This window comes from Fusarium tjaetaba, assembly GCF_013396195.1.
Source record: "Fusarium tjaetaba strain NRRL 66243 chromosome Unknown NRRL66243_c0000094, whole genome shotgun sequence".
NCBI lineage: Eukaryota > Fungi > Ascomycota > Sordariomycetes > Hypocreales > Nectriaceae > Fusarium > Fusarium tjaetaba.
Window position 1 is genome coordinate 1 of NW_023501290.1, and position 50,588 is coordinate 50,588.

At 47.4% G+C, this 50,588-nt stretch overlaps 13 protein-coding genes across 13 annotated transcripts; 5 read left to right on the top strand and 8 right to left on the bottom strand.

Annotated features, from left to right (window-relative positions):
* Positions 1 to 241: 241 nt before the first annotated feature.
* On the bottom strand, positions 242 to 5,876 carry FTJAE_5016 (dead deah box helicase; the record flags this gene model as incomplete). Its single annotated transcript, XM_037351481.1, has 6 exons — positions 242 to 1,826; positions 1,910 to 2,722; positions 2,813 to 3,815; positions 3,896 to 5,186; positions 5,239 to 5,648; positions 5,705 to 5,876. The coding sequence occupies 6 exons, from the start codon at positions 5,874 to 5,876 to the stop codon at positions 242 to 244; spliced, it is 5,274 nt and encodes a 1,757-aa protein (XP_037207848.1).
* A 1,291-nt stretch (positions 5,877 to 7,167) lies between these two features.
* Positions 7,168 to 9,575, top strand: FTJAE_5017 (e3 ubiquitin-protein ligase ariadne-2; the record flags this gene model as incomplete). Its single annotated transcript, XM_037351482.1, has 2 exons — positions 7,168 to 7,527; positions 7,587 to 9,575. The coding sequence occupies 2 exons, from the start codon at positions 7,168 to 7,170 to the stop codon at positions 9,573 to 9,575; spliced, it is 2,349 nt and encodes a 782-aa protein (XP_037207849.1).
* An 824-nt stretch (positions 9,576 to 10,399) lies between these two features.
* FTJAE_5018 (uncharacterized protein) lies at positions 10,400 to 11,182 on the top strand (the record flags this gene model as incomplete). The annotated part of the gene is made up of 1 exon (XM_037351483.1): positions 10,400 to 11,182. One exon carries the CDS (start codon positions 10,400 to 10,402, stop codon positions 11,180 to 11,182), a length of 783 nt encoding a protein of 260 aa, XP_037207850.1.
* Positions 11,183 to 11,767: 585 nt separating this feature from the next.
* On the top strand, positions 11,768 to 12,262 carry FTJAE_5019 (uncharacterized protein; the record flags this gene model as incomplete). Its single annotated transcript, XM_037351484.1, has 1 exon — positions 11,768 to 12,262. One exon carries the CDS (start codon positions 11,768 to 11,770, stop codon positions 12,260 to 12,262), a length of 495 nt encoding a protein of 164 aa, XP_037207851.1.
* A 941-nt stretch (positions 12,263 to 13,203) lies between these two features.
* FTJAE_5020 (uncharacterized protein) lies at positions 13,204 to 15,045 on the top strand (the record flags this gene model as incomplete). The annotated part of the gene is made up of 2 exons (XM_037351486.1): positions 13,204 to 13,355; positions 13,401 to 15,045. The coding sequence occupies 2 exons, from the start codon at positions 13,204 to 13,206 to the stop codon at positions 15,043 to 15,045; spliced, it is 1,797 nt and encodes a 598-aa protein (XP_037207852.1).
* Positions 15,046 to 16,963: 1,918 nt separating this feature from the next.
* On the bottom strand, positions 16,964 to 17,431 carry FTJAE_5021 (uncharacterized protein; the record flags this gene model as incomplete). The annotated part of the gene is made up of 2 exons (XM_037351487.1): positions 16,964 to 17,063; positions 17,238 to 17,431. 2 exons carry the CDS (start codon positions 17,429 to 17,431, stop codon positions 16,964 to 16,966), a joined length of 294 nt encoding a protein of 97 aa, XP_037207853.1.
* Positions 17,432 to 18,023: 592 nt separating this feature from the next.
* On the top strand, positions 18,024 to 18,741 carry FTJAE_5022 (uncharacterized protein; the record flags this gene model as incomplete). Its single annotated transcript, XM_037351488.1, has 2 exons — positions 18,024 to 18,087; positions 18,140 to 18,741. 2 exons carry the CDS (start codon positions 18,024 to 18,026, stop codon positions 18,739 to 18,741), a joined length of 666 nt encoding a protein of 221 aa, XP_037207854.1.
* Positions 18,742 to 18,805: 64 nt separating this feature from the next.
* On the bottom strand, positions 18,806 to 20,395 carry FTJAE_5023 (uncharacterized protein; the record flags this gene model as incomplete). Its single annotated transcript, XM_037351489.1, has 2 exons — positions 18,806 to 19,914; positions 19,981 to 20,395. 2 exons carry the CDS (start codon positions 20,393 to 20,395, stop codon positions 18,806 to 18,808), a joined length of 1,524 nt encoding a protein of 507 aa, XP_037207855.1.
* A 1,412-nt stretch (positions 20,396 to 21,807) lies between these two features.
* On the bottom strand, positions 21,808 to 22,390 carry FTJAE_5024 (uncharacterized protein; the record flags this gene model as incomplete). Its single annotated transcript, XM_037351490.1, has 2 exons — positions 21,808 to 21,811; positions 21,864 to 22,390. The coding sequence occupies 2 exons, from the start codon at positions 22,388 to 22,390 to the stop codon at positions 21,808 to 21,810; spliced, it is 531 nt and encodes a 176-aa protein (XP_037207856.1).
* Positions 22,391 to 34,397: 12,007 nt separating this feature from the next.
* FTJAE_5025 (uncharacterized protein) lies at positions 34,398 to 34,721 on the bottom strand (the record flags this gene model as incomplete). The annotated part of the gene is made up of 1 exon (XM_037351491.1): positions 34,398 to 34,721. One exon carries the CDS (start codon positions 34,719 to 34,721, stop codon positions 34,398 to 34,400), a length of 324 nt encoding a protein of 107 aa, XP_037207857.1.
* A 223-nt stretch (positions 34,722 to 34,944) lies between these two features.
* FTJAE_5026 (uncharacterized protein) lies at positions 34,945 to 35,592 on the bottom strand (the record flags this gene model as incomplete). Its single annotated transcript, XM_037351492.1, has 1 exon — positions 34,945 to 35,592. One exon carries the CDS (start codon positions 35,590 to 35,592, stop codon positions 34,945 to 34,947), a length of 648 nt encoding a protein of 215 aa, XP_037207858.1.
* A 4,283-nt stretch (positions 35,593 to 39,875) lies between these two features.
* On the bottom strand, positions 39,876 to 40,803 carry FTJAE_5027 (uncharacterized protein; the record flags this gene model as incomplete). The annotated part of the gene is made up of 3 exons (XM_037351493.1): positions 39,876 to 40,139; positions 40,184 to 40,371; positions 40,431 to 40,803. The coding sequence occupies 3 exons, from the start codon at positions 40,801 to 40,803 to the stop codon at positions 39,876 to 39,878; spliced, it is 825 nt and encodes a 274-aa protein (XP_037207859.1).
* An 8,156-nt stretch (positions 40,804 to 48,959) lies between these two features.
* Positions 48,960 to 49,585, bottom strand: FTJAE_5028 (uncharacterized protein; the record flags this gene model as incomplete). The annotated part of the gene is made up of 2 exons (XM_037351494.1): positions 48,960 to 49,129; positions 49,312 to 49,585. The coding sequence occupies 2 exons, from the start codon at positions 49,583 to 49,585 to the stop codon at positions 48,960 to 48,962; spliced, it is 444 nt and encodes a 147-aa protein (XP_037207860.1).
* Positions 49,586 to 50,588: the final 1,003 nt, after the last annotated feature.

Below are 50,588 nucleotides of genomic sequence, written 5' to 3' on the forward strand. Positions count from 1 at the left end.
GTATTATTTATAATTAAAATATAAAGTTGAGAACTTATTTTAGTAAAAAGAACTTAGTTCCTTTATATTTCTATATATCTTTTCTTATAATCTATCTCTCATTATCCGGTCCCTAGTATTATGCCACTGCACTTTGTGTTCCTAGGCTATCAGTCTTAAACACTTTCGATTGGTATACAGAGTCAACAAAGGGACATTGGTATTGTAGCGGGCGCTTTCCTCCGTGGCTCCCTAGTGCCGGTTAAGCACCAATCTTGTAGAACTTGTCCGCGAACTCTGCTTCCAGCAACTCGAATGCCCTCAAGACCTGCCTTAATCCACATCCATTATCAAACTCGGACTGTATAACAACTGGATCTTTAGATGCAGATGAGCCAACAAGATACGAACCTAGCATGGACTCTTCAGACTCAGATGCAGATGCGTCGCTCTCGTCCTCCCAGCTATCGGGAACCTCAGCCTTGACCTTATTCTTTGCTGACGCTTGGGCAATCTCCTCGGATGCTTCATCTGGCTTCTGTACCTCAAAAGCCTTCGGAATAGCCTCGCCATCTCCTTGGCTCGTGTCACTCATATTGTCATCACCATCAAGATCCTCCATGTCGAAGCCGCCTCCTGAATAAATGACGCCCTTGAGGCTGGTCACGATCGTCTTGAGTACGAGGGAAAAGTCCTTTAGATGAAACCATACATCGCCCCGTTTGATGAGGTTGTCGCGCACCAGCACTTTCAAGCTTCCGTGCTTAAAGAAGTCATAGAGATAGGCGTTTAGCTCAACGGTGGTATCGACTGGCCAGATTGGGAGGTAAGGGATGGAAGACTCTTCTAGAAATACCCCATCTCTCACTGTTGAACACAACTCTCCGATTGAGTTAAACTCATCCGTGAATCCAGAAAGTGCCACAAATGGAGACCGGATGACCGGTGGAGGGTCGCTTGTCAGACTGCACCCGCGCCCTTCCTCTGGTCCAATCGGAATTCTTGTCAGTGGAAGTGTGCGGTCTGGTGAGTCATGCAGATGTGTATTGATGTAAGAAGATACATAGTCCTTGAAGGTTAAGAGGGTTTCCCGATTATGCCGGACAAGTAGTCGCTCTGCGGCAACTGGCAGTCGTTTGAGGAAGATATCAGATGAGGAGCTTTCGACAACTTCTAGGGTCTTTGCAGTCCGCTGAATAGGGATTCTGTTGAACAAGTGGCTGAGCACCAACATCATCTCGCGAAGCACTCTCTCACGGGCGCAGTCAATGTCCTTGCATAACTTGTGAAAGTAGCCACCGCGCAGCAGCGAATGAAATGCAAAGACGGCGTTCTCCGTAAAGTATAAATGACCTACAAGTCCCGCGAAGTGAATAGGCTCTCCGTTTACCGAGAGAAGGTTCTGGCGTCTCAGGTATTCAATCGAGAAGCGCAGGTGGTGTTTGACTGTCATTTCGGCATCTGGTCCTCCCAGGTATAGGCGGGTTTGTGATAAGAGAGATTTGACCGCGTTGACGGCAAATTCATTGCTGTTCGTTCCGCTCAAGAGGACAAACAGACGAAGGATAAGTGTAGTTGAGATTGGGAACTGCCCCTTAAGAGCAGGTAGCCGAGAGGACATAATCTCGTGCACCCGATCTCGGTTGATACCGTTAAAGACGACATTTCCAAGCAGATCGAACCCTCGTCTTCCAGCGCGGCCAGAAGCCTGGCGATAATTCTGGGGAGACAGAAACATAGAGTCCCCGCTGAAGACGACTGTCTTGCAGGGCATGTTAATGCCAAGCGCGAGGGTTCCAGTTGCAACAACTAGTCGGATGTAGCCCTTGCGGAAGAGCATCTCTACACTGCATTCAGTTAGGTACAATTCCTCTCTTCTCACCTCTAGGGCGCGGATTAGATCTGGAATGGACAAGGAGATTGAACTTACATCCGGCGGTACTGGAGGTTCATGCCGGCATGATGAACACCCAATCCACGTCGAAGGGCATCGATCAGCCACGGCTGGACTTTCTTCGGGTTCAGTCGAAGCAGCAAATCGTCAAGGTCTTTCTGCTGCATCATCTTGGCGTTCGCGAAGCTGAACTGGTCTAGAGGGGCCTCGGGGTCGAAACTCTCCCAAGGGCTGATCTCAACACTCCCCTCCTCGCGGGCCATCTCAAGCTTTGATGGATTCCGCTCCCCACCTTCCGAGCATCTGAAGGATCGAACCTCTCTATTACTTCCTTTCTGCCGTTGCCACTGTTCAAAGTCCCGGAGCTTCTTCTTCCAGGTAGTGTCACTTCCCTTGAATGCCGTTTCAGCGTCGTTCAGCCTAGAAAAGATGCTTCTGACAGCCCTTTCACACTCGGAGCGGTCGTAGTTAAAAACAAGAGCTGGCAGGGCGTCCTGTGCGTGGAGCTCACATGCCAAAGTAAACAGCCTACCAATATGATCAACAGTATCTGATATTTTGCAGTGTTGGATCTTGGAGGTCCTTTCATTCTGGACTGAGGGGTCAATGCTCTCTTGCAAGAGGTAGAAGTTAGATCCCGAGTTTTCCATGGCCTCTTTCAACTTCCTCTTCAGGCGTTTCTCCCACTCAACAATATGAGACTTTTCAATGACCCCGGGCAGGACTTTGAGAGGGTCAAGTTTGCTTTGATTTCCGAGGAGTTCTTTCGGGAAAGTTTTCTGCATATTGTTCCACAAAGTGAGGCAATCTCTAGCCTCCAGAGTGACATCATCTAGCGCTGCAATGTTTCTATTAACAGATCGGTCAGTGCCTACTCCCGGCTTTGGCATCAGGGATCAAACTCGCCTATCTTTGAGGGCTACTACAGGGTGCACAAACTTGAAGTTTGGGCTAATGCTGTCACCCTCGTCGAGACCTGGCACAGGGAGTCTGGAAACCTTTGCGAGTCCCTTGAAGCTAAAGTTATGCGGAGGCTCGTAGATGAATTTACGAAGATCAGAGTATCGGACCTCATGCACAATCATCTTCATTTTAAACCCCTTTTGTGCCTGTAATCTGGAAAGCCAGTCCTTGAGCTCGTTCGGATTTCCAACCGTCGCCGAGAGGGCAATGATAGGACACGGCGCAAGCAAGAGCAGCTGTTCCCAGATGATACCATCTTCAGCCTGTCCGATGCAGTGCACCTCGTCAAATATGATTCTCTTGACACGCCGTGACCATGCAGTTGGGATGTTGGCGTTTGTCGGGGCCAGGAGCATGATTTGCAACATGTGAGGCACTGTAACCAAGATCTGGCACCGAGTAGGATTGTTGATGCGGTAATCGCGGGTATGGATTGCCCAAACGGATTTGCCATCCGGCGTCCTGAACCTTTTAGAGAATCGGGCCTCGATCTCCGCCGCGATCTGGTTTACTAGGGCCTTTGTGGGAGCGACGTACACCAGGACTCCATCGTCGCTCTCCTCAAGTACTCTCTTCATGGCGTAGAAGGAGATGAAGGTTTTTCCTGCAGACGTTGGAGCCACAACCAACAAGCTTTCTTCAGCATCAATTGAGTCGAGAATATCCCGCTGCCAGGCATCTGGTTCAAAGGGCACTCGTGCATCGGGTTGAGAGTCAAATCGCCTATCCATATAAGGGCCCCCATGATGAAGCTGAAGAAGTCGATGATCCTGGATAAGTTTCGGCGTATCTTTCATCATAATCCAAGGTGAGATATTGAAAGGCAACTTGCGATGTGGCTCCTGGACAGTGATGCTCAGCTGGCTTATCGCAAGGGTTTTCATGATCCCTTTGGCGGCACTTGCAACGTCTGGTGTACACTTGTCCGATCTCGAAATGTCCCTCAGCCAGTTCCATACCATAGAAATAAGGTATAACCCTAGGGATATTAGCAAGAACCCCCCAAACACACACAAACGTAAAAGAAAAGTCGTTCTAGTGACTGGGTTTGGAACTGACCTCTGAGGGAATTCTCATCAACCTGTTTACGCGTTTGGTCCCAGATTCTCCGAAGTATGTGACAGAGATACAATAATATTTCTGGCTTGACAGAAATATGGGTTCCAGGGGATCCATCAGATAGAAGATCCAGAGCCTTAAGATATTGGTCAACTGGATTTTCAGTCTTTTCAATCTCGGCGCATTTCATGGCCCAGAGGCGCAAGGCATCGTTTTGCTTCGCTAGTGCTTTCTTCTCATTCAACGCACGTGCTGCCAGGAGTGCCTTCTTTTTGCCACCTCGGAGAGATTGATCGCCTACCGTTGACTGCCTTCTACTGTTAGTGTCTGCATTCAGTTCAGTGGGAGCCGACTTTTGTCCCACGACAATAGTTTCTCGCATGAAAACGTTTCCAATAGAGTTGGTTAGACTGGCTGCGTACAAAATGACATCTGCCATTTGCCTTTGATGTCTCCTACGCCTGGAATTCTCCACCCAGACGGGGACTTTGTCGCGTGTCATTCTTGTACTAGTAGTGATTGGTTTGTAAGCATGCCAGTGCCGAAGATCCTGGAAGACAACTTCAGCAACTGGATCGACATCATCTGGCACTTCTTTGACCGAGACATCCTCAAGAAACTCCTCTAGTACTGGGTGATTGAACGATAAAACAGTGGGAGTCGAGTGGGGTGGCACAGGAGGTAGGTTAGTCTCCGATGCTTTGAGAGACATGAAAAGGCTTCGACCATTCATACTCCTCTGCCCAAAAACCGTCGCCGAAAGAACTTTTGCTCGGTCAGCAATAGCCATAGGAAGCTCAGATCCATCCCGTAACGCTTGGAGAACGTAAGAGAAGACGTGGCCGTCGAATAGATCAAATAGATCCCACTCAGCTTGCCCTCTCACAGCGTATCCATTCTCTGCCAAGGTTTGGGACACCGTACAAAACAGTTGTACAAAGTCGGTGTCGTAGCTATCCACAGCGTTTTTAGAGAACCTCTCTGGATGGGTATTTCGGTTTTGAAGATGGCAGACCTTGAGAGTAGCCATGTGAAGAAGCAGCGCCTCTACAAGCTCGAGGTCACGGCCAGATATCTCACCTTCCTTTGAGCATCGTACAAGGAAAACGCGGCAAAAGACAGCAGCGAACTTTTCTCTCGCTGAAAGATCCGAGGTTACGATTGAGAGTCTTAGCGTCTCATCGAGTACTTCCCGGGAAAGCTCCGCCGATGGTTTCGTCTCACATGAGGTAGCATCGACATGGACATCTGGCAGCACACCCTTCGACCCACTCAGGAGGGGCATGAAAACCTGGCCGCATTAGCATTTACACAACCTTCTGATTCAAGTTAATCGGGCTCACTTTTGAACTCTTCCATGAGATTGAGTTGATGATGGCAACGTTCCTCCCACTGCTTATGACCTTCCATATAAGATGTTGGAGGCGAATAGACTGGTCCAGGCTTGCTCCCCTTCCATCATCGCAGAGCATGAAATGTATTGCATTGTTAGCTAGATACATTCTACACTCTTGACTTTGAAAGGAATCGAATTCCAGAATCTTGAAATCAACGACGTCTCTGGTAAGATGCTGGATGAGAATCCGGCGTGTGAGCTTGAATTTGTAGGGATGTTTCGAGCCGGCACTACCCTGAGACGCGTAGACATCTTCAGAGTCACGAAAGAACACTAGATCAAAATTGCAGTCCCTATTCTTTAGATCGACAAGGAACTTCTCCACAGCATGGATGGCGTGCAACAACTGGAATCCTCCTATCATGGTCTGTCAGGCGCTATTGCAGCAAGTCAAGCGAAATGGAGGAACCTACTCTCAAAGTCAACGCTGGCCTTGATGAGGCAATACTGCATCAAGGCCTCTCCATGGATTAAGAATAGCTCTCGGCCGGCAAAGTCTCCCACAATATCGACTGTGAGCGGCTGTAAGTCTTTGTACCAGTCCAAGAGCGCCTCCTCGGATGACTTCTTGTCTGTTGAAGCCATGACGATATCTTCGGCTGTTGTATCTTGGTAATTATTTCTCTGCAATTGGCAAATGTACGAGAATTGTCGATTTCTAAAGTTGTAGGCGAACGATGGGTTGATGCAACATGGGGGGAGTGTTAGCATTCATCCCGGGAGGCCCACCACAGGGAGACAGCACATACCAAGACACTAAGATTCCGACCTTGGCTGCCAAAGTCTGCCTGTTGAGAACTAAATCGGCGGAAGGCTATCCGATTGGCCCGACTACAAATTCCAAGAACAGAAATGGACATAATGAGGCCTGCTATATAGAGATTGGTGGGCTCAATACATAAAGATCAACCAACATCAATGTAGAGCACGCTAGCCCCCACGGGATGAATGGAGAGATGTCCGACTGCGACAAAAGTCAGATATGAGAACAGATTACAGGTAGGGCATAACCGCACAAAGAAAGTCCTGTTATGCATACCAAATATGACTAATGGTAGTCCGTATAGTGGCGGTTTCTTTTGGTGCGGTAGATGTGCTATTCATGTTGTCTCCTTTCCCTTCTCTTGAGAAAAGAGTAGTCACATTACTCCGTATGAGTCATAAAAATGCGATTGTTGGTTGCGCAGCCGCACTTGGCAGAATCACAAGGGAAGCGGCTACATATTTTCAATCCCCATGGATGACTAGTACTCAGGTTCCATTACACTGCTGTACGAATTACCCTGCGTGTCAGGTCCTGACACATTATTTGATGGTTCATTCCGTCTATGGTTTGCCGCAGAGCAGCGCGGGGTACCAGGGCATGTAGGACTAAAGGTTGTAAGTATGCGTCAATAATGATCTGATCGGATGGTCGAGATAAGGGTCGAAATAAGCAGGGAACCCGCGATTGCGCCACTCTCAGTGTGGGGTTATCTCTCCACCTGTGAGAAAACACTGGAATTATTAATACCATAGCTTGGCAATCATTGAGATAACCAAAGCCAGCATCTACATGGATAACCTGACTTGTAGAGATATCTAACTCCACGACTTCAATTTTTGCAGTACATGCTCAGAGGAGAGACAGGTTCCAGGTATGTGAGCACCGTCGGCGGTATAAAACTCGGTTTGGCCATCAACTACTCGGCAAAAAGGGTTGATAAGCAGTGTTGGTCGGCCTCCTGCATGGCTGGCTGACCCTGATAGGACGTTGGTTTGCTGTGGCGCTTTTTCAAGTCACCCATGGCCTGGTAGCAAGGAACATAAGAATATGAGGACACCCGCATCTGTCAAATAAGACATCTCGCAGGAACCTGATCATTTAGTCCCCAACATGGGAAACATTTTTGGACGTCAGACGGAGACAAGACCGCCGCCTCGTGAGCTACCTCCCATATTGGCGGCAACAAGACAACCATTGTACCATGAAAGAGCTCATGCTTACGAGGACATGTTCCGGAATCGTGGGGTGCCACAGATCCAGCACCCTCGTCCTTGCTTATTTTATGCTCGTGGAACATGTTTCCGGGGAACGGCCTGTCGATTCTTGCACGAAGGTACTGTGAATACAGCTTCGACAAAGAACTCTCAAAAGCCTTGCCGTTTCTTTATGCGTGGTCATTGCAGGCGTGGAGAGGCCTGTAACTTCTCCCATGAACAATCCTCAGTGCATGAATCGACAGAGGCGATAAAGGTACGTATTTTATCGCCAGTCAATCGGAAATCTAGGGCAAATTGGCTGATGCGAAACAGGATGATGACTATACCGAAGGTTGGGTTCGTGGGCTTGGGGGCGCCTGGGTCAAGTTCGGAGACGGAGCGGCAGTCGTGGACGTCTCACTACCTTCAGACTTCTCCGCCATTCGAATACGCAATCTTCCGACCAATGCATCAGCAAAATCAGTCAGAGCGTTGCTCTCTGAAGTTGGTATTTCCGTACTAATAAGCGATATACAATATATCAAACCTAAAGATATGCCAAATGGCTTTGCAATTGTCAAAGTTAAAGACCCGGCATTTGGAAAGACCGCATGTTCGCGACTACAGACCTGCATTGAACCCCCAGGTCTAGTCGTCAACTCGATACGTGTTCCCATCCCTTCAGGATTCCAATTTGGCCAGGTTGACAACAGACAAGTTCGTTGTTCATGGCATCGACCCACCAGAACATTCAGTCTGTACTTTCCAGACAAGAAAGTTGCAAGCAGATCATTCTATAAGTTCAAAAGCGGAAAGTATAAAATCGACGGCATGAAAGCCACGGTTCAGTCACCTGTTGCAGAGGATCCCGCTCAACAGAATGGGAGATGGAAGATCGATCTAGTTGGACTGAGTGCTGGCCTTACGGAGGATGATATCGCTTCCGTCTTTACTTCATTTGAAAAGCCTTGTCAGATTGCTATCGGAGACCTGAGTTATGAGATGGACCCGGAAATGGATTCGACCTTGGTCAAGTCAATGCTGTACGAGAAGGGCGAATTGGAAAAGTGGAACGTTTTTGACAGTTCTACCGCCAAACGGATCAAAGCCCAAGCAACCTTTGTGGAAGAATGCCATGCGCAAGTTGCCGCCTCTTCCCTCGATGGAACAGAGTTACCATTCAACCACAACGGGAAGCTTTTCGTCCAACTCATTACTTCCGTCAAGTTCAAGGTATCAGCCCGCGTTTACGATGCCGTGAAGAAGACAATTGATGCACGCAAACCCGATTGGGATCTGCAGTTCATACGTTATTCCGCCCTCCCTGAGCGCGGATTTCACCGAATTCTGAAGATCGAGGGTGAAGATCGTCAGCTAGTCGCCCAGGCCAAAAGAGATTTGGAAAAAGTCATTACTGGCACTGTTTTGACGATGGGCGGAAAGAATATTTGGTACTCTAACCTCAAGATCAGCAAGAATGCTTACAGGAAGCTTCAGAAGATCGAGCGAGGCCTTGAGATCGTTATCATTCGCGATATACGAGCCTCAAACTTCCGCGCTTTTGGCCCTGAGGAACGGGTAGCACAAGCTGCTGAGGCCCTGCAGCAACTCATCGACGAATTAAAAGCAGGCGGCCATGCTATCAAGAAAGCAGTTTCTCCAGTCAAAAGACAACAACTTGAGACAGATTGCCCAATATGCTTTGACGAAGCCGAGGAATCACTGCGTACTTCCTGTGGCCATACCTATTGCGGTCTTTGCTTTTTCCAAATGTGTCAAGCCGAAGCATCAAACCCGGGTAACTGCTCAATCAGCTGTATGGGGGACTCTGGAAAGTGCAGAAAGGTCCTTGAAATCTCAGAGATTCAGGCACTCATTCTCTCTGAAACATTCGAGAACATCCTTGAGGCCTCTTTTGCCTCATTCATACGACGTCACCCAGCTGAATTCCGGTATTGCCCAACGCCGGATTGCGATCAAGTCTACCGAGTCTCTTCCCCAGGAAAGCTTCCATCCTTGTTTACATGTGCCAGATGCTTTATCCCTACTTGTACAGCCTGTCACGTGTCACACCTAGGCATATCCTGTTCAAAGAATAAAGGCAATACTTCTGATGATATCGAGGAGCTCATCAAAGCTAAGGAGGATCTGGGTGTGAAAGATTGTCCCAAATGCACTACAGCTATCGAGAAATCTGAGGGATGCAACCATATGACTTGTACAATTTGTCAAACGCACATCTGCTGGGTGTGTATGGCAACGTTCACAGAGGATAGTGATTGCTATACACACATGAGGCGGCTTCATGGCGGCATTATGTAGTATACTCTAGTCTAGTTTATTACTCTAGCTCGGTCTGGCATGCTAGCCCGCACGGGGTGAATGTGAAGATATCTAACTATAGTAAAAATCAGATATAAGTATAGATAATAAGTAAGGTATAACGATAAAAAGAAAGCCCTATTATATATATTAAATATCACTAATAGTAATTTATATAATAGTTATTTCTTTTAATATAATAAATATACTATTCTTATTATTTACTATCTTTTCTTTTAAAAAAAGAGTAGTTATATTACTTTATATAAATTATAAAAATATAATTATTAAATATATAGCTATATTAGGTATCAGTAATAAGGGAAGTGACTGTATTTTCTTAATCCCTATAGATAATAAAGTAATAAAGTAAGCCTATGCCTTATTAGCCTAATATCTGCTTATTTAAAGCGGAAGCGTTAATAACTACATAAAGCATGCTTCTTGAGAGTTGTTTGCCTTGGCTAATTGACCCAATCTATCTTTGCCAATAAATTGAAAACTAATTGCCGATCACAACTCAAGCAATCGCCGCATTGAAGCCGACAAGACAATATGCTAAATTTTAGAGTCACGGGGAACCGATTAGAGTTAGTCCCTGCAAAGCATGGTCTGAAGCCAGTAGTGCCCGAAAAGTGAGAGCAGCGTGTCCGCGATTACTGATACCCAGGCCCTTGACATAACTTTCCCAGCAACATTAGTGAGACCAATCAAAAGCCAAGTCAGCCCCTTGTCAAAACCGAGTCTACCCCTCTAAATGATATCATTGTTTGGAGCGGGGAAACTCTCATTCACAACCTGCAACTGTCTTCCAAGCTGTCACAATGAAGAAATCGCTCCTCGAGTTAGATCCAGACGCCGATGCGCTGCTCATCTTGCAGAGTCCCAATTTGCAGCAAGTCCATGCAGTAAAGGAAGTCGATTTGCGGGATATGACAGACAAACCCGAACCGAAAACGGCTGCCTCGACCCCTGCCAAAGGGAAAAAGAAAAGCAAAACATTAACAGACCTCAAGAAGATTAAATCGCTACAACCATATCGGGAGGATGGCAGCCCTAATGAGCTTGAATTTCGGGTATCCATCAAGCATCTCTGCATCGCCTCACCAGTCTTTCGCAAGATGATACAAGGCAACTTCCAGGAATCGCAACCTAACGAAAACGGGCTACTTACAATCAGAACCTCGGATTGGAATACCCAAGCTCTTCTTGTCTTACTTGATATTATACATGGTCACCACCGCCAAGTGCCTAGAGACCCAGATCTCGATACTATAGCGCAAATTGGGTTCCTTGTTGATTACTATGACTGCCTTGAAGTTGTTGAAATTTTCTTTGATCGATGGCAAGCGCATATCAGCGATTGGTGGAAATATGGTTGGATTCGCTTTGACAAAAGTTCAGTAGATCCGTTTGATGAATCTCAGTTATTGATGCTATTTATTGCCTTTACATTTCGAAGCCGAGTGGTCTTCAAGAATCTTACAATTTCCGCAATATTCACAACGTCCGGCCATATTGAGACACATCTACCAATACCAAGCCAGATCCTCGGTACGTACTCTTGCTTGATATACCTCATAGACAAAGTGGTTAATCCCGAGTAGATAAGATTGACCAACAGCGCATCGGACTACTCGATCAAATGTTCACTCAACTATATAACTTGCAAGAAGACCTTTTCGTGGGACGAGTTGGTTGTTCCCTGGAATGTTCATGCAGACTTCTCGGATACCTGATGAAACAGATGCGGGACCAGGCTCTGCCGATGACGAAACCAGAACAACCGTTTCTGGGATTTAGTGTTACTATGGTGGCTGGCTTTATCCGTGGTATCAAGACTCCGTCTTGGTACAGCAAAAAGCAGAACGTGGACTCTTGTAAACTGGAGAAAAGTCTCTCCTTTGGAGAGAAAGAGCCTGAAAAATCGACAGAAGGGATAGACTTAGATGACCTTTGAGTAACGTATTTAAAGTACCCCCGTCAGTCGGTGTGAATATTTTACTTGCCAAGTTATTCTCTTCTTCTGGGTTTAAAATTCTCGCCTAGTAATTGCTACCTACTACTGAGCGAAATTTTTACCGACCCCATACCTATCTCTTAACTTCAAGTTTCGACATCTTCCGTATCTCGCACCAACTCTCCGTCGCACTCATCACACCACCGCCGACTGTATACGACACACCATCATCATGGGAGATAAAGTTAGCCTACGGGGCCGACAGCTGCGGTGGTTCTTTGTCAAACATGTCCGTAATGGCAGTGTCAATCTGTGGAGTTTCACGACCGATGATCCCTACTATATAATAGTATTCTATCCGTTATCCAGAGCAACGATATTTGAGCATTACGATGATCCAGACTGGACTGATAATTACCAGGACATGATCAATGTCCGAACCAAGTGGCGAGGCGCCATGAGGGCAAAGCACGGTGCTTTTCCCAGAGACTCTAAAGAGCAAATCCTCCGCAAGGACACGCATTCACTGCCGGGACCGTCTCCAACTCCTGTGATCGATAAAGACATATCTGTGTACTTTCAGCCCCAAACACCCTCAGAGAAGGAGTCTCTTTATCTCCGCCGCCGTCACACGCTCTACCACACCATAGCGGCGAGGGCTACCCGATGCCGTCACCTCTTGAGGTGGCTCACCTCGCACCTGCATATCCAAGGCTTCTGCAACTAGGCGGCGAGGGTGATATTCCACACCCTTGCTTAGATCTCCCAAACGCCCAAGAAACAGGGTCTCTGCGCCGTGTTGGCCACGGTTTGGAACGTGTGCTTAATAGCATTGGGAAATTTGGGATTGGCGTGGAGGAAATGACCATGGAAGCCTATGAAGTTTGATTTCAAATACCTTGACCTGCCGCTTCCACGCTTCAATGAGCATGGAATGCCCGCAGAAATGGATGAGCACTGGGGCCCTCTACCGCCAGATGGTCCCCCGCCGAAAGAAGCACCCTCGCCCAGAGTCACCGGATGAAGTGGAAGGGAGACCTGCTAAGCGCAGGTGGGTTGTGTGAAGGAAGCGCAGAAAATACACTTTAGGTTTAATATAATAGTAAGTTATTATACTTAAGAATAATACTAACCTGGACTTGTTAAGATTGAGTATTATATTATATATTTAGTAGATATATCTGGATGCTTACTATTTGTATATAGTATAAACTGCATTTCGTATAGTATAGACTCTATTCCGCAACAGTTAGCTGGGCTGCATTAGCTCTCTGTGTAAGCTGTACCCACTGCATTAGTATACAGGGCCAGGATTAGTCAGGCCTCTTGGATACAGAGATGCAGGTATCGTGGGTGTTGATATTGCACACCTGACTCAAGGCCATCAATACCGTGAAACTGGCATTTTACTATCACTAAAGCTTACAAGACGCTTCTAATATGGCTGCCTCATTACGGAATCCCCGCAGCTTCTCGCAGTCTTGTATCTGACGGATTGCTCTGCCCCTCAGCCACGCCCTTCTGCAGCTATCCGTGAACACAGGCCCGAACACAGGCCACACTTTTAAGAAACATTTTTTTCATTTCACAAATTCAAAACTCGCCCATGGTGTCTCGTATCAGCCTTAGCCTCATCCGATCAACTAAACGATTGCCATACCTGTCACCATGTCTTCAGATACAGGCCAAAGGAGTCTGAGGTCACAAGCCCCTTCGCAGCGACCGGAAGCGAGGATCCTCAACCAGCAGAACGCGATAGCAGAAAAGACCGGGACAACAGTTGCAGAGCTGCAGGGGATGTTTTCGACCGCTAAACTTAGGTTCTAGCAGGATCTGAAGAAGCTAGTTGACTCCCATTTGGAAAGACATGGCTGGGTTGCAATTCATGAGGCAATACAAGCTGAAGTGGCTCAGAGACAGCAGGGAGTGTACAGATCGAGCTCAAAAACAGCTGCGTGGATGCCGATCGACGTGAGCAACGCCAAGAAGAGATTAGATGGTGGCGCCGGCGCAGCACTTCCTCTACCCACTCCCCTTCCACCCACCAAGTCTGGTGATCGCCCAGAGGTCCACATTGTGCTCTGTGCTATCGGAGACCCTGAGTCTCAGTCCCTCTATGGTGAGCATGGCGTTCGGTCAATTGACGTCACACCAACGGACGACTTCCAGGGCCTCCTGCTCGACACACTGGACGTTGAGTTCTACGAGAAGCTGGAGGAGGAAGCCGGGGTTGGACTGTGCTATAACACGGGTATCAAAGCCTATGAGGAGGCAGAGGCCAATGGCGAGGAGCTCCCTGAAGGACCAGACACGTCGAGAGTGACCGTCCATGGGATCGTCATCACACTTCTATGGGCACAGTACACTGGCCGCATCACGGTCGAGTTCAAGAGTTGGGAGTGGCTGCAGCAGAAGGTCAAGGAGGGCACGATCGGGGCGTACCTGGGTAACTTCAAACAAGATGCAATTCTCTTCACACACATGAGACGCCCTCACCTGTCAGAAGAGAGCGTCGACCACCAGTTTGATGTTGCAAGCCTCAATGATCAGATTCGGCGGGCAAACCTTGTTTTCCCCAATAATATATCTCGGTACCCAAGTCCGGAAGAGGACGACGCCGACATGTGCCAGCTGCCCGACGCCAGGATCTTGGATGTCATTGCTAGCGATGAGACAACACCGCCCGAGTTCAGGTTCCGCCCCCGGGTTTGCTATTCTCAATCTCGGGACTGCACTATGCGAGGTTACCGGGGTAAGATTATCGTGCGGGGTTCGTCCAGCACAGGACCCGGTGATATACAGATCGGTTTGTCCGACGACCCAAAACTCACTAAGTTGCTTAAGTGTCACACAAACTACAACCACGGCACGGATCACTCTGCAAATATGTACTTCCACCAGGAGCTCAAGGAATCTGTAGCTGATTGGGGAGAGGCCAGTGTCTTTATGGTGGGTGACACAATCTTCTCGATGGCCATGTCCAGGGGCATCTGGACCGACCCTGATGCTCACCATTCCGGCTTCACCGCAGATCGATGTCTCACCAATTGGCATAAGATTAACCGCAGTGCCCAGAACGCCACGAGGGATGAAGCGCGCCGTAAAGAAGGAGAGCTTCGGCGATTCGCAATCTTCCAGCGACAGGAGCTCCTCAAGCGCAAACCTCGGGAGTTTGAGTCGCTCAAGGTCTCAGTGCGGCTAGATATTGGAATCTCGGACGCCACCAAGCATGGCTTGTTCTTCGTGACCAATGTGGCGCGGTGGCCTGGGGCTGACATGCTTAGTGCGTGGCAGGAGGGGTCGCAGCCGTACGACAGTATCTTCGAAGCGGTTGGGACTAAGTTTGCTCTGGAGTGTGGAAGGCTTATGCAGCGTGATGAGTCTGAGGAAGATGAAGGGCGTAAGGGACAGGACGGACATGAAGGGAATCAGGAGCGTGAAGAGGGGAATGACACGAATGAGACTGACTTCTCAGATCCCCCGAGTGGCCTCTTATCTGAGAGTGAGTGAGATTTTGATGATGGCTTTCACAGTGTTTGGACTTGCTTTGCTATATCGGTTTGACGGATTAGATATAGTGGCATGTGACATTATGCAAAATATTGATGATGCAGAAGAGTCTGTTGTGACGATTTAGTTCTTGACTATTTAGATATTGAGAAGCAATTGCGAAATGAGAGGTTGAGTGTAGTACGTGCAGTAGCCAAAGGACATGACTACCAGTACTATTGTGGGGTATAAACAAGCGGTCTATACTGATAAAGGATAGTTTAGACTAGGTTCTCTCTGCCGGAATAAGCTCCTAACCACAAGTCTTAACTGCAAATAACACTTCTAGCCCACCACTTTAACATTAATACTACAATAACTAACCAATAGCTACAGTATAAAGCTGATATTATCAGAACCTAAATCTGGGGTCCTATCAACAAATAGAAGTGTTGCTTGAATACCTGCAAGGCTACGAACTATAAGTCGGGATTATATTACATAAGATATTACAAATATTTCCCATATACCATGATATCTTGCCTTGCATTTTATCTCTTTTATGACTCTTTTGGCCTCTCTGTGAGGCTTAGCTGAAATGAGGCTCCTGTTGTATCTCACTTAAGGTTTTGTGCTGTTTAGTGCTAATGTAACCTTGCAAAATGAATTGATCGAGAATATTCTTCCGTGATTTAGCTTTACTGTCCGTCAGGATGTTACGCCGCGCACGTTCTGACGTCGTTCTGACGTCGTTGTCTCGTTTGTATCCCTGGATCTTCCAGTATTCATAAGTCGCATTTTGACAGACTCTATATTGTTTCCTTGCTGTAGAACTTGAACTTCTATTTTCTTAAAAGCCAAAAGTCTCCCTTCTTTCAGTCCTCATACATTACCTATTGTCCAATTCTAGCTTTCTCTTGTTCAGAAACATTTCTCCTTCGAATCTTGCTGCCCCAGTCCTATGACTGAAGATGGTTCAGCCCCCGAGAGATCCTGATATGGAGAGAGGACTCACTGACGAACAACTCAACGAAGTCTCCCGAAAGCTGGGAGCCTGGAATAATCGAGTCACCCTTCGCATGAGGCTCCTTAAGTATGCGCTTTGGGGCGGTTCGTTCCTTTTTGCCGTCGGCAGTGCAATCTACTACTTCCGCCGCTCGGTACCCTCGGAACTCCCAATGCCGGTAACTGCGATTTCTCAGAACGTATCTAGTACTACAAAGAAATTACTGATTTTATGCACAGCTTTTTCAATCTTGAGAATTGCCAGAATCTCTACTCGGTTGTTGGTCTCAAGGTTAAAGACGTCTTTCGGAACTATACCACGGTAGCAAATGCTCAGATCAAAGAAGCTATTGACAAACTGGCGGCTCTATGTGCTGTAGGTGCTCTTAACAATGTTGGCGAATGGACTAAGTTTCTAAGGCGTCACGGTTGGCCTATGCTTGAATGACTTAAGGATATCCTAGGCAATGATAGACAGCACTATGACGAGCACTTGGCTGCCTATGATGAGCAGTTGGCCTGCGATTGGTAATTTGATGGGAAGTAGCGGGTTGGCAAAATGGAAAAGCTGGGCTATCTTGCCTTTGGGTCTAATTTGTTTTCTTTTGTTTGGTTGTCATATCTCCCGTACCCTCTCCTCTCCTATGTAGTTCCTGAAGCATACGACTGTCTCTCATCAGATGGTTCTACATGCCTTCAATAAGCTGCGCCATCTTGCCGTGGTCTAGATGATCCAAATTGAAATCCGTTCCAGCCTCAGAGCCGCCGGTTTATCGAATCGTTTGCCATACAGCTGGTCTTGTTAGATGATTCTAATAGCTGTGTGTATAGAATACTCACCAAACTCGGAGGTTGCTTCGTCACAGAAGAGCTCAGAAGGGAGGTTCAGGTCTAACAGAGCAAGCCTCTTATTTATCGGCATCTCCTGTGTCGTTCATGCGGCGTGTTTCTCAGATTGTCCTGCGCGCTTTTCCTCATCACAGCGCTTTGCTTCCTTGTCGCTTATGCGGTTCCCCTGCATCCAGTCTCCCGCACTATTAACAGTTGTCAAATTCGCTATGACAGTATTGGTGTTCCACATGTATCGCGGAGTCCCGTGAACCGTGACTGGGATGAACGGCTCTTAGCTGTGGACCTGACGCAGCAGCCATCTTGCTTCATAGGCCGACTTGCCTATACCAAATCATTTCACTCCTCCTAATATATACAGGAGATATCCACCGCGCAGAACGTTCTCGATATCGCGCTTGTATCTCTCTACGAGACCCATATCTGAAAAAACGTTGGATTCGGAGTCCGAATCGAGAATCTTCAGGACAGGTTCACTAACGACATAGCTTCGCACGCATAGCGCAACAAGCAACTTAGGCTTTAGATCATTGCAGAGGAAGAGTCGGAGCATTTCGCCATTGGGCCTCCTCAACACCGCTCAGTTCCGTCTTCACTGTCATGAGCAGAGGTCGCAGCAAAGACTTTACTTAAATGCAGTCAAAGCTAGATGCATACATATTCTTCTTATCATTCACTATTCAGCTCTCAAAACATAGGCTTGTGTAACAAGTATTACGTGTCGAAAGTTCTGGCCTTTGGAAGCTTTGAATTGCCTCTATCGTTACCTTCACCTTTCCTTGCCCTTGAGTAACTCCACAGACATGCATCAAAAAACTCAAAGGAAGCTGTATTCACCGCGGTCTCCGTCTTTATACTGTAGTAAGAAGAATGCAGGCTTTAAAAATCTCAAAGGAAGCTCAATTCACCGCAACTTCATTCTTTATCCTGTAATAATACGAATGCAGACTCGCAGCAAAGAGAGCTGCATCTACATGCAGCAAGTTCATCAAAGGTCTTTGTCGCCAGATGGATTTAAATGCCCTATCGCGCCAGTACTTCGAACCCTGATCTTTTCAACTCAATCTCAACTTCAAATCACTTTCTACACCAGATAAACATCCTGCTACTTTCCACTACATCTGACACTTCTCATCACAGGCATCATGTCCGATCTCCTGAAGGACCCCGTCTTCTTCAGTCTGACTCCAGACAACTATCGTCGAGCAGGTCAGTACCCGTTTCAATACTGTTTATGGTATTACTAACAATCTGGGTTTAGCTGTAATGGATCCTGAGTCGCCGGTCTCCCCGCTGTCTGTTGAGGCTCCTCCGCTTTCCAACTTCAACACCCTTGACGGCCAGGAGCCTACTGCGACCAAGACCTTCTCGGACCTATCTCCTAGCTTCAAGAAATGCATTCTTGCCTACGTAAGAGATTCACAGTCGTCCCTCGCCAGCGAATCGCCCAGTCCCCCTGGATACTGGCCGAGTCACTATGCTCTTTGTGACGGCAAAGATTCACAAGATCCTTCGCTCATCCAAGAAGAAGACAACTTTCCACCATCTCCTTCTTCAGACAGAGTCTTCACCAACTCGGTCATTAGACAAGTCCTTGGAACTCGAACGATCCATCAAATAGGAAAATGTGAGTATCTTGTTCATTGGGCAGGATATCCGAGAGGTCAACTCTCGTGGGTTTCACGCGACATCATTCAACCTATCGCCGAGCACCAGATCATGTTCTTTGAGTATGAGCGTCGCTTGCTATGCTACAAGGGGTCACGCGGTGAAATTTTCACTCGAAAGGACGCGCCTCAGTTTGAGGAGGCTGATGAGGAGGGTTGTGTCGGATGTGCGCGATGCGGCCGTGGGTGCAACTGAGGTGATGGGGGCAGTGTCATGACAGATAGATTTGTTGTTTTTGCTTCTGATCAAGATCCACATTTTAATTCATGAGTTGGCGTCTCTTCTTGACCTTCCGTAGTTCCCAGTCCACGTCCTTCAGAAACTCCCTACTATTATTGGACGTAATGAAATGATCCGCCGCATACTGCTCTGGCCACTCATCCAGCGAACAAGTGCTGTCATCATGCGAGCCCCTCCGTTTCTGCCCTCGCCCATCCACCAAATCCACTAAATGAAGTGTATGTAGCAAGTCACCGGTCGTCGAACCCTCTCTTTGTTGGTTCTGATCGGGATAGTTCGGTCTTGATCTCTTAGTCGGGTCGCCTGCCCTTCCATTGCTTAGGTCTTCCGAGGTCGGTGTTGCAGGCAAGTCGGTTTTCGTGGTAAGCGGCGTCGCCATGCCTGAAGTCATCCTACTTGCAGTAGGCGAGATTACATCGAGGATCGGTCGTTCAGCGGCCATATTTTCAATGCATGACATTTCGTAGTGGTGGCGTAGGGCCTTTCGATCAATGGTATTAGGTACTGAAGCTCTTTGGCCGTTGAATCTCGTCAGAGCATTATATGGCACAAAAACTCGGATACGGAGTGTGCGAGGATGGATAGAGAAGAGTCGTGCGTCGAAAAAATCATGAAGGTGCTTCATAAGGAGGATGCCGTTCCTGGGGCTCCATGTGCTTTGCCATGCTTCTTTCAGCCTGCGAAGACTCGATTCAAGAGGCACATCGTCGTCTGCATCGCCGCCGGCGACGGGATATACATGGTAATGGTGCTGGGGGATGATATGGCAAGCCTGAATGCCGGGACCGATGGGAGGACCTGGACACCATGACTCTCCTTCACCCGACACAGCACATGACGTTGCTCTATTGAGGCACGAGGATCTGAATTCGTTGGTGACTTTTCTAGCCTCATCAAGGTCGATTTTCATGCTCGCAGGTGCAACTACATTCTCGAACTCGTCATCGACTTCTTTCGTGGGTGAAGTAGACCCCGATGCTGATCGCTTGCTCGGAGACACGGAGCGAGCTTTGAGCTTTTTCCGCAGGGGCATGACTGCGAGTTTGGGATCGGAAGGTGTTTTATTCGGCGGCAGGTATCGTTGGTCATGACGACGACTAGGACTCGAGAGATGTCTGGCGCATTGCGCTGGGTAGAAAGTTAGTAAAATTAAGTGGCGAGAGAGAGAGAGCATGGATGCACTGTATAGCTAACCTTGGATGTGAGACTCGAGTTGTGAACCAGGAGGTAGAGTGCAGTTCTTATGATAGTATATATGATAGGTTAAGACGTTTTGTTCTTTAGGTCGCAAAGGTGCTAGACTTGGTACACCTCGGTCCAATTTTGCCTCTGTAACGAAAGACAAGTCGGGATCTAATGAACTCGGGGAGTCTTGGTTCAATGAAAAGGCAATGCTAGTCCAGGGTTCCTCGTTCTCGTTATCCGAAGTGTCATATGGGCATTCGAAGCAAAGCCGTAGCTCGTCGCAAACGTTGCGAAAGGTCACCAAATCGCTCCCCGGAACTTGGTAGATTCCGGCAAAGGCGCCGGGGTCCTCATCTTGGCCGATAGTAAAGTGGACATTCCAAGCAACAGCACGCATTGAAGGCGTGACGGTCGCGTTGGACATGGTTTCGTTGCGTTCGATAGTGCAGGGTTGTATGGTTACTGAGTGTTGATGTTGGATGGGAAGTGGAAATGAAAATAATGGCGATCGTGGCTCTGCGTGTTGGCCGAGCGACAGCATGAGTCAGCAACCGCCCACCAACCACCAAGCTAGACAGTCGAGCGAGCCAAACCGATACCTGCAAATCCATGTAATAAAAGAAAAAAGAATTATACTAATCGCTATAATGACTTCCTCTAATAACCGCAATAAATACCTTAATCTCTGTGCAGGACATGGCTATCTTGAAGTATTGACACAGTGCCCTTACAGTAAAAAGACTGTATTTACACTATCCCTTAAATAACGAGAGAGCACCAGTAAAGTACTTCTGTGGGGTATAGCCAATCAGGGTACTAATATCAAAGACACTTCTATTCAGGTGTTAATTACACCTAGATCTAGGTATCTCTAATACTGCAAGCTGTAGATCGTGACTTTAATTTCTACTGCTGTGCCTCCTTAAGGCTTATACCTTGTGGCGTAAAGATTAACAGCCAATTAATACTGGGGCAAGCCCCATAAAAATACTTTGCTGGTGCTCCCTCGTTATCTAAGGGATACTCACGCTGCATGCATGCTTTCCAAGATGTTGTCACCTCCTGTTACTTATGGAATCTTATAGCACTTTATTCAGGGGCCAGCCTTTTGATTCGATCCGTATTTTTCCAGAGCCTGGCGGGCTAACCCAATCATGCATTCACCGTTCTAGTTTAAACTGCACTTCAGCAGTATGCACTAAACTTCAGTAATTTAAACAACGCAGATATCGTTAAGACTAGTGGGGTTCATGTGAGCAACCCTGCATGACTCTAACAAAGACCTATGTTCACTTGGCAAATGATTCTCACGGTAAGTCATTCTACAGTTTAGAACCTCTCTGCAGCTTCCATTCTTTAAAAAGTGTTGCAGTACGAATAGCGCTTCAACTCGACCGAGATGTCGATCCTTTTGTAGTCCCCCACAATTAAAGGGGCCATTCTCAATTGCATCACACGTACATCTGTGACATACGAAAGTTACCTCATTAGAGAGAACTTTATACATATCATGAAGGACGACCGATTCCGCCTGTTCGCCATCAACGCACATGCAACCGCCGGTAGTTTCTAAGTACACCAACGCAGCTAGATCATGCGCACTCTGGAGATACCGGGCATGAAGGAGAGGGAGTTGGAGAAAGTTCAAAAGGAATATATCGCATGAGGAGCCTCATCTATTAGAGTTCAGTATGAAGGGCTCGTAATAGACGTGAACCATACATTCATCTAATACTCGGCGTAAAACTAAACTAACAGTCCAAACCCTTTGCCAGGTTAAGACTCCAAACACCAATCCCTGGTCTGTGTTTACCATTTTCCGTTGAGATACAATTGCTAACTGTTAATCAATTAACAACTAGCTGTAACATGAAGCGCGGGAGCCCACTTACGTTCTGGAAGCGAAAACACCACCTATCCAGGTCCTGACTCTCTTCGCAAGAGGTATAGTTGTTTCATCGTCGTCCATCGCTCGCTTCCGTGTTGCAGCTTGGTTCTCATTGGCGGCAGCCCCTTTTTCGGGAACCTCAGGACGAACGAGCTCTTCATTCTCATAGTTGTCGTCTGTGACTGTCTTGTGTGAGGTCTTCTTCGGGGCCTCAATACAAGCAACAGGTTCTTCCACGTTGCTGTCCCCGATCGCAGTGCTGCTAGTTCCATCAACATTCATCTCTTGGTAAGTATCGCAAGAGCTTGCAGGAAACAACGTGGCCAGGTTATGACGTCTTATTTCATCCATCGTTTCTTGGAGGTGGATTGCCAAGTCAGACTTCGGGTCAAGCTTCCAAATGGTCTGCTGCATAATAGTGCGTAGAAGTATAAGTTGGCGCTCATCTTCAGACTTTCTTCGTTCAGGAGATAGGGCAGCTGCGGCCTCTTGAGCCTTGGTCTTAGTAGAGGGTCGGTAAAGGGAGCCCATGGTCGCGATGGGAGAAGTCGATGTTGGAGAAAGTTGTGAGTTGGGAAATGAAAGAAGAGAAAAGACTCTTCTATACTTAGCATGTCAAAGGTGAATGTTATCTGCTGTGCAATCAGTTGTAGGCGTGACATATGGTATAAAGACGAGAGTTTCTTTAGCGTGCCTTTGGTTGACTTCCTTTCATGCAAGACGTCAACAGCATGTAATGAATCCACCAGGTGCAGCACAAGTGCAGTATGAAGAGAACAAGATTCGGCTCGTTCAATTGAACAGATATTGTATCTAGTTTTACTTAATATTAGGTATGTTGTTTTCTTTATAAGATGCTAGTATCGCTTACCTTAATAATGCCAATTTATAGTGTATCTAAAAAAATAAAACTTATAAAATTCCCTTTCCTTGATTATCCCCTCCGCGCGGTCGGACTTACTTTACGTGAAAGCCGTCTACATTAATCTGAGAAAATGGGTCCAAAAGGGTGGAAACCATCAACCAGCATATCAGGCCGCCTTTCTTCTACATGTCGTGTGAATTCAATAAGACCTATGCATATAAACGCTCCAAGCCATGTCGACCGCAATGATGACGCCCTGATGCTGACAGGCTTCTATCCCAGCTGAGGCAGATACCTCCGTCTAGCTTGACCTAGTGGTCCCTTTCCTGTGCTTTGTCCCTGACGGTGACGGGCGTTGACAGGGCAGATGGTGCTCTCCGTCTCATTGTAATTGGTGTAATCTCAGTAATCGATATCAGCTTCAGTTGAATGCGCTACTATCTCGCCATGTTCGTTTAGAACCAACTTCTGCAGTAAAACTGACAATGTTGAAAACGTTGCGCTTTGACTCTTTCAGAAGCTCTGCACTCTCTGATTGGTCAGCCCGAAGCTTAATCTGACCGCCACGTTCAGTTCAAGCCAACAAGGCGGCTTCTAGAATTCGTTATCGATCATCTGTGGTTCTTCACAAAAGCCAAAAAGCTTTTTCTAGAGCTGAAGCGATTGTATTTCGCTAGAACAACCAGTGAACAAAGAGTTTTCTCTCATACAACCTGGTCTGGGGTTCTAAATTAGTTTGGTGCAGTAGGGTAGATGTCGGCGAAGTCCGATGGCCGCAGAAGAGACGATGTATCACATTCGAGATGTCAGAGCGACCTGTGGTTCTGAAAGGCACCAGAAGCAGAGACACAAGCGAGCTATGTACTAGATAGTCCATGAGCCGCTACGGGGCTGGCGTGAGAATGGAAGCAGGATCTGGGCATAGCCAGGCCTGTTAGTTCAAGCTAGATGTTGTGAACGAAGATACAGCATTGGAAACAAGCAACTGGAGGGAAAGGCTGGAATCCCCTTCCTCAATTCACCGGGATGAAGTATCTTCAACGTCTTGGCGCAGAACAAAGAAGCAATATTCACAGCGACTAGCGGCAACAAGCCTGCAAGCCGCCTTCCAATCTAGCCTGCATTTGATAGACAACAGGGTTTATTTCTGTGATCTCTTTGTTAGTCTCTGTAACAGTTAAGTAGGACTTCAAGAAGCGAGGTTTTAGTGCAGATTCCTTGACAACCTATAAGCCTTGATGTGAAGAAAGTTCACCAGAGTCTCTCTTTTCTCTTCTTCTCATCGCCGCCATTCTCACGAAACGACAGCGGCCACAAACATGCACACCTACGTTGAGGCCCAGTGGCCACAAGTCTTTAGTAGGGAGGAATGGCAATAACAGTCCGGTAAGTACGAAAGACTGCACAGGAGCTATTGCCTGACACAAGATACAGTCAATATGTTGACTTCCTACCGAGAGCTGGAGATCTTCCAACCCGTTCCCGAACTCACACATCAACAAGTGACCAAGAAGCGGAAGCGGAGTAGAGCCAAACCTGGCCGCCAGCACGAAAATGACGTTCCCCAGCCATTCAAAATGTATCAGCGTCGTGGATTATATACAGTTACACTGACTAACGCCCGACGAATCTATTGACGCAAAGGTCTGAACCTGTCTGCAAGAATCTCTTTTTACTAATTATTGATATGTTCCAATAGTCTTTCCTGGGGAACCCAGACTCGAGTAGCTGTCGCTGGCTAGCAGCTACCAGCTCGGTGGAGTGGCATGGAAAGTGAGAGATTGAAATCCCCAGCCATGAACCGGGATATCCGCCAGAGGGAGAAAGAAGGGAAAGTAGAGCAAGGAGGAACAAGAAACGAAAAAAAGAAAAAAGGAAATCAGGCTGTCAATCGTCTTAACACCAAAACAGCAGTCTGTCCTCCTTGAAGGCGTATAACTGTTGAGACTACGGGAGAGAATACATGTCAGGGGCCCGCCTGCGGATGAAGCACGAGAGGGCAACATTCTGTTTGTATAGAGAGGGTCTGTTTTGGGTTGCTGTCAGACTGTTGCAATAGACGTTAGTTGATGGAATACTATCAGTGGTAGATACCAAATCAATGTAAAGGATTCTTTAGACCTCTTGAAATGTCTGTTGCTGCAAGTGATTTGATTTTCCTCAATTCAAGCTCACTGTGAGTGAGTACCTTTGCATTGGGTCCAACAGTATAGACTGCTGTGCCATTCCGGTGGGATATCCTTAAGATTCTCACCGCTCAGGGGAAAACCCTTGTCAGGGATATAGTCCAGTCACCTGCCACACAATAACCGCAGACCAAAGGGACAAGTTTAGAAGAAGAAACCTATCAAATTGGGTTGAGCATGGTGATTTAGGTGACATTCAAGCATATAATCGTAGCTGGCTGGCGCTTTGAACCTGAAACAGATATGATTGACATCTGGAGCGGGAGGGCGAATCGGATTTCCAACGGACAAGCCTCTCGGAGTATTGGCTTGTCTCCATCGTAAACCTGCCTCACTCATCACAAGATTCTCTTGTCATGAACAGTGGTGACGATAACGTTACCAAAGCAAGTCTGGGCTGCACACCCCGATATAAACATCAAGTATATACCGCTAAGATAATACAACAACGAAGTTGAGGGACAACCAATTCCAAGATTGCTGAGGATGTCTCTGGCAATATTTATCCACTAATTCACCTGCCATGTGAATCACGCCTGTATCGCGGAGTGGAAGCCAAACCAGCGGGGTAGTACAATGGACAAAATAGGGAGTTACCAGCTACATGAAAAGCAAGCAATGGTTGATTGGAGGCGTACAGGACAGCCAAGGCGAGAATGCTTAGATAGTAATCTCAAGGCTAGTGGTTCATACCGCATGTCACAGCGAGTTTTGAGGGAGAGCTGCCATGAAAGTCGGGATGATAGCATACTGCGATTTGCTTGGCGGTTTCTTTCAACAACTTTATGTGTTGGAAATTTGCATCTGGGTCCTAGAAAAAAGCTAAAAACTGTCAGTATCTCGGAATCTTCTTCTTTGGGTAAACGCACTCTAGCCAATTCCACCAATAACATATCGCGGTACCCAGGTCCTGAAGAGGACGACGCCGACTCGAAACGACACGACCAGTAGTACTATCATGGGGTATAAACAATCAGTTTATACTGACAAACGATAGTTTAGACTACTTCCAGAAAACCAGAATCTAGCAGTCATAGAAGCAGCTGGAGAAGACAGTATGTTATATCTCAATGGTATAGCCCCGGCGTCTTTGCAGAAAGAATAAACAGACTTAAGTGCTGGGTGGGCGACTTTCGGTGTGGTGAGTAGGGAGGAGGCGATTCAAGCGCATCTGAACTGAGTAGCGAGTAACCCCATTTCTCTCGCCATTGGCGTACTCGCTCGTATGACCGACCGAGCTCGAGGGTAAGCTTTTGATCCGTCCCAATCACTTCTCGTACTAGCTTCAGGGCAGATTGAAACTCAGCCATTGTGGGTGACGATTGCTCCCATGCTGATTGAGGCGGAGAGGAGGAAGGTAGTGGGTCGGTTTCTGGCACTGTTATAGGGATTTTGACTCGCTGCTACCGTCTTCCTTGGGTTAGAAAGTCATTCGAAAGGTGTATCTCGTAATCGAAACGGAGCTCCCGTGGTGTCTCATGAAGCCCTTGCGATCCATGGGGCTGCGGAGCGGTTGAAAAGGTCTGTGGATAAGATGCGAAGAGATTTTCGAGTATATCTTCGGCGCCGACTTCGTAATATTGGCTGATACTTGTTCCAATGCTGCGCGCTGAGCGAGGTCTGTTGGCAAGTCATGGCGGGCTGAACCTGGATTTTCGGCTCTGCCGTCGTCGTTTTCGGGCGTGCAATTGATAGCTAGGACTAGGACTGCGAGTTCACCATCTCGGATTGTTCTCTGAGCTGGAAGGAGTCTCAGATGGGGACGTGGTGAAGGTTATAACCATCGAGTGTTGAGAGACACAGGAGTGGATAGCTTCCTGATGGAGAGAAAGCTTGATGGCGTCGCATTGGTTACCAAGGTAGGATCAAGGACGAGCTAAGCCCGAGGTGTCGGATACGAGGGCAGTAAGTTAAGATGAATGATGATTTCAGAATGAAGAACAGATTATTGATTGATCCATTCCTGTTCCCTTGTCTTCTTTGCCCTCATTATATTTGACGAGGAGAGGCTACAATACAAGACCTGCTGAACCTGCAACAAATCTGTAACAGTTGTGGTGCACTCGTGTGACAATGTGGGAGAGGTATATGTAACATGAGGTACTTAGGAAGCTCTGACGGAATTCTGCCGACAATAACAAAAACTAAATTGACGAATCAAGTGTTACAAAAAGTCATGCCCCCCTATCGATTGCCATTACAAAATAGCCAAGCTATCTAAAGCCAGAAAGTTCCTTTCTGCTTAGCTTTTCCACTAATGATTGCCTGATATGGTACTGGGCCTCCAGACAGTCCCCTTCCAGCAACGACAATCTTACCCGAAATCGCGCCAGTTCTCCCAAACACCAGATTGAAGCCTCCAGTAGCCGGGGTATATATATTTGCAGTCAACCCACTCCGTGCATTAAAAACAGAAACCTGGTTTGCAGGAGCAACAGATGGATCAACACTAACTGTTACCGCGTTGGATGTGGCAGAGACTCTTGCAAAGACAAGACCTGTCGGATTCTGACGACCGCTGATGAAGGGATTTAGATATGAATTGGTGACATAGCTGATGCTTCCGGCTACCGGATTTATTAAAGGGTCACCGATTGCGATAACTACATCATATGGGTTGGCACCTCTCGTGCTTCCTAATGAAGGGGCTCCCTGAACGAGCAATAACTCGCCGCTGACTTGGAACGGTTGCCAGTTTGCGTTATTGCGGCCATTGAAGGTGACGTCGCAGAGTAAGTAGCCTAGGTTCAAGGCTCTCTTCTCAACAGTGTCCCTGGCGTGAAGGGTGAGATTAAGCAGTCCAGCTTCGGGCTGATTAACGGTTTTGATCGACTTGTCGTTAAATATTGACAGGGGACCAAGGGGATAAGGGGAGGCCCAGCTACGGGCGAGAAGGCATAGTAGAAGGAATAGGGAAATCATAATATATGTTAATCAAAGTCAAGGGTGAGTCGTAATTGTTGAGACTTGATAGGAATCATGACACGAGTTTGAAGGCTCTGAGTTGGGTGCGCCGGGCCTCTGAATTTATAGATAAAATTCAAGCATCACATGGTCTTGATTTAATCCCACGTGTGGGCGACGAGTAGTTTGTCTGTATGTGTTTATTGGTGTCCTTTACCTTTGTGGCCTGGAGGCTGAAGCCTCTTTTGAAACCCGAACCTTACCGCAGATTTAATCCTACAGTGTGAGATATAAGACATCCAAGTAACGCTTACAGGTGGCGCTTTTATCCATTCCTTGTGAGCTGTGGAGCTGCAGCTCCCCTGCCAACCAATATTCAAATAAATACCTGTACTAAATTTCAAGTCTGGGATGGTTATATGGCGCGCTGGTAGGTGTAGAGAACCAGTTCATCCACCGTTCATCAGGAGATAATTATGCTATCAAGGCACCTTGGGCTCTCGTTTTGGTGTCGCCAGGGTCTATGTCTGGGCTGAGGATAATGCTGATCGAAATGCATAAAGATTAATGATGGCAGGAAGCAAATGAGCTTGTTAACCACAATGCCCTAAGAAGTCTCCTTTTGCAGTCCAGGGTGAACAATGAACGGTTCCTATTGTCGTGTAAACTAAACCATTGAAGCCTATTCTGTGGAGAATTGATAGAAAAGGGAGTCGTCATTATCAAGCTTTACGTAACTATATAGTGCAAAGAGTCTAGACCATTTTCTAAATGGCGAAGCTGAACGCACTGGTTTTCAGCTCTCAAGCCACTTTTTAAGCTGCTAAGGGCCTAGGCCCGCGCCGCCTGAGTCCATGTCTTAGACAATAGGACGCAGGATTCTTAGGGGGTGTTTATAAAAGAGTTAGGGCTGTAGCTAAGGAGGTGATTGTGTTCGAGGGTTAACCACCTAAGCGTCTCCGTGCCTGTTATTTGATCTTCGTCTATACGTAACACGCTGGGGCAAACCCCGGCGTCTAGCCCCCCCACCGTTCGTCAAAATACACACCGATTGTCAGAAGAAGCCTCGTAAGCTCGGTGTAATAGCCTGGAACCTCTCTGGATCTGTAAAGCTCGTCTAGCGCCTGTCGCAAATTATACGTAACAGAGGGATCTACTAAAGATAAGTACCAAGCACAATGCGGCTGCAATGCGCTGTGCTTACCAGGGCTTATGGCAATAGCCGACAGCCAAGAGTCTGGCGATTCCGCCATCCACAGAGCCTGGCTAGACGGCATCGGCATCTGCAAGAAATCGATAGTGAGAGTTGGCGATAGGTCGAAACATAAGGCAAATTGGCAGTCAAGGAGCTTTTGAAGATGTCAACCACAATAATATAGACTCGGAGTGAAGTGGTTGGCCGGTGAATGATGAATCTCCAGCACAGTTTTGGACGAACCGAAGAGAGGTAAGCAAGGCGCCTAGAGCTTTCTTCATGAGTCCATGCCTCCCAATCCTCTAATCCGTGGAGCAGACGGGCTGCAGGACCACTAGCCGCTTCATACTTCGAAGGATCACTTGCTCTCTTACAGATAAGAGCGACGTGCGACATATTCATCTGTGCATGTTCAGCCATCTCCATGTCCCCGAAAAACATCATCCCAATTTGGTTCAGCACCGTGGCCCGAACAAGGCACAGTTGAGACACCGGATCGGTTGCAGTGCCTCGCTCGTTCTTTCATTCTGTTGTCGAAATCGGCCGAGTACGAGCCTGCGTCTACAAAGCTAGCGGATGACATTCTAGCAAGGTCTGACTTGATATGAAAGACCTTTGCAGGGACAGGTCTTCTCCGATATATCTTCAATGAAGGTGTCACATCATCTAACTCAGATCCTTTCCCAGTGCTTTAATAGACCAACGAGACCATAGCCGTAGGCCAACTAGTAGGATTGCTAAAACCATCATGACGGCAGTTACTGCAATCATAACTGGACCGTTATTTTCTTGGGCCTTTTCGGCGGATTCACTGCTAGGGATAACCATAATCGTCAGAAAAGGTAAAATCTAAAGCCATAAACCTGAAGGATGATGTTGGAAGCAGTAAATGTGTAGCGTTTAGGGCAATTGATATATTACTTGCAGGAGAAGCTGGGCCGAGCAGACTTTTATCACTTACTCTAGCACTTTGTCCTTCATGCAGAGAAATTTTGGGTCAAAGCGGCTTATGGATGGGCTTTTGGCAAATCTGTGTGTGATATGTGATCATAAGCTCATCCGCCCGTTTAAGGAAAAGCTCTAATACAGGTAGAGATTGGGTTTAACTAAATCTAAATAAAATGTATACAATATTACGCGTTGCATTTAGAAAGGAGATAGCTAGAAACTATAAAGGTAAATAATTATGATTCATAAACTAAGAGTAAAAAAACTAATTAATTAAGTGTTTGATCAAGTACAGGCTTAGCTTCACTCTTGGCGTCTGGTCAGGTCAGATCATGGCTGACGCCTTGTCACCTTCCTTAATCCTAAGTGTCTCACTACCCCGCCTTGCTCGGTGCTCAATCCAAATTAGAAAGATATACTTCAATAATATTAAAAGTATTACTTTTTTTTTCTTCTTCTCTTTTTAGTTTTTCTTATTACGGCAAAATAGTGTCCAAAGTTCATGGCAACCAGGATGCTCTTAGCACTTTTATGTCTAAGCTTGCTTTGCCACCTCCCCACTCCCCCAGCCTTATCTACCGGTAGAATCTTATCTAGCCGTAGCTTGGTTGACGAGAACAGATGATCTGACATCCAGGAGCCCAGACCTCAAGTGGCTTAAAGCCTCTAGTTCTATTGCAAAGAGAAGAGGCTAGCTTTAAGATAAGTCCAAGGATTATAAATGAGGCATGCACATTGATTCGTCGCTTTAAACCTAGAACGCCGCATTGAACGTCTGTGGCCACAATTTAGCGCCCATTCTTGTTCCCCGTAAGCGATATTGCTTGAAACGGTCTCGCCAAGCGCTGGCGCGAATTGGGCACAATCCTTATGTATCAGGTTCCTTACACCTAGTTGCGATACTTGAGACCTCCGTGATTTGTAGATCGATAAGGTTCACTAGACCCATTGCTATAGATCCGGCAGACGTGTCAAAGCGCGGTGGTAGCCTAGACCTGATATCCACGGTACGCCGCTACTTCCTGGTTGGATCATGTAATCTCTTGTTCCTTGAGGTTGCATAGCCAAGAGCTCGAGAAAGATAAGTCAAATATCTTGAAAGTGTATTTGACTCATCTCTCTCGAACTTGACTACGAGATGATATTGAGGACAACAGTGCTCTGCCCCTGGAGCCACAATTTGTCGAACTTGCAGCGAAGGCTGAACTTCAGCAACGGTTAATGCTGTCGCACAGTTTCATCACCAAGTTGCGCTCTTCTCAAGCCAGCCATGAAAGTAAGGCTCTTGAGTTTACTATACTACAGCGCCACAGTTTACCATATATCCCAAGATGATCCAATCGTGGTGTGTGGTTCTCTGATGAAATTCCGACGATAACTTGATCTAATGCATTGTCCGGACCAGAACCACACAAAAGATTGTGTCTGCGAGAAATTGACGCAGCTATACGGGGACCTTACCTCCCAATGTGACTATGTGACTTGCAAATCTTACATACGTGGCGTTAGTAGTTTGATTGATCGCGAGCAACACCTCAGCTTGTATCGAAAGCCACTCAAATGCCCAGAAAATTGTTGCTTATTTGCAGATCTGGGTTTCTCGTCCGGCCAAAAGTTATCACGGCACACCAAGGCCATACACGAGCAGATCACGATTGGCAGTGATATCCCCAGCTCAATTTTCTCAACTCTCCCGAAAGGCGGCATCTTTGTCATCCTTCAGGACACAGTCAGAGACAACCAGGTCAAGATTACTAAATCGTTACTCCAGGTAGCGAAGAACGAACCTAGGTTCCCAAATAACCTACGGCTCTTGATATTCTTAGGTTGTGCTAAAGCATCACGCGATAGGCTTGACGTCCTCTTCAATGAGGCTTCGACGATCTCTGTACCAAACTTAGGTCTCAACAAAGCGTTGGCGGTCGCTATTGATGCTCAGAACTTCTATTCTACCAAGTTCTTACTGGAACGGGGCGCTGGCGTGAACCGAGAGGCAACCTGGCCAGATGAAAAGCAACTCAAGTCCCTGGATACCCCTACAACTTATCAGCGATCACAGTATCTTAGATGGAGATGCTGGAAAGTTTCCCCAAACAACCGCGCCTTCGCATTAGTCCATTCCGCTATACTTGGCTTGTTAGTCAATTCTCATGCTGCTGATCTGCGCCTTTTTACTGGATTCGGTTATGTGAACACTTAAGGCGTATTTGCGTACTTCAAAGATGACGACCCCGAAGTTGCTGATAGGTTGAATCGACCCGCATGGCTTTTCGTTGCTTTGAAACTCGTTGAAGCCGGGATGACATGCGCTTTAAAAAAGAACTCCGTGTCGGTTCTGACATTTTGTTTAGCCCACGTTGTTTATTTGGATGAACCAGATAAGGTCACAGAATATTTATTACCTGAATTTTTACATCACTTCACGGCACATAGTAGTATAGCGAAAAAGAAGAGTAGGATACTGGGTGTTATTCTAAAGCATTGTGAGAGCCGGTGTCTTCTGCCGGATGTCTGCAGGCTTGGTATCGACTCACGTCATCCCGTCCAGGAACCAGAGGTTTATTTTGGCTTTGAATGGGAAGATCTAGTAATGAACACAAGGGGGGGTTACTTCAGATTGACTTCTGGCCTTCTGCATCTTCATTTGGCTCGGGCAAATAGGCGTCCTATTATGAAGTAACTTGAATTTTCATTTTCATTCGAATAAGGTCGTGTTACAGTGCAATAGACCTTGAGAAGCAGAATTCTACAAAAAGCGATACTTCATAACAACGTAGAACGATCCGACACGGACTGAGCTAATCCAAAATAATAGGACTGTCGACATTTCCTCAGGGATCTTACGGTTGTCCGTAGCATCGACCGACATGGAGGAAAGTTGTATCTTTTGCTCCTGTCTGCGAAGAACTAACTAAATATACTGGGCCACTATGTTAGTCACGCGTGATAGCTTTTCACTGTACGCTTGATGAGAAACTAACCTCATCCACAGAACCATGTGTTTGCGCGATGTAATATACTGCTCTCACCGGCCTTTGCTGGCCAAGCCTGTGTACTCGGCCGAGTGCTTGACTTGTGTTTCGTTTGAGTTGAAAGCTAAGCCCGGTGGTGGGACCCTGCAACATGCGGTGGGCTTTTTCTGAGACTCTGGGGTCATGTAAGAAGTAGAATGCAGAGAGATGGCAGATATTGAGTCCAAGACGAATGCGCGATAGATATGTCATGCCTTCAAGGTAGAGAGGGAACTTAAAGGCAATTTATCCGCGCTGGTTTTGATCATTAAGCTCAAAAACAAGCCCAAATTCCATTTCGGCAGATGCGGAGAGTGGCTCAGTTCAATACATAAGTTCGTTCTCTGATTGCTAAACAAGAGTAACGGGGATCTCGTTCTCCTGATCTTATGCAAGAGTGACGGTCTCGCCTCGAGCTCGGATAGCTGCGAAGATGCCATGTTTCCAGAATAAAGCGTCAGCATAGTATGGGGGAGGGGATCGACTTGCCGTGGTGAAATTATCAATTGTCAAAGAGGTCAGTCTTTGTTGACGCGGAGAATGTTCAGGCACCCAGTAAATCAGCATACACTGAACGCCCAAACTCGAGCCAACAAAGAGCTGAAAGCACAGAACAGATCCGGTCACACAACAGGCGACTGAAAAGCCCTGCTCCTCTCAGCAATTCGGCGAGGAAGTGAGGGACTCCCTTCTGCACTCCCCGATCCTTCCTCAAGAGGAGGCGGACGACGCGCTCGTCTAGAGGGGTAGGTTTCGGAATTTTATACCGGTTGCAGTGTGATCTATCCCAAATCTTCTGGCGTTGTGTTGAATAGAGGAAGAGAAGAGAGAGAGGAAAACGAAAGTAAGTGACTAGGCACATCTTGTGCTACCTCAGGTTCTGCCACTGGCACTGTCATTGCCAGTGTGAATGTGATCGCTGCCGTCACTTATTGGCTGTCAACAGACGCTGCCCCACTTAGAAGCCTGGGCTGTTCAGTGTTCTCTGCGCCAAACTTTTACAGACTGGAGAAGCATAACTACCTTAAGGTAACGTACTCTAGAAGAGTCCCTTATTAGATATCATGTCTCTACGCAAGGAAAGAACAAAAGAACCAGCAAGGAGACTGGGATTGATGTAATTCAAATATATAACTTTGGAAAAGGCGAAAAGTCAAGGAACGCACGCCCTTATCTTTGGTGCAAATGCGAGCTTGTTAAAGAATTGGCTGTTTTTTCATCACTGGAATTAGGGGGCATTAATTGCATGAGCAGTGTTCTTTACCGGAAGAGCAACTCGGTCAGTGTTAGGTAGCACGCTAGAGGATGCTCGGCAACATGTTGTGGCCACTATAGCTCCTTTGACGGCCGCTATTCATGAACGAGTCCCTACTTTACTAAAAATACTACCCAAGGACCAGTTTAATATACCCAACTGCAGTTCCTAACATCAATCATCGCCCAATATTCTTTTCCCAATATCTTGTTTAATGTCCTCTCCGAAATCTTTCAAATTCTCTTGAGTGACCACATTATCTTTGAGGTCTTTGTACTGTTCACCGACCTCATCTAGCCCCTGTTCTACATCCCAAAGTCTTCCGTCATAGCCTTCAAAGTTGATCTTGTCGTTCTGCTTTTGGAGGTCTTCAATCTCCTTTTCTGCTGTTTTAATTCTCTTCTGTAGATCTTCGATCTCCCCTTTCGCAGTTGCGTTTCTCTTTTCCAACGCCTGGCCTGCTTGTTGTTGGTCCCGAAGCGCTTTCTCCAGTCGCATCTTTTCTTTCTCTAACGTAGCTACCCTCTCCTTTAACTCTCGCCTCTTTTGACTCTCCTAGCCCAGCTTCTCCTCCTATGAAGTCTGCCGTAGCTCAAAGGCAGCCATCCTTTCATGCAGGGTTTTGAGAGCCTCAGCCTCCAACAGGCCTGTCTCGCTGTCATGGTCATTGGGCTCTCGTCGAGGTCTTTTTCTCTTTTGTGCTGCTGTGTTCAGTGGTACCTCATCGTAAGCGGGCAGCTCTTCGAACTGGGCGCGGGGGCGCCTGTTCTGGCTGGGGAAGAAGATGGGCAATCTTGGCGCCTTCACCTTGATAAAGACTCTGCAGGTCAAGCTGTCTTTTGCGTGTGAACCGGTAGTGACCTCCGTTCATTGCATTGCGAATTTCATGTAGTTGGGCCTCGAACAAAGCACTATGGTCGATGTAAACAGAGAACGATTTCATCTGTGATATTTCACGAATATTATCGAGAACAAAACCTGATTGCGTCTTGCCTTGGGCCGGCTGTTCTTTAGCGTAAAGAGGAATGAGGACAGTAATATTCTCATTGAGTTTAAAATCGAGGCCAAGGACCTGAGGGCTGAATTTTGCTCTCACAGGCTGAGGGACTATGGGGAGCATTTGGTATGAAAATGTCTCGATTGTTGAGAGTGGAATGCATAAAATGACTGAGACTTTCGGTGTTCTCTTCTCTGTGAGCTTGAGATAGAGAGGCACACTGATTTCGAAGAGAGAGGAGGTCTTGTCCACTCGTGTCTTGAATGTCAGGGTGTTGTTCTTCGGATCAGGTTCGGCCAAGTACTTTAGGGTATCGCGACTTTGCCAGCTGATGACGGCAGCTGTAGAAATTTGAGGATTTATTTCTGCCATATCTATTGCTTCAAGGCTGTTGTTTTGAGAGAAATGAGAGCGAATGTAAAATTTTATTTAGTTAAACGTGAGCAAGTCACTCATTCATTGAATGATTCCAACCTGGTAGGCAACCAATTACACCCAACTGCTTGTGCTTGTTCTGCTATTCTAAATTTGGCAACGTGGGGCATCGCCAATCTGCCACTGGCAAACAGTCTCGTGTCAGTCACATGACCACGCGCTTCTTACTACCCCGCAACGCGTCCCTCCATTCGCGTCCCTCTTCTCTCTCCCCCACCATCTCCATCTCCAACTCTCCCTCCTTCTTCCCCTTCACAAGCAAAGCACACAGCACAAGTCCAAAGACCCGGTGAACCACCACTACAGGCCGTTATAAAATTCCGACTTGTACCCCATCAAACGAGCGCGATGCCTCCTTTCTTGGAACAACCGGGGCGCTGTAGACGGGACCTGGTTCAGTGCTCGTCGGCTCTGATTCGAGGGCCTGGACGCTTGATCTTGCCGGCTTTGGTTCGGGAGTCAAACAGGTTGCCGGTTGGTGCAGTATCTGGTTTGCTCTTTTGGTCCCCTGCGCTGGGTGTGTTGTGTTGAATAGGTGCGTCGACGCTCTTCTCTCTGGCTGACTTTGTCACAGGTTCATTACTGCACGCTTGCATGCACCCGCGACCTCCTCTCCGGATACCAGCTCTTTCACCCGCGGCAAGAACATCCTTATCGCCTCCTACCGAACTTGGCATCACTATTGAAGACAATCGAGCCGGCCGATAACCCACGAACCAAGATCCAGCGACGGCTTGGAGCGGTGGTTCGCAAGACGGCACCGCGCCTTAATGTTTGCCGCTCTCCAATGCCAGCGCTTGTCTCCGTTGCTTATGCTGGCTTGTCCTTCGAGCTGAAGCAGCACCTAGTTGGTTCGTAAGACGCCCGATTACCATCAGTTCTCAGTGCTAGTGTCTTCAGTAGATGATCCGTGAGGCACCTTATCCGCAGGGCCACTCCTCGTCCAAGTTCCCTGACTCCTCGCAATTCTCTTACACCGTCAACCCCCAACATACTCCGATCCCCAATGCAAAGTCCACCAGCCTCCCATGGCAAAGAGTTGTCAACCGCCTCCCCAAACAGAACGACCTCCAAGCTCCACGACAAGCCAACATGTTGAGAACCACGCGGTGTCCCCTACCTATGTACAACACTGGCCACAACCTTTTAGTCACCCGACTGCTCTATTCATTTGTCCCAACAACTCTCGATCCTATTTTCCACTATCCTTTTTATCTATACAAATTGAATAAAAGGAACATTTCCGTCGGCGTGTATTCTCAGATAACTCAAGCTCATCGTATCGAGGGTCGCCACCCGTACTCGACACCACGAGCCGGGATTCCCGATACAGAAGCTGCAAGCAAACAGCTCAAGGTTTCTTTGCCTACTCATCAACACTGCCACTACGACGAAGAGCTGAGAACTCTTCATTTCTCAAGCTAGCGTCTTTACCCATATCTGGGATTGGCTACATCAGGATCGCGACACAAGTCTTTGGTCATCAGCCACAAGTCAAGAGATCGCGTAAAAGAGTTTTGCACAACCGCCCTCACGTCCTCTCACACAGGTTCATCACCATGGACCATCCCTGCCAACACTACGACGAGTCATCCTTTGAAAGCTCTCCAACATCTCAGTGTCCCCCAACGTGACGCTTGACCGCCGACCAGCACATCGCCACCCAACAACTCAGTGTTACTTCAGTCTATCAGACCTTGGTTCTTGATGGATAAGGACTCTTCCGCGTACAAAGAGTAGTCCCCTTGTGCTCACGGCAGCGACATCGCTTATACGAAACAAAAGGTCTCCTCCCCAAAGACTGCGAGGTAATATTATAAGATAGCTAGCAATCAAATACGCATTTTGCCATCTCAAACTCGAGGCCCACTCTTCATTCCCATGTTTTGACTCGTCTTCCCCTTGCTGTGGTCACTTCCTTGTACATATCCTCCATCCTGCTCACTGATCGACTACCGCTGACGCCCAGATCAACAAGCCTGACAGTGGGCGCATCTTCATAATCGGGATGCACTTCTGGCCCGTTTTCTCGCAGCATTCTATTTGCCCAGCTAGTACGTTGAGCCATGAACCTTTATTCTTTCTTTTTCTCGGTCGCGACAGACTCTTTGCACCAGCCGGCTCGGTCAGAGAGCCTCCTGATCCAGCAGGATACCTTTATCTTTGTCTATGATGATCTCGTTCCGCCTACCACTTACTTCATCAATCGCCTGACCATAACTGCGTCTCGCATGTTGGTGCGGCTCTTGTGTCAGGCTGAGCATGGCTTAAACTCTTCATGGGATGGCCTTCAACTTCAGCGCCCTTTCTTTGATCCTCACCTTTGGCCGTTGCACTACCATCGACCTTCTACTTGGCAGCGGTGATGACCTCTTAGACCTCGGGGTTCTTAGTAAGTAGTGCATTGCCGGCATCTACCAGTTTTTCAATGTGTTTCTGTATCGTTGAAGCTGTTGTCGGTTTTCTTCAAGGCGTTGTCTTATCTCTTCAATCCCATTCCATAGCACAGGTGTCGATCTCGATCAGGCCTCATGCTAAGCTGTATTTATCATTCCCACATTGGGATAGCTTCTGATGACAGTCTTGTCACTGGCACTCAGGCCGTCTTCGCCTTGCCCTGAGTAGCTGGCTGGCTTGATGCTCATACTATAATCTGCCTTAGGTTCGGTGTCCGGGTATCGATTCAACGAATTTCAAGTCTCAGTCGGTGTCTGGCTTTGCACTGTCCTCTGATCAGATGGATCTGACCGTTTTGTTAGTTCATGGCTGCTGCTTCTCTGGAGAGAAAAGCTAGGTCAGCAGATGCTGACGCCGACAAGTTCCGGAAGAGTTGTCGACCTGGGGTTTCTTATGATGGTGTGCTTGGAAATGTACTACTCTGGCGACGATCGAGATGGACAGAAAGCGGTGCGCTACTAGATCTATGAAGTTTTCTTATCGCTACTGGAGAATGCTCTATGTAAGTGTTAGCTGCTTTTTGGTGTCTGATTGATCTGATTCTTCAGCCTTCGAGCCAAGTCCTTTCAGAGCCACCAGACAGCCCCTTTCGTGAACCTTCCTCACTACAGCAACGAGCTATCTACCTGCATTCACGGCGACATCTACTCGCAGGCCTCAAACCTCCATTGAGAACCGGGCACCCTCACCGCTGCTTTTACCCCGAGGTTGTGAAATATCGGCCAGGTAGTATACTTGGCATCTTGGACTGTTTCACACTTTTATCAGTATCATAGGGTTGTGAGATGCTTGCCCGATGCTATTAGAATGTGGTGTCTTCTCTGGGTGAGTGAATTGTGTTCGCTTCCACATTCCAACACTGACCTTACGCGACACATGACATCGATACCGGTGCTGTTGCACGTTTCTGGCTTTCTAGCTTATAGTGAAGTAAATATCCAATAATCTGAGAGCGCCTCTAGTAAAGAAGTTGCTAAGAATTGGTGCACGCCGGCACTGCAGCCACTGGTCACCAGCACCAGTCCTTCGCCTCATGCATCACGATAAGATATATGCAAACAGTTTCTGGATGTATTTAGGCAGGCGTTTCGCTCATAGCAAGAATTGTTACGATTGCTAGTAACCTACGTTGCTGCAGGTTCGTTTGCGGCATCAACCTTGGCCATCTTGATCATTTGCTCCGGTTGAGACTCCTGGCGATTACGGCGAAAGCGACATCATATGGCAGAACTTGTCACAAGGGCGAGGGTTTCTGCCCAAAGATCGTCAAGCTCCAAGGCTCGAATACAGCATTTATCGCGATAGAGAGTCCGATGAAACGGAACTTTACATCATAGAGCAGGGGCTTTTCTTTTTGATCATGCGGTCGGTGCTGAACTATACATTAGGATGCCAGTCACCTAAATAAAACTGCCCTGCTACCCTGTATGCCAAGAACGGTTGACATTCTTGTCTCCAGAAAGGTTCCACTCGCCTAGCGATTAGCTTTGCAACACTGACCCAATTACGAGTCCGACTTGATCCCAAAAAGGTAGTGAAACTATAAGACTAGAGCTAAAACAGGTAGATCCAGTCAAGGATACGGGGCGAAATACCCGCTGACTTTTGCTAAGGTTGCTTGGGAACCAAGATAACATCAGACTCTGGTATAGGGCCTTAAAATAAACTCAGTGAAAGTTATCCTAAGCTTATAACAAATTACCTAAGTCTCTTCATCTTTTAGTATCAAGAACACTCCGTCAAGGTTGTTTCCAATCGTGGGATCAACGTTTTTTCGCCTTGATACGGTCTCCTGAGCTGTCTGAAAGGCGTCGCTTGTGAACAACGCGGCCTGGGAACGCCGGCGTCTCCTCTCGTTCAAGTCCCCGTTTATGCTCTTCGGCGCTGGCCACCATGTCTGACATGTCGCGGTACGAGATTGAGAAGGGGGTGTTGGGGCAGTCTTGACATAGATGGTCAGGCGCAAAGTCGTGAAGGCGTAGTGTCAAGGTGCCGTCAACAGGGTTCTTGTTGGCGTCTCGAAAGGGCTTAATCGGTCAGCTTGTTCCTTTTACGGGGTTGAAAGATATACCTCTGACTGAAAAACTTGTTCAATATCCATTTCAACTCCATCGCCGTTTTGCAGTGGGGTGAACGTTGGCTTCCACACTGATATAGTGGACTCTTTGTCTTCGTTGAGATCAATGCCAAGAACAACTTTGATCTGTCCATCGGTATGATGGATGTATCGTTTGGCAAGACGCCTGAACTCCTTCGCGTCTTGAGTCAATGCAACCTCGACAACTACACCCGGGTATATAGAATTGCAATGTTCGAACTGCGCATCTGGTTGTCGCTCCCATCGACCAGGGAAAGGCGAGTGAACCCGGCATTGGCGATGCTCTTAGTGAAGACGCGAGCTCGTTGGTCCTGGCAGCTGATCTCGCGAATTTCATCCCATATAGCCATTCTAAACATTGAAACAAAAAAGTAGTGGGTGGTAGAAGGCATATGAAAGCTGATGACTTGGCGGCGAGGGTTGTAATCGAAGCGTCGAAAGGTAACCTCGAGCTTGTCGTGCAGGCGGGTGTAGTCAGCCTTACTAGGGTGGAATTTCGTCAACGGCGATGGGTCGCCATGCGTACACTTGCGCTTGAATTCAAGAAGTCTTTGAGGTAGTTCTTCAGCGGTAGCGGGATGTGTGTCGTCCATGGTTGGAGTGCACGCGCGTGGGAAAGCGATGCGTTGCGATGCTGGCGAGCTTGTGTTTGGGTTTGGCTTGAATAACCATGGTGGGGGTGCGTTGAGAGGTAGGTTGCTAGGGCGTTATCTTATCAGTATTTGGTCACTTAGAGCTCTCTGCCAGCTACAGCCACTTTCAGAGCATGCAGCTCCGATTGCAGCGATCTCCGCCATCAGACACCCGCCAACTGCGTCCTTCATTGTATAGGGACCAAGTCTCACCAATATTGTCGCCGCCTTCTAGCAAGTATAAAGGACGCTGATATATGTACTGCTACCTGTCCTCTTGACTCTTACTGGGCTCATGAGTAGATGCTGGCTTTCTGGTCCCAGCTGCCGCACCAAAGATCAGATAACAATAGCTCCAAATCTCTTCCTATTGACGCCATCAACCTCGCTTTGAGCAAAACTGCTTCGGATCCTCATGCACCAGGGGTTGTGAGCTTTCTTCAGAGCTGGAGATCGTGAATCGCTCCAGGAAACCCCCGTGCCTCTCGATTTATGGAGCAAAGCTGCTATGTCTTCAAGGGAGCATATAGGATGAGGGTTATGGGATTGATAACTGGGGATTTGCGGGCTACACTGTGTCAGGCGAGAAGGAGGGCCGCAGAAATCAGTCAACCGTCGTCCTGACTGTCTGTCAAGTTGAACATGATGGAGACAGGCTTCTCTTGGTGATGGGTAACGGGTGACCAAGACCTCGGTTTCTCGACTGTAATGAGCTTTTAGAGCTGTTACAACTCAAAATACTTGTGGATAGACTAAACTACATCGATAAGTATCCGTTTCCTTGTTCATGTGCCATCCTCAGCCAAATCTCCATCATGTTAGCTGATTGAGCCATGTTTTGCATACTGGCCTGCTCCGCGGTACAAAAAGATCGAGGTCAAGTGACAGGCATACGCGATATTGCTTGCTATAACTGGGAAAGCCGTGTTCTTGATGTATGCCCTGTAGAGGAGGATTGAGATTGAGGCTATTGATTGCTTAGCCGTCCTGAGCTTCACACGGTTCTTGACATCTTCGAGGGAAGAGAAAATGCCAAGGAGAGGGCGCCCTCTGGGACAAAAGAGTCACTGTCATCTCGTATTCTTCCTTAATTCTATCGATAGGTGGATGGCAAGTCTCTCAATGTTGCTTTCCAGACAGCTGTTGTCTTCCACGTCGGATTTCTCAGCAGTCTCAACTAGAGCGATAGTCGAGATGGCTGAGATTCATGCCGGCAATGAAAGTTCTGCAACGGAGGTAGCGATCGCAACATCGTAGCCGTGGGCGACGTAAAATAGTCGCTCCAATGTAGAGTACAGAGACCGCCGACCCAATCCTATGGGTGAACACCAGTGAGCTGGAGTGTCTCGGCGGGGTGAGATCAATGAGCGCCGTCCCACAGAACAAAAGTTCGGAATTTATCAGTACTAACTGCCATAATCGCAGCCCGTTCGAGGTCGTGGCTGGCATTGTGACTGTTGATGTTCATAGTTCCTTGTTGTCTTCCATCCACTGTATCTTGCTCTGAGCCCACTCGAACCAAACTTGAACATCTAGCAAACTCAAGTAGGAGGAATTCTCGCTTAGATGCCGCAGAGTCTGGTGACCCTGCACTGGTACTGATTGAGAAGTTGCCGAATTCGAGGTTGACCCCGCGGTGGCGCTAGGGGCTTGAATGCGCACATCAATGGTGTCGCCAGTATCAGCGTGAGCCAAGCTTGCGGCGTGTATACAATTCAGCTTGTTGAGACTTCCCCACTCATCGAAGGTAGGGAGGTAGACTTGGCCCGGTGCTTTGCGATCCAGGCTACCCTGGCGTTGCTGGTCAAGAAACCGATAGGTTCGAAGAGCTCGATGATTGTGTTGGTTGCATGTTGGCTGCGACCTGCACAAGCTTGCATAACATGTATGTACCGCCCGCGAAGACATTAGAGCTGAGCCCGTCTGCGCGCGATCTTTACTGCTTGCGCGAGCTTATTGATAGGTTGTTCCCTTGTTCTACACGCGCAAAGATAATTTATCATGTGATAAGGTTAGTCCGATCAACCCCGCATGGCCGAACTGCCAATACGATCCTTGCGGATTTTCTGACCTCACCGGTTGGGCACCAAATAGCACAATCGCTCAGCGCCTAACCAATGTACCGTAAAAGCTGACTTGGTTGTTTGTTATCTTGATCTTTGGACCTGCGAGATTATTAAACTTCACCACTGCGACCCTGAGTTCCAGAGGTTTTCCTTTTGCAAGAGAAAATGGCAAGTAACTTTATGCGCTCTTGTACTTCTAGACTCTATAGTACTAATCTTTATAGGATGGTGCTCCAAGTCAGGAAGATCCAAGTCAGGAACTTGTTGACTTGATGTGGAATGGCGCTACTCCAGTAGGACCAAAGGTATATAAGGACGGGATAATGCTATGGAAAAACTGTACTGCATTCTATAAAGGCCCTGATAATAAAGACTGGATTAGGATAAAGGAGACTGGGCAGTGGAAAATACTAAGAGGCTAGGCAGTTTATCTGACTGGTGGTGAGATCAGGAGAAATGATAATCCAATTCAGGATCCTGATCTAATTCAGGAACTTGATAACTCGATGTGGAATGACGCTATTCCAGTAGGACCAAAGGTATACAAGGACAGGATAATACTATAGAGAAACTGTACTGCATACTACAAAGGCCCTGATAATAAAGAATGGATCTGGATAAAGGAGACTGGGCAGTGGGAAATACTAAGAGGCTGGGCAGTTTATCTGACTGGTGGTGAGATCAGGAGAAATGATGATCTAATTCAGGATCCTGATCTAATTCAGGAACTTAATAACTCGATGTGGAATGATGCTATTCCAGTAGGACCAAAGGTATATAAGGACGGGATAATGCTATGGAGAAACTGTACTGTATACTACAAAGGCCCTGATAATAAAGAATGGATCTGGATGAAGGAGACTGGGCAGTGGGAAATACCAAGAGGCTGGGCAGTTTACCTGACTGGTGGTGAAATTAGAAGACACACATAGTCTTGTTTAATACTGCCAAAGGCTCGGCGATACCAGGCTAGCCATGGTAACATCAACGACAGGAGTAAGCCAGCATAGCGCATTAGACGCACCAGGAACCTCTACAGTCAAGTACCGTGACAGCGTAAACACTTCGCCCCACGCGTCTCCTACAGTGTTGGATTCCGTTGCTGATCAGGCTGAGCAGAAGCTCACTGCTCAATCGCAACCTCGACTGCCTGGGTATCTTCATAAGCTCAGCACAGCGTGGCAGTATCAATCAGTGGGATATAAATATAGACAAATACAAAAACGACGAATCGACAAGAGAAAAGCACCAGACAGCCACCGTTAAGGAAGCCCAAGGTCACGCCCGTTCTCTACTTCAATTAGAAGATTTACTGCGCAAGCACTTCACTTCACTGACTACCAGCCTGGTGTATAAGAGCATAAAATTAGTTTCACATGGCATTGGCATCTGAAGTTAAGATATATCGTCAACATTCAGAGCCCTCTTCAGTGCGCTGTGTTTAGAGGAGCGCCAGTCGTTATCACATGGAGCAGGTCTTGAAGTTGCGATGCATTGTGGGTAGAAACGTAAATGCCCCAACGTCCAGGCAAATCTCAAATGCACCCAGCATCATAACTGTCTGTAATGGGCTGGAGTGGGGATTTTAACAAAGCCACCTCAATAGGCAACATCAGTACCATAAAGGAGAAGTATACTCCTAAAGTAAATGCCTCACCCGCAGAGCCGCGCATTTGCCTATATCACGACAGCTCGAGAGGAAAATTACAGGTACGATAAAGCACACCGATATCCAGACAAAACACGCACTACAGAGCAGGAGATTGAGTGATATGAACTTGTTTCCTGTGACATGGCCCACATCACTGCCAAAACAATGCCTCTTACTTCCGCCAACACCGACTGGATAGATCCTCAACGACGAAACACAGGCCATTCTGCTTACTCACCGTTATCTAGTTTCCAAGGACAGTTGAGACATTGATTGCACCCCTCTGCTTGACTTATACAGTCCTGGGTATATGCTCAAAGATGCACTATATCACTCTCGAGGATGACGAAGAAGACGCAACTTCTGAACAGGAGCTTCCAGTGCGTCTGATGTAGCTACTGGGCTCTAAGTATATGTGTAAAGCTAGCGATCTTGCCACAGCACTGATTTACCTTGCCAACAACAATAACCCCATCAGAAACAGTAGAGAATTGGCTCTAAGTGCTGGCAGATCTCAAACACAGCTCGTGCTACCACTTCCTCGCCAAAGGTACCAGTGCGAACTTCTGTAATCTAATGACCAACACTACCTTCATCTTCCTAGGTGCCGCTGATGCTATCCCTGTCAAACCATAGTCTCAGCACCTACGCGTAAGGGCAGTGACGATAAGTCTCGGCCCATTGACCTCTCAATCCCCACTGGGAATCAGCAACTTCCTCCGAGCTCTGGGTGATGCCACTGCCCTTAGCTTTGGGGAACACGGTGGTGAATGTAATGCAGACTAGCTACGATCTTAGTTAGTATTGATAGCGAACTTGGCACTCCTGCTCCCATCCTTATCTTTTTCTCGCCCTACCTGATAGCCATTAATACATCTTGCAGGGGACTATTAAAACTCTTTATAGCAGTGTTAGCGATTCTAGAGATGAAATGTATCCTTCTATTACGATAAGCTACTAAGGACTTTCTTGAACAGACGCCTTTTGTCCGAGAAGTCAACAAACTCCTCGGTAGGCGCACATGGAAATTGGGGGGATTTGAGAAACCACAGCTCAAATTCAACGTTCTTTAGGTATTATTGTCAGTTGAGGTGAGACGCTGCTACTCGCTGATGCTCCGGAAGGAGTAATGGCAATACTAAGAGGTGATATTGAGGCTGCCGCAATCTCAGCGTCTCTGTCTTTGGTCGATAGACATGCAAAGCGTCGTGACTGCTAGAAATAGGAGGTTTAAAAGGCGATATCGAGGCCAGATCGTGTTTTCGTATTGAAGGAGAAGCATAGACTTATGGCTGTTGATGGTGAGGCGGGAAATGTTGGAGATCTCCTTCGAGACGGTGGTGGCAGAGTCAAAAAGGGCGAGGGTTTCGTCTCCAGGCCAAACTGTCGAGAAAGGGAAGTTGGTCCAAGGTTTACCTCTCACTTTTTACATATCAACCGAAGAGGATACATTCATATCACACTCTCGCTGCTCACGAACCATATCACTGAGGTTCACCTTCAGCATAAATCTTTTGGTTGCTCTGCATTTGTCAAATTGGCCAAAATCATGTGACTGACCGATCCCCATTTGGCCTACACCATAATCAGGACTTTGCGGCATCTAATCACCTTCAATTCACCGTTTTAGCAGACAGACATCACTGAGGTAAGGTTAGTCTCTGGATGCTATTTATGCCTTGTTGGAGTCTATAGCAGTTCTCCTGAAGCTGAGTGACCCCAAGTATGAGGGCAGCACCGGAGTAGAGTATCTCTCACAATTCTATCAGATCTGAGCATTGCCTCTTCCTTCATCAACTACATAATTCTTGTAGAGCCAGTGGTTTTTGATTTGGGATGGATAAGTCAACGTTGACTGACCAGATGGAGTGGGCGTGCCCGCCATCAATTGAGATCTAACGAAGAAGCATCGGGAGCCCTCGTCCCAATCCCTCTTCTCCCACTTGAAGCAAGAGGACTAGCTCCCCTCTTTATCTATAGGTCCAATTCCCTTCACGACTATAAGTCGCCGAGGTCCCCTCTACTGAGAGGCTCCTCTAGAATCTTAATGATCCAGGCTTGGATGGGAGCCGGCGGAAGGGGCTAATACCATGAGGGCCATTCTATCTATCTTGTCACTCAGAAGGGGCTTTTCACCCCGATATATTCCGCTGAACCCCGGGAGAAGGCATCGTTGTCGGTGACGATACGGCACCCGGGAATATCACGCCCATTGCCTCGGTGGAATAGAAGCTTAAGACAGGACTGCCTCCTGTGAAGCCGGTGCTTGATCACCTGGATATGCCATGTTGTCTGGCCCATTGTTGGTAAGAAACGAGTCACACTGCCGACCGGTTGAGAGGCAATGGAAGTGATAGGCAGAGCAAGAGAACTCGCTCTGGGTCTCGGTAGCATGAGCCCGTCCAAAGGTTCTTCAACAGACTGGGGATCGCTAAAGCTTAGCATTTGTCAACTGCTTTACCACTACGAGACGATCGCTGAGGTCATAATTGAGTAACTTGCCGTGACTCCCAGCAAACTCAAGTGCAATATATCACATACCAGACCTGATATCTTCGCACCAGTGCATCGTTGGCTGGTGTATGTCTTATTGAGAACCCGGGGCCTCGTAGAATGCCAGAATGTCAGTAATCACAGCCTAATATAATCCTATAGGCCTCATGTTGAGCGCATCGGTAACTATTTTTCTTGGCTAGACTCTCATCTGCTCTGCGCATGAATGACTTCTTCATCCTTCGCCGCTCTACAACAAAAACTCCAGGTCTGTCCTTCGGTTAGACTCATCCGCGTATTAAAGCCAATCTGCTTATCCTTCTGTATCATGCGTGTCCCTCAGTATTTATGGCAGTGGTGCTCGGTTGTCCGTGGGAACGAGTAGGCGACCTCTAAAAGAGGACCGAAGTTTGAGTGCTGGCAATGTTGAGCTCCTTGTCGCTGGTAGGTTGATCTTGGTTTGGTGAAGTAGGAGGAGATTGCGGATACAAGTTCTTAAGGATGCCTGGCAGAGGTGAACTACTGGTTCAGGGTTTCGACCAAACGCATGCTGTCTGCTCCTAGCGCTGCGCAAAAAGCACTTCATCAGAAGAGTTGAGAATCTGTCCACGCAAGTCTGCTTTCATCTCGGATCCCTTGTTTCTACTACGGCCATAACGATCGGAGCATACAGACAACATGGAATACCCATCAATGCCTAGCTGTACAGTGCTGCTGCAGTAAGGTATCTTTGGTCCGTCATCCCCTATCCCCACTGTGGATCATTTACCGTTCCCGTCTTCTTCGCCTCTTTGAACCAAGCTCGACAAGACTGAGGCCGACTCTATCAAGGAGCCGTGGCTTCAAGATGCCGTGACCGAACCCAACCACATTGTTCCTAGCCGGCATCGCCACGTCTTTCTGCCCCCGTCAACACCCTGTTCGGGTCTATTTGCCCTGCCCTGCGTTCTTGAGTCCTACAGTGTCCTCCTTGTTCCCCCCAAATCACTACAAACACCTCTTGTGAATAGGATGTTGATGGAGAAGCCGTTCTGGAGATTGATGAGTCTAAACTCAACATTCTAAAGGCCCTTACCAGCCATGGCAAGGACAAGGGCGGAGAGGAAGGCCCCAAACCCAAAGCAGCATTCAGCAGTTAATTGGGTGAGCATGGATGGAGAGAAATGATTCCACAAATGAGCTAGGGTGGGAGCTTTGGCAAGGCCTTGGAAATATTTTATATAGAGCGCATTGTTGTGAACAAGGAGCGCCAAGGAGAGATTGTCACAGCCTGCGCCTCGCCTGAAGATGATTGCTGATCATCACGCAGTGTAAAGGAAAAGACCCAAACAGAGAGGGATAGCAACGCCTGTTTTCCCTTCTTTCCCGTCGCTTTGCACAGGTTATCAGAGTATTGACCTGAGATCTAGACATATCGGCTGAGAGCCAATCGCCATGCACGTTTCGGTGACTCAAGGGGTGACCCCAAGAGCTGAAGATCCCAAGGAGCGAGTACGAGAGGATCCCATACGGAGCCATCAGATTGGTGACTTTCCCAGGGCATATCTCAAGCAGCAGAGATGCAAAGCTTCACTGCACCCTCATGAGAGCTATGAAGTGCCCAGATATTGCCAGGATGGTGTCCTTCACCGGCCACGTCGGCATGCCCTGCATCGGCATACATCCAGGCGTCATCGCAAATGATACCGACGGTCTGTCTTGGTGACGCCTTGCTTGAGTCTTGCATCTAAATCATTTATGACTCGTGCTTGGTAACGGTAAGTGTATTCTATAAGTTTCTAAAACACAAGAAAGTAGATTATTTATCCTCTGTTCCCCTTCCATCTTCTGTAAGATCTTTGTGTTTTCCGATGGCCAAAACACTAAATGCATGGCATGACGACAAGATTGCATTCAACCTCATAATTCTACAGAGAGGCCACAGCCATCTCAACATCCTCCTCGAGTTTATCGTGTCCCTCCTCTCCATCACCATGTCCTTCCATACCGGAGCTAGTAACCTCCCTGTCATTGCAACCCGCGTTGTATCCCATTCCACTGAAGGCTACTATATCCTCCTCAAAAATGAAAAGGTGGTCTGCCTTATGCATTCTTTCACGAAGCGCTGCTTCCTCCTCCCTCATTTTAAACAACACTTCCACCGCAGCCTCGCACTTATTCTCGAGATCCTCCACCTCGATCTCGGTGGATTGCCGCTTCCGATTAAAAAATACAACTTCTCCCCTCTGCTCAGCTGAGTGACTTTCTCCCTGGTCTTACACTTCAGAGTGGCGGCTTCGCCCATAATATCTTGGAAGATACGGCTCTCCTCTGTAGCCAGTTCTAGCGCATCTCGCAGCTCATGGACTGTCATGGTTGAACAGTCAGAGGTGAGAAAATGGTGATCTGCGTCCGGATCGTTAATCCAATCGTGCAGCTTTTGCAGCGCGATCTGCAGCGCCTTTTTCGTGAGTTTGTCGATTTTGGGGCTATGATCTCTGTTTCCGATAGATGAGACGGCAGTAGGGGAGTCGGCAGTTGGGAAGAATTCCATGTCAATGATGCTGTGCAATAAAGTCCAAGGTTGCGGTAGCTATGCGGGTGTAACTCACTGCTGGAGAGGATAGAGGAGAATAGGCAATTCTCGGGAAAATAAAGGCGAAACAGAGCTATATGGTGCCTGATGATGTTCTTGAGGTGTAGATGACGGCCTGGGGGATTGTTTAAGGCGTACGTGGGTGGCAGGCGATGGAGAGAAAGGAAGAGAAGAGAGTGAAATAAAAGAAGAGGAGTTTTGAACTCTGCATTTGCTGAGCTAATGGAGAACCACCAGCCACTCTATTTCATCTATTTTCGCTTTCTGTTTAATCAGGACGTTTGTTAATGTATAAAAGCTCTAAGAGACAGCTATTAACGTCAGTGAAATTTGATCGTGAAACAACAGATATCCAGCACAACTGGTATAACCCTCCACTTTCAGTGGCCTGCTTCGTGTACTGGGACCTGTTTTTCTAGGTGATTCGCGAAGACGCCAATGTGAATGCGTCCACTGCACCAAATCTAGAATATTTACTCATGCTTGTAATGATCCAGCTTGACGCAGACTGCCTCCAAGATATACGTGGTGTTTATTATATCATTCTAGGAAAGAGAATAATTGTGGCTTAGATTCTTGGCAGCAATTGATTCACGATTCGCATTTGTTACTCATCTGCCATTAAGTCGGGATATGGCGTACCGGCCTTTCCTCGCCTCATGACGAGAGTAAGCGTCGCATACACACATTCTCATATGCATCTTTGTAACCCTGAAGATATATACCCGGTTTTTGTGATTGACCTGCTGATTGGACATTCGTTGTAGACACCTGATGATGATGGTTGCTTCAATGCCCTGGGACTGTATCTGGTCAATCTGGCGTATCGGCTATATAAGCATATGTCTCAGGCGTAGAGGCCAGGCTGCAGAGATCAATGCAGATACAGAGTCTAGCCAAGAGCTGACATACAAATGTCTACTATAAGACAAACTATTGTGATCTAAATCACCCTACAACC